The sequence below is a fragment of the Monodon monoceros genome, unplaced genomic scaffold, assembly GCF_005190385.1.
Source record: "Monodon monoceros isolate NGI ecotype Baffin Bay Population unplaced genomic scaffold, NGI_Narwhal_1 Super_Scaffold_10, whole genome shotgun sequence".
NCBI lineage: Eukaryota > Metazoa > Chordata > Mammalia > Artiodactyla > Monodontidae > Monodon > Monodon monoceros.
In genome coordinates this window covers 3,089,387-3,159,634 of record NW_021703766.1, presented here as the reverse complement: position 1 = coordinate 3,159,634, position 70,248 = coordinate 3,089,387, and the positions used below count along the sequence as shown (strand labels likewise).

The following is a 70,248-nucleotide window of genomic DNA, read 5'->3' as shown; positions in this document are numbered from 1 at the left end:
GTGGTAACTGGTGCTGTGTGGACTCTTTGCTGCTCCCTTTCCGTGTGAATTTACCAGTTCCAGCTGGCCAAGCAGCTAGCACGCTTGATGGAATGTTACTTGTGTCAGTCTCCTACTGCTGGATAACAAGTTGCCACAAACTTAGTGACTTTCAACAACACCCACTTGTCATCTTGGTTCTGTAGGTCAGAAGTCCACATGGACCCAACTGGGTTCTCTGCTCAGGGTGTCACGGGCTGCAGTCAGGGTGTCAGCGAGGCTGCGTTCTCATCTGGAGGCTCGACTAGGGAAAGCTGTGCTTCTAAGCTTGCGCAGGCTGTTGGCTGACTTTGGGTCCTTGCGGCTGTAGGACTGAGGGTCCCCGTTTCCTTGCTGGATGTCAGCCGGGACCAGTCTTTGCTCCCAGATACCACCCACATCCCTTCTTATGCTTTCCATGTGGCCCCCCTCATGCTTTGACCCTTTGACTTCCCCTTCTGCTACCAGCTGGAGAAAACGCTCTGCTTTTTAAGGGCTCGTGTGATTATATTAGACTCACCCAGATAATCTCCCTTTCGATTCACTCAAGGTCAACCGATTACCTTAATTACACCTGTAAAATTCCTTCTGCCATGTAACATAACATAATCAGGGTGTGATATCTCATCACCTTCATAGCTCCAGGGATTAAGGTGGGAAACATTGGGGGCCATTTTTGGGTTCTGTCCACCCCATTACTGCAGGTGAGCCTCACTCAGTATGTGGCAGGCTCTCCTGCCCACCTGGTCTGGATGTCACAGGAAGGGTTATGGGGTGCCTTGAGGCTGTGGCTCTCTGGAGATGAGGAGGGGAAAGTGCTGAAGGGGATGAGGCTTCTGGAGTTTGATTTTGTGCTGACTCTGGTGATTGTTTCTGGACATTCTCTCTTTTTCTCTGAACTAACGATCTTCCCAAGTGTTTGACCAAGGTCAACGGGCGACCAGTCCTCCTGCTAAGTATGAAGACCAGGGGACACTGTGATTTGATGGTAACACTTTTAGTCCTTTTGGGTTTCTGAATGCAGTGGTGATTTTAGGGCCACTTGAATATTTATCTTGAATATTATCTTGAATATTTTGGAAGCAAAACAGTATTTGTTGAGAGGCTGGTCATCACAATGCTTTTTCCCCCCCGGTTATGAGGATTGGATCCCATTTCGTGGCGAGGAGTGCTGATCCACAGCAGGCTGTATAGATTCACTGTAGGCACAGTTAGGACTTGAGCGGATCCTGGGTTGGAGGCCACCTGGGCCCCTTGAAGAGCCAGCTTTGTACCCATTCCCTGAAATAAAGGTGGCGCAGTGCTTTAGTGTCTTTTACCAGGAAGTTAAATAGAAGATGTTTAACAGAAATGTTTTGTATTTCTTTATCCCTATTAAAAGTCATTGTTCAGGGTTTCACATTCCACCTTAGTCACTTGGCACGGAAGTTTGGAATTACATTTTAGTCTGAGTGTCCTGGGGAGGAAGCCTCAGGACCCCACTGTTTCCATGGCGGAATGCATACATGGCTGCCAGTGACAGGTGGCCCCTTGCCGGGCCAGTGGCTCTTCTTAAGGAATTCTGATACATGGAACTTGTCTAGTTATCCGGGTTCCTGGGGTGTCTTCAGTTACCAGAGAGAGGAACGCATACGTCAGTACAACTGTTTGTTTTTTTTATTTTTCAATCCTGTGCATTTCATTATGTACGCACTTCAGAAACGTTCTTGATCGCTAGGGAATCTGTATCAGTTTCCTGTGGATGCTTAATGAATCGCCAAAAAGTGGGGGGCTTAAAACAACAGAAATGTATTCGCTCACAGCTCTGGAGGCCGCAAGTCTGAAGTCAGGGTGTCGCAGGCTCTGAAGGGGAATTGATTCTGTGCTTTCTTTCTGGGGGCTGCCTCACCCCTGGGTGGTCCTTGGCTTGGGGCTGCTGTCACTCCCATCTCTCCTTCCCTCTGCACGTGGTGAGTCCTCTCTTCTTATAAGGACACTCTAAATCCAGGGTTATCTCACCTTGAGATCCTTAGCTTAATTACATCTACAAAGACCCCTTTTCCAAATAAGATCACATTCCCAGGTCCTGGGGCTTAGCCCGGGGCCATATCTCTTTGGAGGGATCACCATTCAACTCACTAGGGAGCCCGCAGCACACTGGAAAGGGTAAGAACCCTCGTGACCGTCCTAGCGTATTACTGATCTTTCCTGTCCAAATCTCACTTTTTCATGGTTTTTGCTGCTGTAACTTGCTTGTATTCTTGGCTTGCAAATTGAAAATGACGCCTCCCCCCACCCCCGCCCCCAAAAGAGCTTCTGAACAGGATTAAGTTATGGTGAGGACTGACCTTTTTTTTTTTTTTTACTCTCAAACATTATCTAATCGGGAAAGCACTGAGTGGACATGAGTCAAAAATCTCTCCCACATACATCCTACAGCGTGAAACGTACTAAATGCTTTTTTGGCAGGAGGAAACTCCCACGGTGCTTGGGACAGCGCATCTCAGCTCCAGGTTCGTCTGTTTCATGTAGCTCAGTCTCAAGTTCAACACCCACACTCCCTGCCACTTCTCCCGAGACACTGGAAGCCTCTGCTGGGTCGGAGCTGGCCGGAAGTCTTGTAGTTTCCAAATACCTTTCACCCACCTGACTTCAGCCTCCGGGACGCCCGACTGCTCTCGGGTTCCAACTTAAATGTCACCTCCTCGAGGCTGCCTGCCCACCCTCTCTGTCCCGAGGTCCCTCGCGTTTTCTCTTCTCTTTTTTCTTCGTCATCCTCTCCTGATGATATCTACGTGGTGGGCAGACAGGCAACTTCAATGCCTAGGGATGACATAATTTTTAAATTTCCTCCAGTCAAAACCAGAAGAGAGAAGTGGAAAACCTTGGGTGAAAACCATGTCATTCAACAGCTTAGGCAAAGTAAAATTTTGGTGATTTTAGTTTGAACATTATAATTTTTCTGAAATAGCACAGTAGCTAGAAATCGACTATACTGAGTTTGAAACGCTTCCATTCCCAGGCCCACTACCACTATTTTATGTTGGTTTTTCTTCATTTCTTTTTATTTTTTTTTAAATTTATTATTTTTTTTTATAATCTTTTTTTTTTTAATAAATTCGTGTTATTTATTTATTTATTTATTTATTTGGCTTCGTTTCTGTGCGAGGGCTTTCTCTGGTTGCGGCGAGCAGGAGCCCCTCTTCATCGCGGTGCATGGGCCTCTCACTGTCGCGGCCTCTCCCGTTGCGGAGCACAGGCTCCAGACGCGCAGGCTCAGTTGTTGTGGCTCACGGGCCCAGCCGCTCCGCGGCATGTGGGATCTCCCCACACCAGAGCTCGAACCCGTGTCCCCTGCATTGGCAGGCAGACTCGCAACCACTGGGCCACCAGGGAAGCCCATTTCTTTTTATTGAGTTAGAATGCACACACCGTAAAAATGCACCGTTTTAAAGTGTGCCCTTCAGTGGATTTTAGTACATTGTTAGAATGCACACACCGTAAGAATGCACCATTTTAAAGTGTGCCCTGCAGTGGATTTTAGCACATTCACAAGGTTGACCCAGGTGGCATTTGGGATGCTTGGCTACTGCAGAGGCAAAGAGTTTTAAATTTTTTCTGCTGTGGAATTTGTGTAGTGTTTATTAAGGGGCACAGAATTAAAATCACATTTAAAAAAAATTGAGGATATGAAAGATTATTGTTTGCTGCACAGAGTCTGTTGTGTTTGGGAGACCTGCCATGGCGGGAGGAAGGGCGACCAGGAAGGGGAGCTGCCACCCTGGAGACCCCCAGGGCCATGGCCAGGGAGACCCACTGCCCATGAAACCTTTTCTCAGTGACACTGTGTGTCCTTCTGTACTGTCGACAGCCCGCCACGAAGGTGTCACAGAGGCTCCCTGTGATCGAGCCTGGGGACCTTCCCAAGGGACGCCTCGTCTGTGTCCCAGCCCCGCTCAGAAGCCCGCCCAGCACGCCCCCTCCCCCCAGCTCGTCCCTTACTCTCCTAGCTCTAAGGTGGACACCGCCCGTGGGGACACGCCTGTCCCCTGGCATGCTCAGTGTGTTCGTGGTGACACTGCTCTTCTACGCAGGAGGCACCTTCGGTTCCAAGAAGGACATGAGGCTTTCCACGCCCCGCCCGCCCACATGGCCCACGGGTCCCTGGCACGAGTCTTTCTCCTGCTTTGGTCTTTTCTTCCTCCACCTGTGAAAAGCCTTTCTCAACCGTTAAGACCCATTGCAAATGCTGCTTCCCCCACGAAGCCTTTCTTGCATGTTCCGGCGGGTTGGGGGTGGCGGGTTGGTGGTGGTGAGTTCCATGCAGGGGGTAAGCCCCCGCTTCCTTCACACCGGAGAACCTGCGTTTCCTCCTCCTCGGCTCCCGTTGCCTCGCTGCATCTTAGTTTCTGTGTTTGTTTGGCGGGGTGGAATGCTGCTGGCCAGCCGCCCGCCCTGCCTGATGGTCTGGAAGCTCCGGCAAGCAGCCTACGGAGGAGCTTCGTGGACAATGTTGCCGAAATTCGGCCTCTGTGCACCGGTGCTGGAGCAAATCTATGAGACAGCGTTTGGGTGAAGTAGAAATTTGCCAGGCAAAGGGGGGGCCCGCAGCGGGCCAGCGCTCTGAAGACTGTGTGTCCCGCCCTGGAGGGGGTAGTGAGGAGTCAAGGAGGAGGGTGTGGTCAGCTCGTGGACCTTCTTCTGATTGGCTGGTGGTGAGGTCATCGGGAGTCAGCCTCCTCAACCTGCTGGTTGCAACCGGTCTGGGGTCCACGTGCTCGTGGGCGGCACACAGTTAACTTCTTCCTCTTGGTGGAGGTTTCAGTACCTGCCAAACAGCTCCCAGGACATGGCGCAGAGTATCATCTCTAGTCCTTGAGGAGGAACTAAAGGTCCTTGACTTTGTTTAATGGCTAAAGTATTCTTATTTTGTCTTGCTTCACTGTTTTCCTTTCTTTCTACACTTTCTCACTTCTCTGATTAAATGTATTCTTCAACTAGAGTTTTTCTGCAGACAGAAGGCAGGCGGAGGAAATGGTGGGGTCTATTCTGGGAAGGCTTCTGAGGGTCCTGCTCGGTTACAGTGCTCTCCAAGCGCACTGCGTCTGTGTGTCCTTCTCTCTCCCTCTGGATTCCCGCCTCGCTGGCCCCACGCAGAGCCTTCTAACCACAAGTATATTTTGCTTTGAATTATCGTGATTTGTGCACCTGTCCCATCTTCCCCACTCAGTGGCCCCAGGCTTCCTCAGAGAGGACATACGGTTCCTCTTCTCCATCCCTCCTGATTACTCAGCACACCCTGCATGCGTACGTTTTCTAAACAGTGAGGTTAAAAAGTGAGTCTTGGGTCAAGGACCGAGGAAGAATTTTCTCCTCATCCTCGATGTGCCCGCCTCTGTGTTTTGGTGTGAGTGCATGGATTCCTGCTGCCTCCTTCTTTTCTTTTCTTTTTTTAAAAAACTTTTATTTATTTATGGCTGCATTGGGTCTTTGTTGCTGCGTGCGGGCTTTCTCTAGTTGTGTCAAGCGGGGGCTACTCTTCGTTGCGGGGCGCGGGCTTCTCATTGCAGTGGCTCCTCTTGCCGTGGAGCACAGGCTCTAGGTGTGTGGGCTTCAGTAGTTGTGGCACGTGGGCTCAGTAGTTGTGGCTCGCGAGCTCTAGAGCACAGGCTCAGTAGATGTGGTGCAAGGGCTTAGTCGCTTTGCAGCATGTGGGATCTCCGCGGACCAGGGATTGAACCCGTGTCCCCTGCATTGGCAGGTGGATTCTTAACCACTGCGCCATCAGGGAAGTCCTTCATCATCTTTTCATGTGCTTCTTGGCTATTTGGTTAGTGCAGTGGCTGTTCAGTCTTCCTATTTTCTTTTTTAATTCAAGTATCACAATATTTATTGATAGACACGAGTATATAAAATCAGGGCAAGGGCATAACTTCATAAGTTCAGCAGACTTGATTGCAAACTCTTATAAGAGGGACCAATTCAAATTTACCATTTGTTTTGCACCCACAAAAATGACTTCAAGGACATTAATGATCTCTCAAAACTGATCGGCTCTAGGGGCTTCCCTGGTGGCGCAGTGGTTAAGAATCCGCCTGCCAATGCTGGGGACACGGGTTCGAGTCCTGGTCCGGGAGGATCCCGCATGCCGCGGAGCAACTAAGCCCGTGTGCCACAACTACTGAGCCTGAGCTCTAGAGCCTGCGAGCCACAACTACTGAGCCCACGTACCACAACTACTGAAGCCTGTGCGCCTAGAGCCCGTGCTCCGCAACAAGAGAAGCCACCGCAGTGAGAAGCCCGTGCACCACAACGAAGAGCAGCACCCGCTCACCACAACTAGAGGAAGCTCGCACACAGCAACGAAGACCCAACGCGGCCAAAAATAAATAAATAAAATAAATTAAAAACACAAAAAACCGGTCAGCTTTGTGCAGTTCGATTACGTTTCTTTTAAAAAGCCTAAAGCACTTGCCCAGGCTCAAGGCTATGAAAACTTGGCACATAAAAACCCACTGGAGACAGAAGTGTACGGGCAATACACTATTACAGCAACAGCCCCCAGTTACAGCTGAGAATTTTCCCATAACAGCCAAGTGGATAATTAAACATCACCACGACTCAAGTATGAGCAAAGTGCATTCCTGTAGCAGCCACAGTTCCTATTGCGCTAACTTAAAATGTCTGCAGTAAACCGCCTCTGCCTGAGAATTTAGGACGGAATCTTTTTTCTTATTGAGTGATAGGATTTCTTTTTATGTCTGGGTGTAAGTTTTTTCCTTGGAAACGTGTGTTGGCATTATCTCCTCCCAGTTTTCGCTTGCCTCTGCACTCTGCATGCTGTCTTTTAATGAACACAAGCTCTTAATTTTAATGAAGTCCAGTCTATCTAGCTTTTCTTTTCTGGTTAGTAATTTCTCTGTCCTGTTTAAGAAACATTTGCCTACCTCACTGCCATCCCCAACCCTGTTACATTCTTGACTGTGAGCTTATTTCTTCGCAGATGTCCTGTTTCATCTGCTCTGAATTTCTGACTTACCGGCTGCCCTGACCCCATTGCAGTGATATTCTTCAAAGCCTCTCTTACCTGTGCAGATCGGTGATCTGCTGACAGATAGACCTCTCATTACTCCCTGTTTCTTGGGCCTCTCTCTCTGGTTTTCTGAGTTGTGCCTGGTCACAGCTGCAGCGTCAGTGCCACGTCTTGCTGTGGATGACCGCCTCAGTAGTCTCGTCTCGCCGCGCCGGCGCCGTCTTAAGCGGAAACTTCAATTTAGAGTCAACACGACATGTCGAAGGGTCTCGATTCCATTAGGGTCGTCCTTTATTAGCCTCCTGTGGAAGTATGCAATCTGCAGGAATTTCCACAATTTGCGTTTCCTACGAGTTGTACTTGGAGGACACTGGGTCAGACTGGGGGAGAGGGGAAAACCAGAGGCCTCTTGAGATCCACGTGGCTGACAGAGGCGGGAGCCAGCAGGCACTGCGGAGCACGGGTGGCCAATCCGGAGAGCAGATGAAATTGGGAACGTTAAAGCCCAAAAGAGGAAAAAGAGCTTCCACTCCTGCATGTTTGGTATCTGACGAAGTGAGCCTGCGTGCTGGGGCTGGGAGGACAAGGCGTTCCCAGGGGGAGAGAGACCCCTCCCTGGAAGACTCGGCACCCTACCTGATCCGGATTTGCTCCCACCGTCCTCCAAAAGCTGGCCTGCAGCAGCTCCTTTGTCCTTAATTGTGAGCCCCCAGCCTCAGCGAAGCGCAAGAAAACTCAGCCCACCCTAGCTAATGGCAGGTAAACGCACCTGATGGTAGGTGAATACAGCCACGGTCTCCTTTGCAACGAGTGTAGCAGGTTTTGCATGTCAAAAGCCCCCTCAGAATTAGGAACACGTGCAGAGGAGTTAACACAGCAGGCTCGAGACTGGGGTCCCCAGAAGGGCCGCCTTCCAAGGTCAGCCCTTGGCTGGGGTCTGGGAAGGTGAATTTGGGGAGGGTCCCCCCTCCCAGGACTGATGAGCGGCTCCCTGTGCCTAAGCCGTGTGAACAGACGGCGGGGGGGTGGGGGGGGGGGGGGGGGGGGGCCCCGGGGGCCCCCGTGCGGGACTGGTGCTGCCCTCCTGCGAGTCTGGGGTTTGCGTGCGCGTCAGGCAGAGGGTGCTCGTGTGAACGGCCCCCCGAATAAAGACCCCGCGCGCTGAAGCTCTAACGCATCCCTGATGGACGACACTGCACACGTGCTGTCACAGCTCACGGCTGGGGGGATTTAGCATGTCCTGTGCGACCCCATTAGAGAGGATGCTGGAGCCTGGTTCCCCCGGACTTCACCCTCCCAACCCCTACCCAGCCCCTGGGCGGATCGTGCTCTGCACCCTCTCACTGTAATAGATCAGCTGTGATGACAGCTCTGTGCTGAGTCCCCGAGTCCTCCTAGCGACCCACTGAACTTGGACGTGTTCTTGGAGACCCCCACCTCAGACCCCCAACTCATATACTGGAGCACAGAGATGAACAGCTGTGCTTCCAGCCCCTCTTCTGTTGCTCCGCCTGAGATCTTGCAATGAAGTTACCCTTGTTATGTAAGGCACCCCTAATTCAGTGCTGTGCTAAGTAGGGGTACTGAACCAGAATAGGATTTTACCCTTCATCTAAAGAAGCGTCCAGTGAAATAGTTCACAAAGGCATACATTAAGTCCCAAATTATGTTGGAAAGATTTCAGTGTGGCTGGAGTCTGGTGTTTTGAAAATGAGGGTCAGTGAAGGCGGGGGTAGGAAAGATGACTTGAGGTGGATCTTAAGGGTGTGGCAGGCAGAACAGTGGCCCCTAAAGACACCCACAGCCTAACCTGCGGGCCCCGGGAATATGTTACCTTACAGGGGCAAAGGGGAACACGGTTGCCGATGGAGTTAAGGTTGCCGATGGAGTTAAGGTCAGCCGACCTTAAGGTGGGGAGTGTGTCCTGGATTGTCCGGGTGGGATGTGTACAGTATATGTGCCTAAGGTAATCTCAGGGTGCTTGAATGTGGAAGAGGGCACACGGGTTCTTGGTGCCACCACCAAGCGCCTCCGTTGTCCTGTAGATTTCCAGGGCAGGAGTTGGAGCCCTGCTGTCGGTGACTTTGGTTTTCTCAGGAGAGCTGACACCTGTCCTCTCAGCAGACACGCTGCAGAGCTCTCCTGAACCCCCCTTGCTGTGCTTGGGCTTGGAAAGCGTGAAGGGAGAGGTGGGGACTCGAAAATGGAAACACTGTCTCCTAGGAAAGCTTTTCACCAGTTCCCTTCCCTAGTCGCCAACCTGCCCCAACCCACAGAGCTCACTCAGTCCCCACTAATCCTAAGAGGCAGGAATGATTAGGTTGACCCGTAGGGAACTGTCCTTTCTGTAGATGGAAAAACAGTTGAATATTGGCGATTTCATACCGTTTAACATAATATTATCATCAACGCCATTACATGGATGAGGAAACTGAGGCTTAGGAAGTTTAAGTCATTTGCTCAAGGTCACACATTTAGTGAGTCAGGGAACGTAGACTTGAACAGGGGCCTGACTCCAGAACGTGCTGTTCTAAGTGCGGTGACAGGCTGCTGTCTCCGGAAGGGGCTCCTGCTGGACGATGGGGAGAGAGAAGGCTGGGAGAGCACGGTTTTCAGATGCCAGGACGAGCACCTGGACCTGCCGTGGCAGCCACGGGGAAACCAGTGTACGACGGAGAGGCTCAAGCTGGGGGAGCAAAGAGTAGGATAAACAGGGACGTGAGGTGGAGGCAGGAAGGGGAGTCGGCTGCTGTGGAAATCAGGATGCGCTTTCCCACGAGTGGGAGATGCTGGAGGTAACTGAAGAGGAAGGAGTGACCAGGGATACTTTGTTGTTTGCGTTTCCTGTCCTTGGCACCGCCTCTAGCGCACAGTAGTGGCTCCATAAGTGCTCATTGCATAAGGGCAGAGCTAAGCAGATAAGGTTAGCAGTTGTTCCTAGCAGCGAGGAATTACCCCGTTGAAAATACAGGGTTTCAGGAGCAGCTTTAATGCAAGCCAGGGTGCTGTGAACAGTTCCTGTCATGTATATAGTGACACCTACTGCCAATAATATATGCTGGGACCCTTCCACCAACTTCTCTATACTTGTTGCTCTTATCTTTTTACTTAAGTGGCGCGTTGAGTGGAAATTTGAGCACACATCATTGTGCAGTGGACAGCGTTTACAGGTTAGTAAATCTGGGTAGGCTTAAGGGGCACATAGGTGGAAAGATACGAGGATAAACATACATACAGGCTGTTGTAAGAACTTCTGAGGCCCTAGGCGTCATGAGTTCAGGATGCTTATCCCACATCATAACAAACATATCAAAATACTCCCACATTGTCTAAATACTCTTAAAGAATTTAAGCTTTAAAAAAATAGTTTTCACTGGAAATTATTTGGCAATGGGGCACTCATTTAATTTATGATTGCTATGACTGCCTGGGAATCATGGTATTAGGAAATTCTTACCAAGTGATTTCTAACTCACACATGGTTTTCAAATATAATGACATGTTTATCAATAAATTACAGTTATGAAATTGACATGTTATATTTCAGGGATCTTTCTTTGAATATTTATTCACTTCAGATTTGCAGTGTATTTTTTTGCATTTGGGGCCTAATAGAATTTCTTTTTCAGTCCCACACGTTTTCATAGGTCCTTGAAAAGCCCAATGAAAAAAATGGCCCGATGAACACTGCTGCTTGTGTATGATTCACCAACTAGGCATAAAAGTCAATGAAGAATCTCGCTTTTCTCTATTCTAAGGTTACCCCAGAACAGAACATGGAAAAACAAGTCTTCTTCTTTTCATTTCCAGGACTTTGTTTCTCATTTCTGTTCCCCCACTCCACTCCCATGTTTACAGTAAGTGCCCGCTGACGTGCAGGAGAGGCTGGACGCTGACACAGATACACAGGGGACCCTTCTCAACACAACCCATGTTTTCTGGGGAAAAGAATTTATGATGAAAATTTCCCTAGTTGGCCATTCTAGCCTTAACAGCTAGACACTGCTGCTTTTATTTCCCATGTTCCGAGGGCAGTGGTTTCAGACACGTCTTCAGCGGGCCCACAGCAGCTCCAGGAACTTCGGCCACACTAGCAGAGATGGTGGTGGCGCGGGAGCCACACTGCGGGGACCCCTGGCCGTGTGCAGCACCGACCTCGGGGCCCCTACCATCCCAGCCTTGACCTGCTCTGGTAGACCTCCACCTCGGCCCCGACCTCCGCCATCTGACCCCCTGGCCTCAGCCCCAACTGGCCTGACTTACGCCATCTGGTACGCACCATCCGCCCTAACCTTGACCTGGGCCGACGGACGCCCCCGCGGCCCTCGGGAATTCCTGCGGACACTCCCGGGACCCCCGGAACGAACCCCGGAAGACTCGCGGACCGTTCGGCCGCCGACGCCTCCGAGCAAAGTGATTTCTCGGAAAGCCGAGCGCTTCGAAGAAGGCGGGCCAGGCGCGCCGCTCCCATTGGGCGGCCCCTCCCGCCCTTCCGCGCCTATTGGCCGGCACGGCCGTCGCTCTGCGCGCCGGGCCCGCCCCCGGCCTTAAATTAGCGCGGGCGCCCCGGCCCGCGGCGCATCTCCGGAGCTCGGCGGCGGGCGTGGGAACGTGGGCGGCGGCCGACGGCTGGCGGCGGCGCAGGTGGGCGGCGGGCTGGAGCACCAGGGGCGCGGACGGCGGGCTGGGGGTCCTGGGCCGGGGGCGCAGACGGCGGGCGGCGGCGCAGGTGGGCCTGGGGCGCGGGCGGCGGCGGGTGGCGCAGGTGGGCCCGGGGCCTGGGGCGCGGACGGCGGGAGGCGGCGCAGGTAGGCGGTGGGCTGGGAGCTCGGGCCGGGGGCGCGGACGTCGGCTGGCGCGGAGGCAGCGGCCGTGCAGTCTTGGTCTGTTTCCTCTCTCCTCGTTTTCTCCTGAATCCGAACCGAGCATCCAGGTGCGGCTGCCCCCAGAGATTGGCTGATGCTTTAAAATAATCTCGTTTTTCTTAAAATCTGGTTTGCATGGAAAATTTTAGAATGGCTCGTACAATGCAGGGAAATATTGACCCCCTTGTTATAAGACCTGCTCCTTTCCCGCTCAAATCCTGCTCTTGGAACCGGGCTGGAGTCATAACTGTGAAACTGCGTCTTGTCCAGCCGCGCTGGTGGGGTTAGATTGTGAAGCGGGGCGGGCTGGATTTTTAAATTCTCATCGATGACAAGTAAGATTTCTGAGTGCGGGTGGAGGTCCTTTGCTTCCGTAATAGCCCGGTCGTTCCTGGCAAGAAAGTCTCCTTAGGGCTCACAGCTAAAAGAGCATTTTGGTGTAACATGAGCCCCAGGGCAAAGGGCAGACTTTTCTAAGGTGAGGTGTGCTCCTTACCCAGAGCGGTGAAGTGCTTTGTGAATGGAAACTAGAGACTGGATTTTCCAGAGTTTAAACTACCCCCCCAGCATACGAGGGATGTAACCCACCTTTTCTGAAAGCCAAGTTAGGAGCCAGCCCTTGAATGACAGTCCTTTTAGATTATGCAGTTTCCTCTCGAGAGAACTGGGAGAGGTTTGGGTATTTCAGCAAGATTGGGACCAGAAGGAGAAATGGCTTTTGTGCTTTGGGTCTTATGGGTGTCCAGGGCAAATGACCAGGCGCCCTGAGAGACGTGGGGAAGGTGAGTCCTGCACCTGCACCACCTCTCAGGCCCTTCCTGGAATCCGGGTTGGGTGGGCCCAGGGCAGCCTCTTATCACCTCCTGCCTGGGAAGCCTGATCCCCGGCCGATTTATAGCTCATGCAGATTAGCTCCAGATAGGACTTGGCCATAAAGAGAATTATTACCTAAAAATCAAGGAAGAGGAAGTTTTAAACATGTGACTGGGCTTATAAACGTTTCCTGGCTCTGTATTTGGTGGGATTTTGTTAGTGTTCAGTAACTCGTTATGGATCATACTGTAAGAATCAGGCTTTTAACGCCACTTAGAATCTTGGAGGGGGGGTTTCGGCGACAATTCAGGTGAGCTGTCCATGTGCTGAGATCCTCTCACTTAACAGTGGCTTTTCTCTGCAGGGTGAGTAAAATGAGATCCTGCTGGGGGCCTTGGGGGTTGGGATGTCTCTCTGGGCCTCAGAGTTTTGTCTTTTGAATGAAGCGGGGGCTGGATTAGATGATTTCTAGAGTATTTTCATGTTCTCTGACTCACTCTTCCTCTCAATGCCATTCTCTTACCTTTTTTTTTTTCTTCTTATAAATCACCACGAGATTCGTCCTTAACAGTTTGGGGGTTATGAATCCGTTAGAAATCCTGATGAGAAGGTGTTGACCCGCTTTCTAGAAAAATGCCTGTACAAACAAAACTTTGCTTTTTATTTCAGGAGGCTCCTGGAGCACGGACTCCAGTTTATGAACTTTGTACTAAGGGGGTGAGCAAAATGCTAACGAGCGGGAACATTTCATTTAATCGACAGATGCGCAGACACCAGCCTTCTTTTGTGTTCTGACCCCTTTCGCCCTCCTCCACACAGCTCCTTCCTCAAGTGAGGGGAGATGCTCCATCTTTCCTCCAGGAAAGCCCTGTGGGAATCTCTGCCCTGCCAAGTTATTTTCTGGGGTGCGTGGTGGTGTCGTTTCATCTCTCTCACCAGGTGTCCCTTCCACATCTGTCCCTTCCAGTTTATAAACACGAGGGACTGTTTTCAAATTCTGGGACTTCTGAGATCCATGCACTTTGTCGATGAGGAGAGCCTCAGAGAGATGGTCAGGTGACTTTCCCAAGGGCTAGTTAGAGAAAAGCCTTCGCTGGGGTCTACAGTTTCCAAATCGAAGTCTAGTTCCCATTTCACACGCTTCACTCCTTTTGAATCCACAAACGGGCAGCTGGAGCTAATTGGATGAAAAAGTTACAGGTGGCGCTCATGGGCCCTCACCTCCTCTCCTCCTACCTGGGACCTGGACCCCTTCACCGACCACATAGCCATCTGTGGGGTGGCTGGAGTGTCCAGAACACACACACACTTCTTGCCTTACGGACCAGGATGGCTCTGGATGTGACCATGTTATTAGGGATGTTATGTCTTGTCACTGGTGACTGTTTCAAATTTGTTGGCCCGAAGCGGTCACATTTTAATCGGAAGAACTGAAATGCTGTTTTTTTTTGGGGTGGGCGTCTGTCCAACCGCCTAGGGGATTTCCACCCTGTTCTTGTAAACGTGGGCTATGAGTCGATACGGCACGGTCGCGCTCTCTTTCTCTGTGCTGTTGGGAAAGCTGTCTGCTCTGGCTAGAATGTTCTTCCCAAGGGTGTCTTTGGGCGCCCGGGGTGTTGAGGCCCCCAGATTCTGGTGCATTCTGGGAGAGGCTAGCTTTGCTCTGTTCTGTCACTGCAGTTGTTTTCCTCACTCTTGTCCTCCATCTCCCAGTTGGTCATAAGAGTTCCTGAGGAGGAAAGTTGGGACAGTAGTAACAACATGTGTTATTTAAAGAGAATCTTCTCAGGTCCAGGCACTGTGTGAGGTGCTCTGTATGTGTCGTCTGAGTCCTCACCATGACGACGCCTGGTACCTGCACTTATCCTGGTGTGTCAGCCAGCGTAGCTGACACTCCGAGGTTAAATGACGATCCAGGCTCACCCAGCTGAGAGATGGTGAGACTTGAATGGGACCCCAGCTTGGTCCCATTCCCAAACCAGCTGTGAAGGGGCAATCTAGAAGGGATAGCCTTGAGGATTCTTGTTTCTCGGAGAGCACAAATGTCATGTTTGCTCACGCATGCTGGTCCAGTGGGGCATTAAGTCATGGAATTGGCTCTCAGAGCGATGGACTGCTCATTGAGGGCACCTGAAAAGGTGAAAGTGATTTCCCCCATCTCCTGCTAAAAATGGAACGATGAGTGATGCTCTCAGATGCGGCTGTGTTTGCGTGAAACAGAACAGGGGGTGAAAGCTGGAAAGAGCACAGCCAGAGCCTTAGTCTGGGCCGCATCTGTGATGCACAGCTGCAGATTTCCCAGTGAGCTTTCAGTTTCCATTCAGGGTTGGAGGCCCTGGAAGCCGGCATTGTCTTCTCACAGCAGGTGGCCCAGAGTTCCTGGATCCGTGGGTTTCCCCCAAGCTGGCACCTGTGTTGTGATCCTCTGATTTTCCTGTTAGCAGTGCTTGGCTGTTGAGTACCTGGGGTGCTGTGAGTCATTAGACGGCTGTGTGATTTCACAGGCCATGTTTTCTCGTTCCAAGGATGTGTGACCGCAACGGCGGCCGGCGGCTGCGGCAGTGGCTAATTGAGCAGATCGACAGTGCCATGTACCCAGGGCTGATCTGGGAGAACGACGAGAAGAGCATGTTCCGGATCCCTTGGAAACACGCTGGCAAACAGGATTACAACCAGGAAGTGGACGCCTCCATCTTCAAGGTAGTGGCTTGGCCTCCCTGCCACATCGTGAGCTCCTGGTGGAGCTGTTGAGTGATTGATGTCTTGCTTATTTGCTTGAAAGTTAATCCAGTTTTTTTAAAAACAAATGAGTGCCGAATGTGTCTCAAAAAGTATAGTAGGTGATTTTACACCTGTCATACGATTTAGCCACTTTCCCGGTACGTTGTATATTGTTGGCATTTTCCGATGAGGAAAACAGAGGGTACTTTCTTCCCTTGTGCTACCATTTCTTTTGCATGAGGACTGGCAACCACAGAGAGAAAATACTTCTTTTACACTGAGACCTTTTCCCCCGGGCTGCCCCCTAGGTTCCATTTAGAATTCTAGGAAAGGTTTAATTCTTCATTCTTTCAGAGGTGCTACTTCTGCTTGGCAGTGTAGGGTCAGCTCAGATGAGAGGGACACCATCTGTCATCACTTCTGGGACCAGGTCATGTGGATGTCCTGAACCTGCAGCTGGTGTCTAAAACTAGTCCACTTCCCTTGAGAATCATCAGGAACCCCAAGCATGGAGCGAGCTGCTGTGTAGTTCCACCACGTGCACTGAGACAGCAGCACTGACTGAGAGTTTGCTCTGTGCTAGGCCCAGCCGCATGTGTTTTGTTTTCCTCTCACACAGTCCTGTGCAGTAGGTGCCGCTCCTGTCCTTGTTCTGTAGAGGCTCCAAGAGGAGATGTGACTTGTCCAAGATCTCCCAGCTCTTGGATGATGGAGCCAGTGTTTGAACCCAGGCATCCCAGCCGTGAGCCCAGGCTCCCAACCCCTAGCCGTACCCATCACCTCGCTTCAGGCAGAGGAGCCAGGGCATCCCAGCTCTGCAGCCCAGCCGGGTCATCAGAATCCCCCATCGGTCGTCAGGGTCACGGAAGTGCGGGCTCCGCCCCTTGGGAGATTTGGAGCCCTAGGTCCAAGGTGAGGCCAGGCCTCTGTGTTTGCAGACAGACATATCAGAGGTGATCCGACTCCGAATCTGGGTTGCAAACTGCTGCTATATGTGCTTGTTCTGTGGGCATTTGGGGGCCAGAGTCCAGGAGGGGAGAGTGAGTGAGTGTGGGAAGGAGCCAGGAGGCTGAGCAGGGTGTGGGGGGCGCAGAGCCAGACCCCAGGCGTGCATGAGTGAGGGGAGCAAAGGCCTGCAGGACCTCAGCACAGCACTGGACCCTTAGCTGGGACGACTGTCCGCAACACAGCCAAAATGACAGAGATTTATACCTGGGCCCCAGAGCAGAGCACTGATGGGTCAGAGCTGGCTTGTGAGGCATTTCAGTCCTTCACGTCTCTGCCTGGTGTTTGCAGGGGGGCTGCACGTCTTAGCACTTCTGTTACCGTGTAACGCGGGTCACAGAGCTCTTTGACAATCTGGTGCCAGTTGCCTGCCCCTCCAAGAAAAGCGGGCGCGTGTGGACGTTCTGCGCTCACCTTCAAGGGGGCTCTCGTGGCCTGGACATCCATCCGGCAGGTTTCTTCCCTTCAGGGGCCCCCGCTCGGGAGCCTGGGCACTGATCATGCCTCCTTTCTCCTCCTTGGTGGCATCGTGGATTCCTCTCTCAGAGAAGCTTTTTGCCTTTGGCGTCTCGGTGAATTTCTCTTGGGAACGTCTCCATCTAAATTTTAATATTGCCCAAGGTCCAGCCAGTCGATTGGGAATTCTCGATCATAGATGGCTGTAAGCCAGGGCTCCGCCACCCGGGGCCAGATTGTTCCTTGTGCGGGTCCACCTTGTGCACCTAAGAGGGTGTTAGCAGCATCCTGGCCTTGACCTTCTAGATGCCAGTAGCACCCTCTGCCCCACTGTGACAACAAAAATGCCTCTGACATTGCCAGACGCCCCCCTCCCCATTGAGAAGCCTGCTAGGAGTGGACTGTGGCCAGGACGCACAGATTGAAGCAGAGGTGTGGGGGTGCTAAGGGCACAGTTGGAGGCTGACCGTCAGTAAAAACTGCTTCAGAAGGGGACTGGGGGTGAGACCAGTGGCTGCACAGCCCTGCTTGTGGCTTGCCGGCGGAGATGCAGGCCTCTCCTTTCACCCTGCTCCCACTTTGCTCTGGGGGGTAATGAAATAGAGCCCCAGATTTATACATCTTATGCAATGTTCTTCATGGCCGTTTCAACAGCGTTGAGAAAAATGTGCAAGATTCCCAATGTTTCCGTTGATTACGCAGTCCCTCAGTGTGGCAATCTGAAATGAGTCTACAATCTCGGCAGGAATGGGGGCGGGAGGGAGACCAGGCGCCCACCCAGAGCTGGGCAGCCACCCGAAGGGTGACATCCTGGGCTGGTGGACATGCACGTGGTGGAAGACCTGTCTGGCCTGTCCCCAAGTGGTGCTTACTTCCATCCACCAAGGGGCACGTCTCTGCCATGTCCACCAACAGAGCTCTGCTGTTGGAAGAAGCCAGCAGTCAGGCCTTGAGCCATCTTGGGGATTTTCTGTTTAAGTAGAGAACCTTTTGTTGCAAACACTCAAAGAAAACCTTTCAAAAATGTATGAGTTAAGAGAAAAAAAATGAGCCTGCTTTCCTGACTTAGGGATCGTAAGAAGCCACTTATACCAGAGAATCCTTCATTGTCTGCAGGTGTCATTGTGAGGGCAGCTTCGTGGTGTGGACCAGAGACAGGAGATTGAAAAAGACATTAGCTCATTTTGTATTATCCCTGACTGTATGATGAGGCCCTGATATCGGCTCATACTTACTCTTTAAAAAGTATTTTGCCTCCTTTTCATAAAGTTGAGGGGGAAGATCTAGTTAACTGAGGGTTACGACTCGTTAATTGTTCTGCCATTGACCAGGCTTTTGACAGGCCTGAATAAATTAGAACGTACTTCGTAGCAGGTATTTCCAATTCAGCAGGCCTTCGAGGAAGAAAATCGCATTTGACTTTTAAAGCACAAAATGAGACAGTAATGTTTGTTTTCTGTTGCTTTTAAATTTTATTGAAGTTGGTTTACAGTGTTGTGTTAATTTCTGCTGCACAGCAAAATGGCTCAGTTATACATATATATTCTCTTTCATATTCTTTTCCATTCTCGTTTATCACAGGAAATTCAATATAGTTCCCAGTGCTCTACAGTAGGGCCTTGTTTCTTATCCATTCTGTATTTAATAGTTTGCATCTGCTAATCCCAAACTCCCAATCATCCCTCCCCCTTGGCAACCACAGGTCGGTTCTCTATGAGACAGTAATGTTAAATGGGGAAGAGCCGGTGGTCCCGGGTTTAACGCTGGCTGCTGACGAGTGCAGAGCAGCGCACGGACAGGGGAGACGTAGGTTCTGGTGTATTCTGAGCCGCTGCGTGGCTGTTGACGGGCCTCAGATCCCTCTGTTCTGTCTAGCATTTGCTCTTGAAGAGTCCTGAGAGATCACCCAGGTAAGCTGGTATTTTCGAGCTGGCCAGAGAGCCCTGCGAGGGCTCAGGGCAGGCTGGCGGTGGGGCACCCGATGCAGCCCGGTGCACGTCCTGACTGTGGGGCCCTGCTTTGCTCTTTGGGTCTGGCTTTCCTGATGGGGTGAGCGTGAGCTTTGAATGGACGAGTGCCCACGGCAGTGCCCCGTGGGCTGTGCAGCTCTGGATACACCCCAGCCGGCCTAATATGGCCCCCAAATCCACGGTCTTCCAGTCCCATTGGTAACGCGGATTACCAGCTCAGTGGTTCTCAAATGAGGATGCGTGTGACTCATGATAGTACTTCCTTAGGGGACAGTTGGTAGTGTCTGGAGATGTTCTGGGTGTCACAGCGGGGAGAGGGGATGCTACTGACACTAGTGGGTAGACGCCAGGGATGCTGCTGGACCTCCCACCATGCCCAGGATGGCCCCCACCCCGAAGAGTGATCCAGCCCCAAGTGTCATTAGTGCCAGGTGGAGAAACCGCATTTAACGTAAACGCACATTTGAAATTACTGTTCAGTGTGTACACAGTTTACACTTAAATGTCTATGAAAAACATAAATCAGTGCTTGGTCTGTGACGCAGTTAATAAACGAAGAGAAAAAGACGGGAAAGGCTTGAAAGCCATTTACTTTTAAACACGTTTCTAAAGGGGAGTCCTGCGTCTGTGAGGAGGAAATGACTCCGCGTGCTCACTAGTAGGAGTAAGGGAGCTTCTCCGGTTCCTTTACCTCGGGTAAGACTGCAGACTCTGAGCTTAGGGCGGCAGCTGAGCAGAGAGCACAGGCACTGAACTTGTCTTACATCGGGGGAAAAGCCAGGGCGATTTTATAAATTTTATTTATTTATTTATTTGGCTGCTTTGGGTCTTTGTTGCTGCACGCGGGCTTTCTCTAGTTGCGGCGAGTGGGGGCCACTCTTCCTTGCGGTGCGTGGGCTTCTCATCGCAGTGGCTTCTCTTGTTGTGGAGCACGGGCTCTAGGCACACAGGCTTCAGTAGTAGTGGCTCGCGGCTCTAGAGCGCAGGCTCAGTGGTTGTGGCTCACGGGCTTAGTTGCTCCGCGACATGTGGGATCTGCCCGGACCAGGGCTCGAACCTGTGTCCCCTGTATTGGCAGGTGGATTCTTAACCACTGCACCACCAGGGAAGCCGTACCAGGACTATTTTAAATGGGAATCTGACTCAGGGTGTTATGGAGTTCCTGGCCACCTAAGTCAGAATCACTGGGATGTTGGCTAAAGATATGGGTTCCCAGACCTAACCCACAGGTACCCAAGGAGACTCTTGAGGGGCAGGGCCCAGGAATCCGCATCTTAACGAGCTTCCCAGGGGATCGGTATATGCATTGAGCTTGGGAACACCTGCCTGCTGCTTGCTGAAGTAGAAATTCCTTGGGTTGGAAGTCGGAACAGCTGGTTTTTAATCCCAGACTGGGTCACCTTGGGGAAAGTCAGCTCTTAGAATTTCATTTTCCCCGGTGAGGGTTGAGAATTCCCTCCAGATCTCCTGTTATTTTAGGCTGGAAGACGTGTCTGATTTTGCCTGACACCAAACGTTAGTTTCACCTGACAGTAGTGACCCTCTGATTGGTGTGTCGGTATTCCAATTTTGAAATCTAAAAACTGTGCCCATCCACATGTTTTTAATTTTTTTTTTTTTTTTTTAAATACTGCCCCATTTTACATTTTGACTTAAAGTTTCCAGCTTTGAATTTCTGGTCCTAGTCTAAGGCTTGGAGAGGTCAGAAAACAGAGCTGTAAAAAAAACCCACAGAGAGGGAAAACATTTCTTTGCATTTTAAACAGTACCCTGGGGAGCGGTAGGGGAGAAGGGGGTGGGGAAGGTTAGAATGAACGCCAAAATGCAAAACAAAATTTCTGTTAAAAGTAGCAGGGCAGTGGATGACCACATTCAGACTTCTTTGCAAATGTTCCCTTTTCGTGCTACGTTTTAGCTAGAGGCTGATTTGAAAAAGCAACAAATTGTTCTTTGTTTTGAACATTCTAGTGAAACCATGTGCAACTTCCTCTTTGCGCTACTTGACCTCAGGCTCCTCCTGGCACTCTGGTCCAGGGGAGGATTTGCAGGGGACAGATCCAAGATATATGTGTGTGTGTCCTTGGGCCTGGGTTCGAGTTCCGGAACCCCCCCCCCCCCCCCCCCCCCCCCACCTGGGTCTTTTCACTTCTGTCAGAGGAAGTGGTCTGATTGGGGTCCCTGAGCTCTGAAATCCTTGACTGAGGACCTTCAGGAGGGCGAGCAGAGCAGGGCCTGCCCGTGGCCCTGGGTGTGCATGGTCCCGGGGCCAGCTGGGTACTTCATGTGTTTTCTTTCCTTCCTTCAGGCCTGGGCCGTTTTTAAAGGGAAGTTTAAGGAAGGGGACAAGGCCGAGCCGGCCACATGGAAGACGAGGTTACGCTGTGCTTTGAACAAGAGCCCGGATTTTGAGGAAGTGACAGACCGGTCCCAGCTGGACATTTCTGAACCGTATAAAGTTTACCGAATCGTCCCCGAGGAGGAGCAAAAATGTAAGTATCCTTTCTTTATGGGCACTTGGCCCAGCGGAGGCCGCCTGGGCCTGGGGTTCGAGTCGCCGCCCACGGGGTGCAGCTAAACAAATAGTTCTCTCCTTTATGTCAGCAGAGGTTGAGGTCTCCTTCCGCCGACCTCACCCACCATCTGCCCACTGTGGCAGCTTCCAGTTGAGAGGCAGCGGACGGGAGGGAGGGGCGGGAGGCGGGGTGGCAGCTGGCGTTGCTGCTCGCTGACGGTTGGACCAGGAGCGAGCGCTGGGGCCTCCCTGGGGCTCGGCAACGGGCTTGGACAGGAGCAAGGCTCCCCGAACAGTGCCGATGAGGGATTCCTTTTGTTTTCTAGCAGCTCGCGGAGCAGGCTAGGAGAAAATAAGGTGGACAAGGAAGGGATGGCTGATAGGGGTTGAGGGCAGAGTTCGTGAGTGAACTTGCAGATGGCGCACCGTTGGCTTCGTTGCTGGAGATGGGATATGCTTCTAGATATTAGATCCTGACCGTTGTTTGGGAACCCCCAGCTGTGATAATTCCTGAAGTCTCCTCCCGCTGTAAAATCCCAGGAAAGCAATTGTGAGGAGATTAAAGCAGAATAGCAAAAACCTGCCTCACATCCCGCCGTCCTGCTGTCCACGCTCTGCTCTGGTCAGACATCACTAATCGGTCAGGATGTGTTGAGCTCAGATCTGGCCTCAGGCGTTTTCAAAGTGCTGTGCTCTGCAGCTGCTACAGATTAGAGCGGGCCCAGGAGATGAAGCCTAATGACCACCCCTAGTGAGAAACGTTGACTTTCTTAGCCATTTGATGTAGCAGTTAGGATCTTGGCACAGCATCCTTTCCTCCGTAGCTGCTTAGTCAGTCGTCCAGTCATGCTGGGAAGAAAACAGAACCCTTGAAAACTGCCTAGGGCTGGGCAGGAATTCTGAGTTTCTGAGGGGGCTCTTCCCACCGCAGGGAGGTTGAAAATGTTGATACGTGATTTTTTAAAGTTAAAATCGTGACTCTCAGAAATAAATGGTGAGCCTGGGGCGGAGAGCTGTTGAACTCATTAACGAGGGCACCAGCGTGCTGCCATCTAAGACTGCTTCACAGAACGTGCGACGCAGGTGCGCACGGTCAGCGCAAGGCTCCTGCCCGGGCAGCACAACCATAGTCGGGGGCGATCTTCTCTAGTGATCATTTGTAGCTTAGTTGTCTGTGAATTAACACCTAACTCTACTGAGTCTGAACCCTAATGGGTAATCAGTAGGAAGTCAAACAAACTGATCTTCCCCATGGAGAATCAGATGGCCCTTAGGGGGACACCTCTTAGCTAATACTCTGGGATGCTCTATTGCCATCTTACTTCCAGTTTGGGATAAATTTTTCATCATCACCAAGTATAAGAAATTGTGACTTGAAGGAATAGAGAAGTTTCTCTTAATCCTCCCACCCACAGGGTCAGCCAAGCTTGAACGGGCAGGCGACCCTGGCTTGTTTATAGCTCGGAGCGCAGCCAGCATCACCTGCAGGGGTGGATGTTACAGAAGCAGCGGTTCTCAGGGGGCAGAGGAGCTTCGCATTTGCATAATGTCTAGGTGGGCACACTCTCCTCGGTACCTCAGTGGTTTGCTGGCTACTCGGGGGGTGCCCCACCTGCCCCCTGCTTCCCCCATCAGCAGCTTCTGAGTGATTTTTTCAAATCAAAATCGAATCAGTATTCAGTCCGGGTGAAACAGTGGGTCAGCTCTACAGACGATTGGGACTGATGAATTCCAGCAAACGAGTGTTTGTTGGTCATACTACATCTCACATGGATAAATGTAATGTGAGTTTCTGGCTGGGGAAGAGGCCTGAGAGGGGGGAAGAAACTAGCCGGGTCAGGAGTGCTTGTCGTGGGAACGCCCGTGTGCTTTCAGACGGTTCCCGCTGCAGGCGGGTTCCAGCCTGGGGACCCGCGGGCCTTTACGGTGCGCCGCGTGCGTGCACAGATGCACACATGTCTATTGGGAAAGGCCAAAATGAGGTTTCCTGCCCGTTAACTTAAAAAAAAAAAAAAAAAAAAGACTCCAACCTGCAAACCCATTTTGCCGGGAAATCTCTGCGTGTCTTCAGATGCCCTAGCTGGTAACTCTAACCTCTGTGAGGTGTAGAGTAGATCAGACGTGAGTTCATCTTAGATCTCAGCAGATAGAAGGAAGAGACCAATGTGCTGCCTTGGTCCTCTGAGTGCTGGACGGAGCAGCAGCCAGCTTCCCGTGTGCCTGCTGACCAGATGACTGAAGCAGCATGGGAGGAGAAGGATTTCTCGGCCTTTCCCAAACCACTGAAGACGCATATTGGCTTCCGTTTCCTTCAGCCTAGCCTTAAGAAAAAGCCTCTGACTGCGGCCTTGATCATGGTTGTGATGCCCCAGTGCCGGCTGTCACGCGTTTGTCCGTTTTTCCGTAGGCAAATTAGGCGTGGTGGCTCCCGGCTGCGTTAGTGAAGCCACAGAGATGGAGTGCGGTCGCTCCGAAATCGACGAGCTGATCAAGGAGGTGAGTGGGGGCAGCGTTTCCGGACGTCCGGCCCCGACAGAAGCTGCGCGTGTTCGGTGGAGAGCAGCGGAGAGCGGCACCATCCCGGATGCTCTGCCGAGGCATCCGGGGCCTCGGGCTCTCGCTCGCTCAGGGATGGGGCGTGAGGACCCGCCGTCCTCGCGAGGCCAGCGTCGGCCCGCTGGTCAGCCCCCTGCAGCTTACAGCCTGTCCTTCATCCCGAGGGCTGGGGCCGAGCTGCCGGCTCTGCATCAGTGAAGTTCCCTCTAAACTTGTCATGTTTTACACATGTTGAATGGCACCATACATTCCCTTGCCTTTTCAGGCAGGCTGTAGTGAAAAAGTAAACGTTCTTTGCTGCTGGGGGTTGTCGCCGTGATACGGATCATCATACAGCTCTCGCGCTGGGGGGCTGCCTGTTTGCTAACATGCAGCTCTCAGTCCTTGATGGGGTGGAAAGCCGTATAAGCAGGCTTATTAGAATCGTACACAAGCGCATAGTTCATAGGCTATAAGTGAAGGCTTAATGGGGTCTCCTTAGGCAGAACACGTGGGTTTTTGAATACTAGTTTTAGCTACCTTTCGCTTCATAGCTGTGTTTTTGTGCATGTTGCAAGGCCGACACTGCCTAGCTAAAATTATTCCGCACGGCCTTGCAAAAGGGGGTGTGGGTGCTCTACAGATTCTTCTCAGCACTCAAATGGCAATAATAGAATCGTTGGGAGTGCTTTGAGGGAGAGAATGCAGATAACACAATGCAGCCTCCTCCGGGCTGCCCGGCTCTCCTGCAGATGGCAGCTGGTGAGTCTCTGGGTGGGCTCTGGCAGAGACCCAGTGAATTCCTGGCTTCACTTCTTTCCAGTGATGTCCCGTTTTCCATACAAGGCTTTCCAGCCAGCTCAGCTAAGAGAGTGAGATACTTGCGTTGGCACGTGAGGATCACAGCGAGAGCAGGTTTCAGAACGTTTTCTAATTGGATTTGCCAGCCTCCTTTAAGGAATGGGTCAGAGGTGGAAAGTCTAGACGTGGCGCGTGGAGTGAGATGGGCTGGAGCGCGGGAGACTGTGTCTGAGGTCACCGTGTGCTTCCCCAGGGCGTGAGGGCAGCTGCGTGACCTGGCCATTCGGTTTTGCAATAGGCACTTCCATGGAAAAGGCCAGTGGACACAGGAGGGGCCCCGCAGAGGCCAATGCTTCGGTCTCGTGGTTTGACCGCTCAGCCTGGTGGATTTATTGTCTTGGATCTTTCAAGATGCAAAGTGAAACTTTGCTTCATCTCGTGCGATAGAGATGACAACGTGGTTTTAGTTAAGTCTGGAAAGCCAGTGACAGCACCGCTCTCCTCTCTCGCCCCTGCCCCAGCCTCCCGTGGACGATTACATGGGGATGGTCAAAAGGAGCCCCTCCCCGCCCGAGGCCTGCAGGAGTCAGCTCCTCCCGGACTGGTGGATGCAGCAGCCCAGCGCAGGTGAGGGCGCCTCGCCCCCCAGAGGTGTTCCCATGGCTACCGGCCTTCAGGCCGTCACTCCTTTCTGCTTGGGGTGGGTGGGCGGGCAGGCTACCGTGATCCCTGTTTTCCTGAAGGTGACTGAGCCCAGAGAGCTGGCGTGGCTTCCGGGCCCGAGGGCACAGCCCGGCCACGCCTTTGCGCCCCACTTGCCACTGTCCCCTGGAGGCACGGTGTCCTTCCCGTAGGCGGTGGCGCGCCCCGCTGTGCCCCTGGGAAGGGTGGACGGAGGGGCGGGAGACCAGAGGGAAGATGCAGCGGGGCTCGTAGGTCCGTTAGGACAGTCTTGTGACGTGAGGACCCCTGAGAGCCAAGGATAGCCGAGGGCATCTGAGATGGGGAGAGCCTGGAGCCCTGGATTCGAATCCCATGCCAGGAAGTTGCATATCTTATTCGAGCCTCAGTTTCCTTGACTATAAAATGGAGACACCGGGGCCTGCCCCCCCGGGGTCGTGAGGACTAAGTGAGGCCTTCGCCCTTTTCTTAGCTTCTCATGCCCCCCGCCCCCGCTCCTTGAAACGACCCTCCCTCCGTGGGCACGAGCATCTTTGCCTCCTCCCTCGCCTCTTTGCCCCACTGTCCCGTGTGGGAGACCGGGAGGTGACAGCTGGCCTAGCGGCCTCAGAGTTGGCCAGGCTGCTGGGGGACAGTGTCGCCCCAGGTCCCTGTGCTGCGGCAGCGCGACCGGGAACACTCGCTGGGCTCCGGGCTCCCCTCTGGGGCAAGGCCTGGGTGAGGGGCCGCAGTCCAGGGGTATTTCAGGAGCAGACCCTGGGGCGGGAAGGAAGTGTGGCCCCATGGTGTCACGCCGACACACGATCAGAGATCCCACAGCACGGGGGAAGTCTCCTCCCCCTGCCCGCCTGTCGGGTTGAGGTCTGGCTTTATGAAACAAGGGTCGCTGTGCCGGGAGGGAACACCCTGAATGCGGCGGAAGCCTGCGGCGGGGCCTCAGGAGCACGCATGTGCGGCTCCTAAGGAGACTGGGTCCCCGCACACGGCTGGGGATCTGGCTGGGTCTCACGCTGCTTTTGTCTCTCTCCAGCAGGCCTGCCGCTGGTGCCGGGGTACAGCACCTACGACGCGCACCACGCAGGTACGGAGGGGCTCGGGGCGGGCCGGGGGCGGGCCAGCGAGCTCTTTGAACAAAGCTCTATGGACCTGTGGGGGCCCACGAGGGTTGCGGACGAGCGCGATCCAGTTTCGGCAGTTGGGAGTCCGATTCCTTCTCTCTGTTTGGTTTGGTAGCAAGTGGTGGTCTTCTTGGGCTTCTTCTTGGGTCGGACCAGCAGATCCAGAGAGTTCTTTCTGAGTGTAACTATGCAGGAGGAAGAGCGTGGGCACAGACACGCTCGAGGCCCAGCTCTGTGTGACCCCAGGTGGAGTAACGGAACCGTTCGGAACTTCAGGCGCCTCACCTATAAAGTAGGAACAACGGTGACAGCCACCTCACCAGAGTGCTCTGAGGTTTTAACGAAGTGTTATTACAGCTTTCTGGTAGGGACATAATTGGTCAGCGTTCCTGGGGTCAGTTTCCTTTTCTGCCATACCCTCTCCCACACCCAAGCTTGTAGCGACAGGGATACTAATAACAATGGTGACGACGACAGTGGTGACGGTGTTGATGATGACGGAGGTGGTGGTGGTGAAGATGGTGCTGGTTGGGTGCCAGGATCCGTGCTGAGACTTTCACGGCCTCGTCTCAGTACGGCACCAGCTCTAGGTAGCTGCCGTTACTGTTCCCACTGCACAGGCTCAGAAACGCTGTGTCACGCAGCTCGTGGGCCGCCGAGCTGGGCCGTTCCGTCCGTGCCCCTGTCCCTTGCGGGCAGAGGTGGCCTGGGCCACATGGTTTCTAGTTTTGCTGGGGATTCTGGAATTTACATTCAGGCTCATTGGTGGCATCTTCAGGGCAGAGGAAGGCGGTGTCTTCCCCAGTAGCTGCCCTGATCTGTGAGAAGCGAGCGGCTTGACTCATCAAGATGGACCGCAGGACGTTAGGGCTGCGGGCTTCGGGCCTCCTGGTGTAGCGGAGGAAACGGGGCTCAGGGAGCAGTGTCTCGACCAAGGCCCTCAGGGGACGGGTGTATTTGGGGGCGGGGGGAGTGGAGCCAGGTCTCACCCAGGCCAGAAGATTATAAAGAAAACAGCCCTCCTGTTCTCAGAGCTCTTAAGCATTGCACGGCAGCCCTGCGAGCTGGGGGCTGTTAGAACTCCGTCTTCACAGAAGAGGAAACAAACAGGCTTAGAGGTTAAATTGCTGGCCGGAGGTCCCACAGCTGGGAAGAGGGGTGCAGGGCTCAAACCCAGGCATCTGGTGCGAGCCTGTTCTTGAGACCGCTTTCTGCCTGGGTCACGGGGCCGTGGCCCAGGGAGTCTGCTGACTGATGCTTTCTGGGGGCAGAAGAGTAGCCGGGCACAGGGCTGCGGCATCTGGGTGAGCGAAGACAGTTTAGGGAGGAAGTTTCCCGGGTTGTTCCAGAGCTTCTCAGCGCCCCACATGTGAGGAGACTCACAGCCACTGCCTCATGCCGAGAAAGTCCTAACACGTTCTTGTAGAAGTTGTGGACTTCGGTCCCCTGTTCCGTTCACACACCCACCGCTAGGTGAGTAAGCTGGCAAGGGCGGAGGCAGTGAGTGAAACGGACAGGTGAAAGGCGCCAGGCAGCGGTAGGGAGTGTGGCAAAGTGGAACCCCACGCCCACCGTGCTGCCCTGTGGACTCGCAGACCCAGCCAGCCTTGCTTTCCCCGTTTACTGTAGAGAAACCAGAGGTCTGGATTTTTATGTGAAACATCCCATGTAAAACGCTGGCTACAGACACGTGTTGACAGCACCCCACTGTGCTGGCGGATCCACACGCGCCTCAGGCCGCCAGCGTGTGCTCTCGACTGTGTCGTTGAAGTGACCAGGGTCAAGGGCATCGTCTGGAACTGTCAGAGTGGCGGGAGTGGCAGGCAAGGAGCTGGCCTGCTGGGGAGGGCTGGGTCCAGGCCCCCAAATTAGCAGTCGCGTCGTCGGGGCGAGCGCCTTCACTTGTCTATGCCCCGGTTTGCTTACCTGGAAAATGGTGTCATTATGAATAGTCTCCATCTCAAGGGGTCGCTTTGAGGACTCAGTATGCTAATGGGTCCCCACCACTGGGCTCAGCACCAGGTACGGCTGTGAGACCAGGGATGGGACATAACTTCAAGGGTCTCATCTACGCAGCTCGTCTTCTGTCCCGTCGTCCCAGTCTATTTAAGCACCGCTTACACGTGCCGGACACAAACGCGAGCCCACACTGTCCTCACAGCTGCCCGGCGGGGTGGGGCCGTCGTCTCCACCCTGCTGATGGGGAGACTGAGGCTCGGAGTGGTGGAGCTGCTGCCCGGGCCACCCAGCTGGGGCCACACGCCAGGCGCCCAGGCTCCAGAGTCCGTGCCCCTGACATCTGTGCTGAGCCGCCGGCGTGGTCAGACTGACCCCCAGCAGGGCTGTCCTCGGTGGGCGAGTGGCTAAACCGGGCGCAGGACGGGGTTGCCGTGCGGCTCTTAGATCCGCAGGAAGGCTGGCCTGCGCTCCCCGGTGGCCGGGCTGAGGCGCTTCTCCTCCGGGGCGTCCACCGCTCGGCTGGAGCGGCCGTGTGTCCCCGCTCAGGCCTTGCCAGCCCGCGCCGCCCCTCAGCAGGGGCCATTTGCACAGCCCTCCTGGGCCTGTCAGGAGCACATGTGCAGCAGCCGTTCACACGGCCCAGAGGCGCTGGCATGAGATAAGGCCTGGGCGATGACAGGGCAAAGGAGCAGAGCGGTGACAGAGTCAATCTGGAGCATTTCATCCATTTGGGACAAAGGTCAGAATTGCTCTGGAGTGTGGGGAGTGGAGCGCGGAGCATTAGGTGGTGCAGACACGGCACGTGGGGAGGGTGGTGAGCGGGGGATGAGATGTGGGCTGGGATGCGGGTGCTGCTGAGCCCCCTCGGGCCTCAGTTTCCCCAAATGTCAAGTAAACGCGTTGGACTGGACCACCTGAAGCCCTGACCCACAACCCCGCATGATTTGGGAACGCCACTGAACTCCGACGTGGGAGAAAACGGAGCCTGGGGTATGGACCAGGGAGTTGCGCCGTTTGAGCGGAGCCCAGTGGGCGGGTCCGAGGAATCAGGAGTGCACGGCAGCGTTAACCCAGGCCAGGCGGGTGGCTGCTCGCGGGGCCGCCCCTGACAGTGGGGCAGCTGGTGCGCTGCACAGCTCTCGGGGGCACCACGGAGTTGGGCTACTCACAGCTTGTGTGGCTCCAGAGGCGGCCCTCGGCGGGTCTGGGGCACTTGGAAGGTGCCCTGAACTCACCAAGCTCATTGGTAGTGTGTGTACTTTTTGTAGCTTAAGGTAGTAAGAAAGATGCAGCTCCCTCTGCGGGTGTCCCTGGACTGCCTGTTGTCTTCACTCCCACCTTAGTTTAGAGGTTCCCAAACGGTGGTCACGTGAGCCCCGCCTTCGCAGTTGGTTTTCATATCTGGGTACCGCCTGGACTATTATTAATGTCTGACTTTTCTCTAAGTTTCACTTTTAAAAAATTAAGTTTAATTTAAATGGGGACCATCTGTCATTGCCTGTAAAGGTGGAACCCGTGCCTCTTGCTGTAAGTAGGAACTCAGAGGCCAAAGCAAAGCCAGTGGCAACCAGACACACTGTTCAGAAATTCTGGCCGTTATATTACCCCTACCCAAGGCTCAGAGGCTCAAAGGCTCAAGTTCTCTGCCTCGTTTGAAAGGGAGGTTGTCAGAATTACGTGTTAAGGGTCCATCAGCACCAAACTAGGGCTTTCTTTGATCAGAGATTGAGAGAATATTGAAAATGGAATAACCTCTTCATTTATGTAATGCTGTCTCCCCCCGCCCCCCAGTCATGTTACGTGTGGCACATTTTGGGAGACGTTGCCTTAATTTGAGTACTTTTCAGACTTCTTCCTGAGAACAGGTTTGGAGGAAAGGTTTTGGAGCGATTCTTAATTGGAAATTCAGGGAACCCCAAGGCGACTGTGAATTTGTCAGGAAAAAGGTTACATCTTTGTTTTCACTAACCTGGAAATCAAATCTAGCATTTCCTTCCATTATGAACGTAGGCAGTACTGTGTGTGTGTGTTTGCGTGTGTACATATATATGTACATTCATATACGTGCACGTGTATATATGTGTGTATACATCTAGTATAAATTGTGTGCTGTGTACGTGACAGTGGTAGAGCAGGGCCTGTGAGATGGAGTTATTTTCCGAAGAATTTAAGTTGTCACAACATCGTTTACCCTCAACCGTGACTTGTAAATTACAGAGACCATCCCCAGAGGGAGGGAGGACCCTCCAGCAATTTTTACTGTTTTTTGAATCACTGGCTTCCTTAGTGATTCTGTGCATTTATTCATGCTTATAAAAACATTATTTCTAGGAGGGGTGCGTGAACTTCCCCGGAATGCCGAAGATTCCCAGGGTTAAGCCACCCCCCCCCCCCGGCCTTGGGAGAAAGGCAGGCTCCAGCCATGTTGGCACAGAAGGGAACGGGGCCCCTTCTCCCGCGGCCCCTGACCTGTCCCCGTCTCCCCACAGCCTTCTCCCAGATGGTCATCAGCTTCTACTACGGGGGCAAGCTGGTGGGCCAGACCACCACCACGTGCCCCGAGGGCTGCCGCCTGTCCCTGGGCCAGCCTGGCCTGCCCGGCGGCAAGCTGTGTGGGCCCGAGGGCCTGGAGCTGGTGCGCTTCCCGCCGGCCGACGCCATCCCCAGTGAGCGGCAGCGGCAGGTGACACGGAAGCTGTTTGGGCACCTGGAGCGTGGCGTCCTCCTGCACAGCAGCCGGCAGGGCGTGCTGGTCAAGCGGCAGTGCCAGGGCCGCGTGTTCTACAGCGGCAACGCCGCGGCGGGCAGGGGTGGCCCCAACAAGCTGGAGCGCGACGAGGTGGTCAAGGTCTTCGACACCAGCCAGTTCTTCCGAGGTCAGTCCCGACCCGCCTCCCTCCCACCTGTGCGTCCAGGGGTGGGCCGCGGAGGAGAGGCCCCAGCCAGGGGGCAGCCCTGCGTTTGAACCCTGCCCGTTCTCCCCGAGCCACCTAGGCCCCTCCCTGCCTGACTCCCGGCGTCTAGAGGGGGTGCCCGCAGAGGGAGCGCCTGTGCGGTTCTTTCCCTGTGCAGCTGTCAGAGGGTTAAGGAACTTAGCGCCTTGCCACGTCGTTGGGGGCTGTCCCTGGGCCCTGGGAGCTGGTTACTGACACAGAGTCTCAGGCCCCAGCTCGGGCCTGCGCGGTCAGAATCTGCAGCTTTGGCAAGGTCCCCGGGCAGCCGTGTCCACGTCCTGAGACAGTGACCTTGTGCACGCCTGCACGGGAGCGCTGCTCGAGGCTGCCGTCATCCTGGGAGGCGTCTGGCTAGGATCCCACGCCCGCGAGTTCCTCCTGGAAGGTCGGGACGTGTGAAATCAGTCACTGTGGTCCCCTGAGGCTGCTGGCCAGAGAACTCCCGGGGGCTTTCTGTAGAAGGGGCCCCGCGAAGGGGGACGAGCTCAGGTGTGAAAGCCCTGAGTCCACCTGGCCGAGGGGGTCGCGAGGCCAGGATTCGCCGACACCTTCCCCTGTGCTGGTGTCCCTGCAGAGCTGCAGCAGTTCTACAACAGCCAGAGCCGGCTTCCCGACAGCAGGGTGGTGCTGTGCTTCGGAGAGGAGTTTCCAGATATGACCCCGCTGCGCTCCAAGCTCATTCTCGTGCAGGTGAGAACCGGCGGCTTCAGGGCTCGCGTCCAGACCTTGCAGCCTGCACGTCTGGCAGGGGACCAGGCAGCAGGGCCCGGGGGGGCTCCACCCGCGTGCAGGCTTGGACGAGCGCTTCGGGTGGGGGAAGGCAACTCTTTCTTTTCACCCCTGAACTATCTTCTCATGTTCCAGGACTCTCAGAGTCCACGCTGTTTCCCCTCCTTTTGTTTAGGTCGTTGTTTAAAACTCAAAACCTCCTCTTCAGGAGTTGCCCCTGTTCAGTTGTCTTAAGGTCTAAGTTGACAGATTAGCGCTTTGCCAGCCCTTGGTTAACTCTAGTCAAAGAAATGAACTCTAACTGGTGGAATTCTGGACCCTGGCTCGCCAGACTGGAGCACTGCGGGGAGAGTATACATAGGACTGCTTGCTCATTCATCCACTGGAGGCTCTGATGGATGGCTCCAGACCGGGGTAATCAGAGAGGCCCACCTCACTCCCCACCTCCATCTCTGACCGTGTGGTGCATGTCCCTCCAGATCGAGCAGCTCTACGTCCGACAGCTGGTGGAAGAGGCTGGGAAGAGCTGCAGCGCCGGCTCCGTGATGCAGGCTCCCGAGGAGCCCCTGCCAGACCAGGTCTTCCGCATGTTTCCAGATATTTGCGCCTCCCACCAGAGACCTTTTTTCAGAGAAAACCAACAGATCACAGTTTAAGTCTCTCTCTCTCTCGGGCACCCCGCCCCGCCCACATCTAGAATTTCATTATTACAATTACTGTCGTAATTATTTAAGGATGTGGATCCCTCTGACCTGGGGTGGAAGGCTTTACCCCTGCTCTTCATTTAGTAAGGGCGTCCTCTGAGGACTTGACAGGGAAACAGAGCTGTGCCCCACTTCTGCCGTCCAGCTGTGTTAAGCATTGAAACTTGCCCCAGATGCTCTGGAGGCTGTAACTGTAACTTGTGATTACATTTATTTCCTGCATCTTCCCCTAACTACCATTAGTTGCTATGATTCTTTCAGTATTTGGGGATACTTGATATTTCCAAAGACCTGGCATTCAATTTTATTAGCAAATAGCTGTTTCCAGAACAGAAATCTGGAGTAGAAGATCAGTTTAACTTTGGTTAGAGCTATAGAGTTATCATTTCATATGCTTGATTCAGTCAAGTGTCTTCTTTTAAGCATGTTAATAAGATTTAAAGACACCTGGATACCAGCCTTCCTTTAATAAGTGAAAGCACAACGCTTGGGTTTGTAGAAGAACGCATCGTCTTCCTAGAATTTGGTGCCAGGAGAGCATTTCCACTGCCAGGTGAACTGGTGTGTTTACATCTTCAGACAATGAAAACTTTCCTTTGGGGCCTTTGTCGCCAGGAAGCTTAGAGCTAAGTTTATTTTTTCATTTCTGTAATTAAATCATCTGACATACCTCTCTCTTCTTCATTCTAAATGGTTTTGACCTGTTCTTAAAATATTTGTACTTTTAATTGCCCTTTTTAAGTTAATTGTCCTATTGTAAACTGCCTTGAATCTTTTTTTTTTTTTTTATAAAGCGGGCAGGATATAAACCACAAGTTCAAAAAATAATTGTGGATGGCACCAGCTTTTTGATCGTGGCTTCGATTCAGTCAACCCATTCGTGGGCCTGCGATGTGGAACGTGGGAGGGCAGCTGGAGTCGACTGGGGAACACGGGGTGAGATATGGCAGCTTCTCACCACTACACTGGTCCCCTAGCCCCAGTACTCCTTGCAGTCAAAGATGACCCCCCCCCCCCACTCAGTGTGGAGAAAAGGGAACCCTCCTACACTGCCAGTTGGGGGGAATGTAAGTTGGTGCAGCCACTATGGAGAACAGTATGGAGGTTCCTTAAAAAACTAAAAATAGACTTACCATATGATCCTGCACTCCCACTCCTGGGCATATATCCAGTCAAAACAATAATTCGAACAGATACCCGCACCCCTGTGTTCATAGCAGCACTACTGAACAGTAGCCAACACGTGGAAATGACCTAAATGTCCATCGGCAGAGGAACGGATAAAGAAGGTGTGGTACATATACACGGTGGAACACTGCTCAGCCATAAACAAGAATGAAATGATGCCATTTGCAGCAACATGGCTGGACCTAGAGATTATCACACTAAGTCAAGTTAGAGAAAGACAACTACGGTATGATAGCACTTGTGTGTGGCATCTAAGACACAACACAAATGAACCTATCTGAAAAAGAAACAGATTCACAGAACAGAACTTGGGGTTGCCAAGGGGGTGGCTGGGGGAGGGATGGACTGGGAGTTTGGGATTAGCGGGTGGAAACTATTATATACAGAATGGATACACAAAAGATCCTACTGTACAGCACAGGGAGCTATGTTCAAAATCCTGTGATAAACCATAATGGAGAAAAACATGAAAAAAATGTATAACTGAATTGCTGTGCTGTAGAGCAGAAATTAGAACAACATTGTAAATCAACTCTACTTCAATAAAATTTTTAAAAATTGTGGTAAAATACACATAAAATTTTTAAAAACTGACCCCACTGCACACCAAATTCTACCCTTCAACATAGTGGGATTCCAACAGAGAAGTCCCAGTTTTAGCCCCGGAAGAACTTACCCTATTTACTAGCAAATAACATGCATCTACTCCCCCAAAAAACATATCCACATATTTACCCTCAATCATGATACTGATCAAAAGCCAGATAGGAGCCTGAAAACAACGGCTTGCTTGGCTTTCTGGTTCACAATATCGCACTGACCTTCCAATGTGCAGGATAATGTATCTCTACGACCACTTAAAATCACTTTCGTAATTACAAAGCACTTGATACCCACGGCATTTTTCACAGCACTAGAACAAAAAATTTTAAAATTTGTATGGAAACACAAAAGACCCCGAACAGCCAAAGCAATCTTAAGAAAGAAAAACTGAGCTGGAGGAATCTGGCTTCCTGACTTCAGACTATACTACAAAGCAACAGTAATCAAGTCAGTATGGTACTGGCACAAAAACAGAAATACAGATCAATGGAACAGGATACAGAGTCCATAGATAAACCCACGCACCTATGATCAACTAATCTATGACAAAGGCAGCAAGAATATACAATAGAGAAAATACAGTCTCTTCAATAAGTGGTTAAAATCAATCAGTTGCCAAGAAAAAAAAGTGGTGCTGGGGAGACTCGACAACTGCACGTAAGAGAATGAAATGAGAACACTGTAACACCAGACACAAAAATAAACTCTAAAGGCCTAAGATGTAAGACTGGATAGTCTAAAACTCTTAGAGGAAAACACAGACATAACACTCTGTTATAAATCACAGAATATCTTTTTTGATCCACCTCCTACAGTAATGAAAATACAAACAAAAATAAACAAATGGGACCTAATTAAACTTAAAAGCTTTTGCACAGCAAAAGAAACCATAAACAAAGTGAAAAGACAACCCAGAGAATGGGAGAAAATATTTGCAAACAAAGTGACCGACAAGGGATTAATCTCCAAAATATACAAACAGCTCATGCAGCTCAGTATCAGAAAAACAACAAAATCCCAATAAAGACATGGGCAGCAGATCTAAATAGACATTTCCCCAAAGAAGACACACAGATGGCCAAAAGGCACATGAAAAGATGCTCAACATCGCTAATCATTAGAGAAATGCAAATCAAAACTACAGTGAGTTCCACCTCACACCAGTTAGAATGGGCATCGTTAAAAAGTCCACAAACAATAAATGCTGGAGAGGGCGTGGAGAAAAGGGAAACCTCCCACACTGTTGGTGGGAATGTAAATTGGTGCAGCCACTATGGAGAACAGAATGGAGGTGCCTTAAAAAACTAAAAATAGAGTTACCATATGACCCAGCAATCCCACTCCTGGGCACACATCCAGACAAAACTATAATTCGAAAAGATTACATGCACCCCCGACGTTCACTGCAGCACTATTTACAATAGCCAAGACGTGGGAGCAACCTAAGTGTCCAGCGACAGAGGAACGGATAAAGAAGGTGTGGTACATACATACAATGGAACACAGCCATAAAAAAGAATGAAATGATGCCGTTTGCAGCAACATGGCTGGACCTAGAGATTATCACACTAAATGAAGTTAGAGAAAGACAACTGTTTACCATATGATATCACTTATACGGGGAATCTAGTAACAAATGATACAGATGAACTTATTTACAAAACAGAAGCAGACTCATGGGCATGACAATCAAGCTTTTGGTTACTAAAGGGGAAACATGGGGGGAAGTGATACATTAGGAGATTGGGATTAACATATACACACTACTATATATAAAATAGATAACCAACAAGGACCTACTGTACAGCACAGGGAGCTCCACTCAATATTCTGTAATAACCTATATGAGAAAAGAATCTGGAAAAGAACGGACATATACATATGTACAACTGATTCACTGTGCTGTACACCTGAAACTAACACGTTTCAAATGCACTATACTCCAATAATTATTTTAAAAATAAGTAAATAAATAAGCACTTGGACATTTTTTCTAAAAAAAACAAACGTATTTTGCTAGATGGGTGTACCCAGGGGCAGGCCAGGACTGGACAGGCACGGCGTGGTTGAGGACCTGCAGGCTCCCCACTGCTTGGTGTCACAGAGCCTGTGGGTTTGGCCGAGTCGATCCCACAGTCAGTGTAGACACGGGGCAGGTTTGGGGTGGGGGCATTGGTGACGGTCCATTTGCTTCCCGTCCACTCTCTCCAGGGTGGGGAGGAGAATTTTCTATTCGTTCTTCTTTCTCCCAGCCTGGGTCACCACCATCCCGGACTCAGAATCTCACGAGGAAAAGGCAAGGAGGGGCCTCACCTGTCAACCCTTGTTTTGAGAAGTGAGAGAAGCTGGGGTTTGAGGACATGATTGCCCCAGCTCAGCCAACCCGGTGGCCTTGTGAGAGTCCCCAATAAAAAATCTGAAAAGTCAAAGAATGCCGTTTTATTCTTCCTGTTGCCATTTGTACGAAGGTGATGGAGGTGTGGTGTGAGCGAGATTCCATCATAGGTTCTTCAGACGTGCTGGAATTCACATGAGAATACAGGAAAACTCCAGGAGGAGTGGCTTCTCCTCTTGGGCCGACAAAGCCGGCATTACATTTTTAAGGATAATAGACCTGTTTTCTGAAGTTCTGTCAGATAAAAATAGGCTTTAGTCTCTGCTCAGATGACTGTCAGAGCAGACATCTTTAATATGCCGAATTAACATTTACTTTTGCATCCGTTTAAAAAGTTTCTTGATCTCTTTATTAAAATAAAGTGCTTTTTAAAACGCTGCTGTGTTGTTTTTTTTTTTAAGTCATTGTCAAATCTTTTATCATTTTCATCAGATTCTAGATTCCTCAAAGGGGGGATTGCAAAACAATATTGCACTGTGATTTAAAAAAAAAAAAAAAAATTGACTTACTTATTTGGCTCTGCCGGGTCTTAGCTGCAGCACGCGGGATCTAGTTCCCTGACCAGGGATCAAACCCAGGCCCCCCGCATTGGGAGCGTGGAGTCTTACCCACTGGACCACCAGGAAGTCCCTGCACTGTGATTTTTCAGGATTTTTTTGCTTGTTTTTTTTACTAATCCTCAGAACAGTAGCAGAAAGGTCTGGAGACTTACAGACCGTACAGAACTTCTTGGAGAAAGTGTGGTGTGGGCACACCACGCTTTTATGAACCCTGAGGGTTTTCTCATGCTTGACTTTCCGTGAGCTGACTGGAGAGTATGCAGGGGTGTGGAGAAGGGAGGAGGCTGGCCCTGAGCACCGTCCTGGGAGCTGCTGGAAATGACCTGTTGGAGAGCCACCCATGATGGGGGAGTGCTTTCTTCCACTCACTCACACGCTCACTGTGCTGGTCCTGGGGATACAGCGGGGACACGGGGGGCCTAGTCCAGCCGTCATGGAGATGTCCTCATGGGACGTGCCCACTGAACCACCCAGGACAGACTGATGGATGGCAGGGCAGAGACAAGCTACCCGACACACTGTCTGCAAGGCCACGGGCCTTCTCCCTCCGGCTCGGGCGAGCCCAGTGGGATGGGACAGTTCTTACTTTCAGCTTACAGATGAGGAGTCCTAGGCACAGGCCCATGCGTGGCTGCCGCTGGGCCCTTTGTGTCCTGGGGGGCCAGCTCTTGCTGCATTGCTTCAGCGGGCTGGCCGGCCGGCCGACAGCCAGGGAGAGGCAGTGGGCAGGCAAATGGCTGGCTCTCTCGGAAGCGGGTCGCGTCAGTTCCTGCACGCCACAGCCCGGGCCGTGTTTACAAGCAAGTCCTCTTCTGTCCTGTGGATTCAGGGCCACATGTGGATACTTGATAAAGTCTGCTTCTCCCCAGAGTTCAAGACCCTGAGGCAGACAGTTGACAAATCCTTCCCACTCGAGTTCTTGCAGGAACCTCGGAGAGACAGGTGGGGAGCCGCAAGGGCTTTCATTTGCGGAGGAGGGAATTCAAGGACGAGATGCTTCAGTATAAACCGGGGCGTCTAGAAAACATTGCCAAGGTCCTAGACGTGAACTAAGTTTTGAGATGTTGACCCCTCTGGACAGTTGGCTTCTGGGACCTTGAAAGGCAGCTCGTGGGAATGGGCTGATGAGACGTTCGGGAAAACAACTTCACTCTTTGTGCTTTAAAATCATTAACAAAATTAAGATATTTTAACACTCACTTTGTGGGTGACTGCCACTTGGCATACTAACTTGCAAAATCCCTCTGTGATGCAAAAATTTTTTTAAGTAATTTTTATTGGCGTATAGTTGCTTTACAATGTTGTGTTAGTTTCTGACGTACAGGAAAATGAACCAGCTATACATATACATATATCCCCTTTTTTGGATTTCCTTCCCATATAGGTCACCACGGAGCACTGAGTAGAGCTCCCTGTGCTCTGCAGTAGGTTCTCATTAGCTAGCTATTTCATACGTAGTATCAATAGTGTGTATATATGTCAATCCCAGTCTCCCAGTTCATCCCACCCACACCCCACCCCGGGATGCACGATGTTTGTTTTCCTCTGTAATGTTCAGATGGATTAATGAGATGATGGACCCTGGGATAAGCGTCCACAGGATCTGCTGGGCCCAGGGAAACCTCCTGAAGCCTGGAGAATCCTCCTGAAAGGGACAGACTGGGCAGGCATCCCTGTGTGCTACCGGGACAGTTTCTCTCCACAAAGAAGCAATTGTGGGAACCAGGAAGAAATTGTTTGTGTGAGTGATTCAGACCCTCCATGATAGAAGAAAGTTTTGCAACTCAACTACTCAGAAATACTTAGAAGTTCTTGCTAAAGAATGATCTATAACTAATGACTGTAATTTTAACAGCTCAGTGGGTTGAGAGTCAGGGAGGTGGTGTCTCAGTGGAAAGTCTGGCTGCGTTTACCAAAAGTGGGAGAGAAGCAGCAAATGTCTCAGCCCACTCACAGCCGGTATCTTCCTCTCGGACACGTGCACTGTTCACTGGCATTTTAAAAGTTCACTCTCAAGGCAAGAAAGTCGTTTAATCCAGTGTTTCTTTAATTTACGTGCTCTGATACCACGCCTCGCAGTGTGTCTAGGATGTGGTGCCTCATCCAAGTCAAAAACCTTAGGCATCGAGAGGAAAGTGTGCGTTTTCTTTCCTGTTCTGGTTGGGCTCCTTCAGACTCGATGGAGTCTGCCCCGCGTGGCGACGGCCCCACGCATCTCTTTCTGCGTAACAAGCAACCCACAGACTTGTTGGTATCAAGAACATTTTATTTTGCTTGCAGATTCCGTGGGTCAGGATTAAGACAGGGTACGATGGTGTCCATAGCGTTTGGGGTCTTAGCTGGGAAGACTCGAACAGCTGAGGGTGGCTTGAGTGCCTGGGGTGGCACCAGCTGCAGGCTTTGCATCTACGTCTTGTGTGGGCGTGGAGAGGGCTGGAGGGCTGGGTACAGCCACGACTGTCCCCTGGAACGTGCTCTCTCCGGGCAGCTTGGGCTTCCTCCCAGCATGGCAGCCCCCGGGCCGCCCAGTGGACACCGGGGAAGCCGAATGGCTTTTTATGACCCAGCCTCAGACACCATCTGGTATCACTTCTGCCACCTCTATTGGTCAGAGCAGTCACAAGGCTGTCCAAATTCAGGAGGATGGGCAGAGCCCCACCTCCTGATGACAGCAGTGTCAAGGAACATGCAGTCATATTTGGAGCCCAGAAGCATCTTCTCCTTTGCTGCTCATCCCACTTTTTTTTTTCCCCTAAATCTTCTGCCCTTGCCCTGGAAGCCCTGGCTCCTTTCTGCCCTGATTCCTCGAATCCCAGGCAAGTAGACTTTTCTCACTCCGACCTGGGAGCACGACAGGGTCGCGTACCTTCTTCTGAATGTAGCCCTTCTCTTGTGTGACTGGGTTCACACACCTCTCGGGCATGGATCTACCTCACGGTTCTCAACCCACGGCACTAGGGCATTTGAGCTACTGTGCAACTCAACGTGGTTGCAGAGCTATGTTATACCAAGAGGGGCATTTCTGAGACTGAGCCCTGTGGTTCCTGGCTCTTTAAGGGATACCCACGTACATCAAACGTCCAGTACGTGTAGTTGTTCCCTCCTTCACCTTTGTATTAAACTGTAAGGACCAGACTGTGTTGGAAAGAATAGAGAATCTTGAAAATAAAAATCTCTCAGAGAAACACAAGAGGGAGAGACTCCGGCTGTTTTCTTGAAGAGCTCTGGGGGGAAAAAAAATCACAGTGCACTTAGCGGACCAACATGTTATCGCTCCATTCAGCATTTCCCTTCCTGCAGCATGTGCAGAGCCCTTTCTTCTGACCTCCTCCCGGCTCCTCTGTCTGAAACACGCATTGAGCAATCAGGCCAGTTAGAAATCCTGAGCCCAGAAATAAAGAGACTGTTGCTTTGGTGTCCCTGCACGTTTGCTCCGGGTCCCGACGGAGGCAGAGGGCGATGTGTGGAGGAAGCAGATGGCCTGGTCTACTGTACATTTCAGAACATTTCAACTGCAAGGCTGGTGGCGGCTGTTGCATCACTGGGTCAGACAGGGCCACGGGACAGAGGCAGGGAGCCCTGGGGGCTGACCGCTGGGCGGCAGGCTCAGTTGTCCAAAGGCAGGCGTCGACGGGGGCGGGGGTGGAGCTGAAGCTGGCAGAGGAGAAGAGAAAGGGGGGAAAAGTGCCTGAATTCTTACCCAGGTCCAGTACGGGCCGATGCAAGGGGCACATCTATGGTCCGTGAAGTCAGCTAGACCTGGGTTCAAAGCCTGAGTCCACTGCTGATGAGCTGTGAGACACTGGGGTGAGGGCTTTCCTGCCCTGAATTTCCGTGTCCTCGGCTATAAATTACCCATCATTCCTACCTCACGTGGACGCTGTGAGGATTCACTGCCCTGACCTCGTGGGGTTGCTGTGAGGACTCACTGAGGTCTTTTATGGGCTGGTGACGTGGGCAGCAACTGGGGACACTGCTTAGTGGGTGTGGAATCAAACAGAAGGAGCCGAGAGATTTTCCAGAGGGCCTGTCCGCGGAGGTGGTGCGACTCAGAGTCAGGATCCACGTGGGCACAAGCGTTCTAAGCTCGTCGTGCCGGATGCCTTCCGTGGTCCCCAGTGTCCGCCCTGCTCGGTCTCTGGAAGGCGGACCGCCACAGACCACTAACGGCTTCCCCACCCTCTGGCCTCCGGCCGAGCTCAGCCAGTGGGAGCCCCAGCAGGAGATCAGAGGAAGGAAGGTGGCATTAGTGTGGGTGAAGAAGGGGCCACGTCTGTCTTGCTTGTTACTAAGTCTCCAACATATAGTATGTGCTCAAAACAAGAGTTCCCGATGAAGGAGCAAACGCTCAGGGCGCCACAGGAACGGGGCTGAACGTGCCTCCCAGATCTAAGGCACTGCGTGCCCCACGTGCAGGGCGGGACACGGCCCTGTGGGCTCAGAGGATGGAAGCAGAGGGCGACTCTGGGGGACTGATGGAGCCCTGACGGAGGAGGAAGACGCGCGGGGGGGCCGTGGGGAGGCACCTCGGGCTGGGGCCTGGAGCCTGGACTGCAGAGTGCGTGGGAGATGGGGGCCCAACTGAGGGTGTCTGGAGGCAAACCAGGGCCTTTGTGTGGCCAGAGGGAGAACAAGAGACTCCAGACGGCCACACCTGCCTGGCCCAGCCCAGCTGCGAGGCTTTACTCAAGACGAGCCTGCTTTCCGGAAGTGTCGGGCCAAGGTGTGGGACGCGGCCGTTCCGAAACTCAAGGTAATTCTCTCAGCTGCGCCTTTCGTTTCCTGATCGTGAAGTGAGCTGGGATCACTTCCCTCCTTCTCAGACGTGAAGAACTGCTGGCACCGGAAGTGATCAGTGACGGCCCCCTGGAGCCGCTGCCCACAGCCCGGGGTGCTCTGCCCCACCGCTGCCACGCCTGATGGTGTGACCTCTCTGACCCTAAGTTTCCTCGTCTGGCAAATGGGTGCGAAGCCACAGTGAGTTGTTTTGTGGAAGGGCCTTGGACGCTGCAGAGTAAGCGGGGAGCTGCGCCCTCACTGCCTGGGCTCGGCTGGGCCCGCCCGGTGCCCGCCAGTGCCCTCCTCTCCCCTGCTGGGGGCAGGGGGTCAGAAGGACAGCGTTGTCCTGACTTTCAGGGTGACCGCTGCCCTCCATTTCTTTACACTTCTACCCCCAGTAGCCCCTCAACACGCTTCTATTTGGGGATGTTCCACAAGACAACTGTACATTTGAAACCTCCACGTCTGGCTTCACTCACCCACCTTCAGGCGGGGAGTGTCACCCGCTGCCGTGCGTTTGTTCCAAGGAGGTGCCGCGTCCGCGTGTGACAGTCATGACTGTTCCCTTCTTCCGTGGATGGGGCGCTGGCTTTGTTTCCAGTTTGGGGCCCCTGCACCGAGGTGTGGTACCCGCGCCCTGCTCAGGTTTCTGGGTCGCGGGTGCGCGTGGCTGGCTTGGCCGCCCTCCCGCTGAAGCGTGAGCGTTCCCGATGCTCCGTGCCCCCACCAACACGTGGCACTTTCAGTCGCTCGTGTTGTGGCCATTCGGGTGGTGCTGTGATGCCTCTGTCTGCTGTCACCGGCACCTCTCTGGTGGCTAACGGGATTGGGCTCCTTGTCGTCGGTTTAGCAGACAGTGAAGGGCCGTTAGTTTGAGCTGTTGCCCACTTTGTCATCGGGCTGTCTTTCCTCCTGGTCTCTGGGTGGGAGCCCACGCCCGTTCTGCGGAGCTGCCATTGGCTCTGAGTGGTTGGGGCCTGGAGGGATGTCAAGGGCTCCAAATATCTCCTGAGACCCCCGCTCAGCCCAGGTGTGCTCTCTGGGTAAGTACAAGCTGGGGGCGAACCCAGCGGAAGCTCTGAAGCCACGAGACGATGCAGGTGCCGCAGAGGGCGCAGAGGGGACTCGCCAGGGCACTAGCTCGCTCTGACGTTTATTCTGGCTCCTCCTCCAGGTCTTCGAGGCTCCTGGCACCTCTGACGCCAGCCCTGGGCTCCTCTCCACGTCTGCCCGTTGCTGCCCCCCCTGGACCGGGCATCCAGTCAGCTTCAAGCGCAGGCTCCCACCGTCCCCCCCATCTGGCCACGATCTCAGCCCAGCTTTGTCTGTTGCCCACATCACAGGCCCCTGTCTCTGGCGCGGCAGTGAGTGTCCACAGAAACACGTGATACATAAACTGGGCCTTGAGGAAGAAGAAAGCAGAGGAGCTCATCAGGAGAAGAGAGGGAAGGGCATTCTAGAACAGCACGAGCGGGCATGGGGGTACGCGTGCCAGGGTGACGTGGGACGGTGCGGGTGTACTGAGCGAGTGGTGGCGAGGCCTGTGGCCAGAGCCGCGGTGGGGGTGGCCTTGATGCCACGTTGGTGCGTTAGATTGATCCCCGGACAACGGGTGCCATCAGAGGTCGAGGTCGAGGACGCGGGAAGCACCGAGGTGAGTGTGGCCCCGGCCCTGAGGCTTTCTGGCTCCGAGGGTGTGCGACTCAACGGCCTTCAGGAGCCTCAGCTTCCGCACTTGCAAAACGGATTTGGTCGTAATTGGCTCTTCTCCCAGGGTTGCCGTGGAGATGAGACGACGGACACACCCAAGGTTCTCAGAGCAGGGCGCTCAGGGACGCTGCTCAGGGACGCTGCCTATCGCTACGTCGGGGCCGGGCATGCTGGGACACATGGGTGTGTGTCCAGGAGGCCCCTCGGCAGCGTGGGGCTGCCAGATCAGAGAAAGGACAGACAGGGCCGGAACCCACGTGAGGACCCAGGAGGTGTCTGGCGGTCCACTGAAGGCTCGGGGAGCCCAGGCTCGGCGCTAGGACACGGGGCCAGCGGGGGCACATCACTGTTTGGCCCCCCTCCCCAGCTCACATCTAGGAAAAGGAAACTATGACAGCGGTGTGGACTAGTGAAGGATGGAGCTGCCCAGCGCCAGGAGGGCCCCTTACCCACTGTGGAGCACAGGGGAGACTGGTGGAGGGCTTTGCCCCGGGATGCGATAAACACAGAGGGGTCAGGAGGGCGAGAGGGGAGAGGGCACAGCCAAGGCACATTATCGTGGGCTGTGGGGACTGGTGAGGGCAGGGATGCTGTGCTAGAAGGGTGGTGAGAGGCGGCTGGGTCACCACGGTGACAGGTGTGGGCTTTTCTGCCTGGACTCTGTCCAAAGTCAGGAGCTCACATAGCACTGCGATGCCCAGTGGTGGCACCTCCGTAATCTCCATGCCCCCCGGACTGCCCGGCGATTATGAATGAAGCTGCTACGACACCTGTGCACGGGTATTTGTGTGGACGTCCATTCTCACCTCCTCTGGGTGAATACCTAGGAGCACAACTACCGGATCATACGGTTAGACCTATGTCTGGCTTTGTGTAAAAACCACCCAGCTGTTTTCCAAAGCGGCTGTGCATTCTGCATTCCCGCCAGCAGCGAGTGGGAGGTCCTGTGGCTGAGTCTGCTTTGTGAACCTTTGATCCCAGTTGATTCGATGAGGCAACACCCGGGCGACAGTTATGGACGTGGTCGACGGCTCAGGCTTTGGCAGGAGGGGGGTTCAGTTACCCAGCTCTATAGCTCACCTCCACGTGAGTGTGGACAGGCCAAGGACCACACCCCCCCCCCCAAGCCTTACTGTCCTCGTCTGTGGACAGGAGATGCAGATGGGCCCTAACTCCGGGGATGCTGGTGGACTAGATGGGGCACCTTGGTAACTGGGGTGTGGGGAGGAGGGCCTGCGTGAACGTCAGCCACCATTGTAACTGACAGCAAGTTTCACAGAAGACTCGGCTCTTACCCCAGCTCTTGGAAAGTTCAAGAGGGAAGGAGCTCGTAGTAGGAAAAATAACGCTCCCAACATGTCCACATCCTAGCGACCTTCACGGCAAAAGGGACCTTGCAGATGTGAAAAGTTAAAGACCCTGAGGTGGGGAGATGGTCCTGGATTCCCCGGGTAGACCCTATGTCATCACAAGGGTTCTTAAAAGGGGGGCGCAGGACGATCAAAGTCAGGGACTGAAAGATGCTACCTGCTGGCTTGGAAAATGGAGCCAAGGAAAGCCGTGCCTCCTGAAGGTGGAAAAGGCAACAAACGCTCCCCTGCAGCCTCCGGAAGGACACAGCCCTGTGACACCGTGATTTTAGCCCAGTGAGACCCGTGTCAGACTTCTGCCCTCCAGACGTGAGAGAATGGACGTGTGTTGTTTCAAGCCACTCACTTTTGGGTCATTTGTTACAGCAGCCAGAGGACAGTGATACAGAGCCTTAGTGAGTGAGCAGGGGAGGAAAACAAGGCCCGGAGAAAGGGCGTCACGCGGCCAAGTTTCCACGGCGGGGACGCACCGCTGCAGGCGCCCTCCTGCCTCTGCTTCTCAGACCTGCCTTCTCTTCTGTCCTGAGTCCAGGGCTCTGACAGTGTCATACGGGAGTTACACTGCCCAGAACACTGGGGACAGGGGGTGAAAACCCCAAGGTTGAAAATAGCTCTGTACCCGGTGTGGTTCGGTTTCTGCTTCTCACCCTGCTGTGAGGTTGACAACTCACAAAGCCACTTCCTCCTGACTCGCTTCTGCCAGCTGTCTTCACTGGCATTTCCCCGCACTCCCATTCCTTCTCAGCTCAAGTTCTCCGAAAGCCAAGCTCTCAGCCATTCTGGGGTCAGGGTGCGGATCAACCTCAAAGCGTACTTCCTTGGAAAAATTCCTGACATGGGTCCAGGCCGGCCTGCAACCAGGGGTTTCTGGTTTAGAGGATTGGGGTTTTTTTTGTTTTTTGTTTTCCCTTTTTTGTGACTATTATGATCTTCCTCGTTTTGAGGTTAAAGTCGGTGCTTCCTTTCTCTGGTGTGAAATTCAACCATGATGCTGTTATAGTCAAGAAGATATTTCCACTCGAAACCACTGTTAGCACAGCCCTACGAAATTTTCCTTTGCTTCCACTGGGTTCCTGGGCTTGACCTAAAGGTGATTTGTACTTGGAAAATCTGAACAGCATATCATCTGGCACCTCGTCTTAGGATGTGTGGGAGGAAAGGAATTAGTTTCTAAATGAGGCTTACAATTTGTTTCATTTCAGACAGGAATGCTTCCAAAATGCCAAAGATGTTAAAAAAAAAAAAAAAAAAAGCCTGTGCTCGCCATAAAGACCCAACCTAACAGTGGCCAGCGAGGTGTCCAATGTACTCCCTGGCACACAGCCAGCGCTCAAGGGATGTTTGTTGAAGGAACAACCAAATGAACGAATGCGTGAGTTGCGGAGCAATGAATTCTGAAGCAACTGAGATATTCCAGAGTTTACCCTCACGCTCTGCCTCGCTTTGAACCGTTTATCAATCAGGTGGAACCAATGACCCCGAGTCTTGCTTAATGGGGACTAAGGAGCATTTCCCTGTGGCTCAAACTCCCTGAGTCAGAGGGCCAGGTGGGACCAAGCTTCTGAAGCAACTGAGATATTCCAGAGTTTACCCTCACGCTCTGCCTCGCTTTGAACCGTTTATCAATCAGGTGGAACCAATGACCCCGAGTCTTGCTTAATGGGGACTAAGGAGCATTTCCCTGTGGCTCAAACTCCCTGAGTCAGAGGGCCAGGTGGGACCAAGCTTCCCAAGTCTGGAGGAAACAGAGAGCCAGTCTTTGGCTCACTAAGTACGCCAGCGATCACACAGGCTCTGAGGGGGATTAGTGTGTAGGGAACCCTGCGTGTATCTGATCGACAACAACGCATCTTCCTAATTGTGAAAGGAACTCACAGCTGTCGAGAGCCTATCATGTCATCAACAACCTTACCAGAGCATTATTCCCATTATCCACGTGAAAACACAGACTTAGCGATATGCAAGTAAGCAAAGTGCCCAGGTCTGGGTGACCAGAATTTGCCTCAAGGTTGGCCAGTGACAGGACACGGCTGTTTGACGGCTGACATCCATCTCCCCACTCTGGGCTCTTACACCTTGAGCCCAGGTTTTTGTTCACGCATCTCCGGCTCTACCTGATTCAGGGAGGGGGGGGGTCCACATCCTCAGACCCAGCTATGATTCTTGATCCCTAAGACAATGGGGTCACCCATTGCCCTTGACAGTCAGGGTTCAGGAAGGAGCCTGGGGCCGAATAATGGTGATGGGCTGTGAGGAAAACACCTGCTGGGGCTTCTGGGGCGTCTTCTCACTCCTGTGAGAGAGCAGGGGCCTCCTCCCTTGGCATGTGGCCGTGTCTGGGGAGGTGGTGGAATTGCCACCACCATCCCGCTGCCAGCCTATGGGTGACGCTGACACCTGGAGGGGACGTGGTAGAGGAGTGCCAGCCCCGGGCTGCCTCAGCTTGGTATATTTTGTTTTCAAGGGCAGATATTCCCCTGCACCTGGAGTTTTCTGCTCCTTACCAAGCATCCTAAGGGGCGTCTCTGGCTCCTCTCCCCCGTCTCCTCTCAGCCTCCCTCCTTTACCAGCCAGAAAAGCACGAGGACTCTTCGGCGTCCTGCTCCTGACCCCGCCCCGTCATTCACAGAAATCACCTCCCTGGGCCTCCGTTTGCTCAGCAGTAAAATGGGATTCTCCTGCGTTGCCGCCCACTTCAGTAGCGTGGCCAGAGGGTAAGTGAAGAATCACGCACAAAGCAAGGCACCCTCAAAACTGTCACCGTGCTAGAAAACGTGCGGAGTGTCACTCCACTTACCTGTAGCGCCATCTCTGCCGCTGACACACGTGCTCGCGCGCCGGGGACTCGCACCTCTGTGGACGGGCGTCCTTTCCCGGTTCTCCCTCAGTGCTCTGTGTGGTTCCCATGATGGCTGATTTCAGTCAGTGCTACGGCAACGCCTCGCCTCCCCCAGTCCTCTTAGGGAGCGGGCGGCCGGGGCAGGCCGGCGGGGGCGGGGGGGCCTCAGAGCTCCTCCGAGGACGGCGTTGCAGCCCTGCGTGGTCCAGGCCCCACGCTCTCTGAGGGCAGAGCCACTTTGCGTGAGCAATTGCACGCCGGAATCACGCAGACGCGTTCGTTGAGAACAGCAGACACCAACTGCCGCTGCTGTTTCGCCAAAACGGAGCCTGTTGGGAGGACGCCAGGTGTGCGGAATAAAGGGCCCGAGGCCAGGTAGCCTAGTCAGGCAGCGTCTGGTTGGTGAGCCTGGGTCACATGGGGGCTGCAGCTCTGCTGCAGGGGAGGCTGGGAAGCGAGGACTAGCATCTGGTTGGTGAGCCTGGGTCACATGGCTGTGCCCCAGCTGCAAGAGAGGCTGGGACGCAAGGACTAGCGTTTTCTCCTCGCCTCTGCAGGATGGATGGTTCCCAAAGCAGCAGGTCTCTGAAGCTGGGGTGGCCCAAGTCAGGGACGAGTGAATATCCTCTTCAACCTGGCAAGCGGGTGGCCGAACCGTATCCCATCCATGTCGACTGGCTACAAGAGAGGGAAGCTTACGGTTTACCGCCAAGATGTCTCTGTTCAGCTGTGTGGATGGGACTAGCGTCTGAGACTGGAGGGGTCGGAAAGGGCTTCCGGGCATCTTCCCTTTGGTACCTTGTGTTTCAACACTGGAATCTGTGGCCAATCACGTGAAAGTTTAGATGCCTCAAAATAACCGGAATAATTGGTCACAACAGCATCGAGTACCAGCGAGGGTGGAGTGGGGACTCACGTCTGGGTCCGTGTGAGTCCCAAACCTGCAAGTAGAGGCACTGGGCTGCATTTCCTCTTACATTGGTTCTGTTAGCCGTCAAGTGATGGAGTTTCCAGAACTACAGTTTGTTCATTAACTCATTCACCCACCCACCCACCCGTCCACCTTCTATCCATCCACCGATCTTCTGTCCATCCATCCATCCATCCATCCATCCATCCATCCACTGAGCCAAGCATGAGGCCAGGTTTGGGACACAGTGTTAAAGGAGCTGCCTCTGCCCTAAAGGAGCCCACAGTCTTGGTGACCCCCCACCCCCCCATAATTCCAGGCAGCTCCTGTCTGGAGCTTCTGGGAACTTAGGACTTGGATACCTCTCTCTTCAGTCTCTGTGTGGCTGCCCTGGGCTGGGCACATACAGATGATGGTTCAAGGTTGGACCATCACATTTGCATTTTTTACCCTTTTCGTCTCAGCTTTGCAGAGGAGACTTTTCTGGAAGTCTTAAAAAAAAACTGAAGAAAAAAACACACAGGAAGCCGTGTCTTGTGTTCTTTGTAGCGAGTCTTGTGCTAATTTTGAACCAAGCTTTATTTTTCTTTATTTTTAAATCCTGAGTCTAGCGTGTGAAGAGAGAAGCTTCTGCCAGTGAAATGGCAACCTCAGCCCTGAACTTGCAGTGGGGCAGCAAGGATGAAATGCACGCGGAGAGCCTGGCTCAGGCCTGGCAGTGACACAGCTCGACACCTATGGCTGTTGCTATCCAGACGGTCGTCTGTCAAGGCAGTGTGAGCCCGCTGCTGGTGTCAGGATCGAGGTGGCCAGGTAGGAATTTGTTATTTCATCTGCCACCTCCTAGGGTTGTGCCATCTCTTAGGGTCTCCTCACATGACACAGCCACCCTTGGCTGACGACATCCACACCCACACCTTTAGCACCAATGTGACAGGTTCCCGAACTGTCTAACGAATCCCCCCTTGACTTCTCTGCCAGGACAGCCCACCGGCACCTCCAACTCAAACTGTCTTAACCTGAATTCCTTATTTCAACCACTGCCCTCAGCCCCAGGGCCGGCTTCTGCTCTTCGCTCCTCAGTTAAGGACAGCTGCGGAGTCTAGAAACCCGAGTGTCACCCTTGCCACCTGGCTCCCTCTGGGCCCCCACCGTCTCTTGCCTGGACTGGTACCCGAGGGGAGTAACTATTTTTCTGCAAACATCTGGCCACGAGCCACACAGATCTGATCACAAGTCCCCAGCCTGAGCCCCATGATGGCTCAGTGCTGTGCTGTCCAACGTGGCAGCCACTGGCCCACGTGGCTACCTACATTTACATTACTTATAACCAAGTCACGACAGCCTCCCACCTGGTCTCCAGGCTGCTTGCTCTTCTCTATTATCCACACAAGCGCTAAGGAGAATGACCTAGAACCTGGCTGGCTCTTAGGGGGCCAGTGGCCAACCCCCACGCTCCGCTTAACCATCAGTGGCGGCGCATTGCATGGCCCACGCTCCCGGCTGCCCCTCAGCCACCTGCCGGCCTCCTCCCGTCTCCCTCCCACGTGGGCCACTCTCAGTCCCCTCCCTGCCCTTCACCCTCTCCTCTTCCTCACCCCTCCTGCAGGGTCCCAGGGTGACATGCGCTTTCCTTGCATGGGGAAGAGGTCGAGGCCTAGGCCTGGGCTCACCCAGCCTTGGGGGGATCCTGGCTCAGCGACAGAGGTACCACGGGGCTTGCGAAGCTGACCGTCTAGTGCTGCTTTCTTGCATGGGTCCTTTACCGGGCTGGGTGCCGAATTTTGTACTCTTTAAAAAAATTTTTTTTTAAATTCCATTAATAATTTTTGTTTTCTTTATCTTAAAGAGGACTTAAGTCGTCTAAGGCCCACAAGCTTAGATCCACTCTGGGCAGGCCACTCGGCCCTAATAAACTCAGTTCCCTCATTTTAAAACTAGAAATAATAAGACCTCCTCACTGGATTGCTATAATGATCATATAAGGAAAGGGGGCAGCTCTCAGCATGATACCTGGAGCATGATGGGGTGGAACAGTTAAATGTTGGATCATATCGCGTGATAGAATAAAGCAGTGCCCAGCAATTATAGTCACTGTTAGAATTAACAGTACCTATTTCTGGGCATGCTGACTCGGTCCTCTACAACCTGGTGGGTGGGTGTTACTGTCACCCATTTTTCAGATGTGGAAACTGAGGCTTAGGAGAGAGGAGTGATTCTGTGTGTCGGGCAGTGGTCCACTGGTGGAGCCAGGTCTCCGTGGCTCAGAAGCTGGGCCGTTGCTGGGCCAACGCTGATTCCTGGGGAGGCCGCTGGGAGTGGGATCCCCGCCCGGTGCAGAGACCCCAGCAGGGGCAGCCTGGGCTCGGAGCGCGTGACCGGCTCCCGCTGGGTCTCCCACTCTTCTCCTTTCTATTTCGGCTCTTCTCATTCTGAATTTCGTTTCAGCTCAGGCCCCTACCTTGACGCGCACACAAGAGAAACGAGCGAAGTTTCGAGGACCCTGAACACCAAGGTAGTTCCACAGCGACAAGGTGCCCGGCTCCCAGGATTAGTCATGCACCTTTCTGATAAGAAAAGCGAAAACGTGAAGTTGCAAACTGCAGGCGCCCTGCAACTTCCTGAATCCACTGCTCCACGTCCTGCCCGAAGGAACAAGCGACTCCCCGAGAGGAGTCCTGGGTGGAAGTTCCACGTTTCGCTGCCCATGGAAGGAGAACTGGCGGGGGAGGTTGGTTTCAGGATCTCACCTCCTGGCCGGTGGGGGGTCAGGAAAGGTGTCCTGGGGGGAGGTCTGGTTGCCTGAGGCCCTGGCACCCCTGCCAGGCGTCGCTGAGGCGGCCTGACCCCTGGCGACACCTGTGCCAGGCCACCCGCGGCTGTGTCTTCCTGGGCAGCTGCCTGCTCGGCCGTGTGGCAGGGCCGTGCTGTTGCGACACGAGCTGCTGAGGTTTCTGTGGCCCCTTTGGTCAGAGGCAGCCCAGGTGCTGTGGGCAAGACACATGCCAGAGACCGAATTAGACCCCCTTGGAAAAACACAGCACCCCGCCTAATTTTTCACAGGGCTGGTCTCCGGACCCACATCCCATAACTGACACACACGCCTGAATTCAGGGGATCAGTGGCCAAGACTCTGGACTCTTTGATGTCCTGCGTTGGGGTCCTGCCCCCTCTCATTGTGTGCTGGGTAATTTCAGCAAGCTATTCCCCTCATGGGCCTCAGTTTTCCCATCTGCGTGATGGATCAATTAATAAGACTTAGCTCACAGGGAGGCGCTGAGGATGGAGCAAATTAATGCCGTAAAGTCCTTCTCATAGACACATGTAAGGCTCAGAATGAATGCAAAGTCAGTGCCTGTTGAAGGAGGGAGGGGGCGGGGGTCGCGAAAGTCCTGGTCACGCGAGACAGAGGAAGCTGGTACAGCCACTTAGAAAACTTTTTTCGGGGGGGGACACAATTTTAAGTGTGCAGAAAAGCTTTAAGTAGTGCAAAGAACACTCTCCTACTTTTTCACCCAGATTCACCTCTTTTTGGTAATAGCTCTGAGGCCTAACTCACTAGTGTACAATTCACTCGTTGAAAGTGTGCCATTCCATCCATGGCCTATGGTATCACAGGTTGTGCAACCGTCACTGCAGTCAATTTTAGAACAAGTTCATTGCTCCCTCCTCCAGGCAACCCCACACCCCTCGGCGGCCACCCCTCACCTATGGTTAATATACATATATATATATATTTTTTTAACTGTTAATACTTCTATGCATCCTTTTGATCGGTGGCTTCCAACGTTTTTGAGTCGTAGAGACCCTTTTAAGTGTTAAAGTACTCTGCACAGGCCTCTCATTCATTTATTCACTCAACACGTGGTTATTGAGCACCTACTGTGTGCCAAGCCTGGTGGCTGCAACAGAGAACAAAACAGGCCCTTTCTCTAGGGGGGAAACAGACACCATCAGACGCTGAGAGGAATCCACGCAATTCACAGCGTGGAAGGTGCTGGAAAAGAACGAGGAAAGGGGCACCGGAGAAGAAGAACGCAGCAGGGACCTGGCCTCACCCGGGAGGGAGGGAGGGTGGACCTGGGAGCGTCCCGACGGAGGGAGCAGCAGGTGAGAAGCCTTCCCAGGGAAGAAGCTCGCTCGACAGCAGATCTGGCAAAGGCCAGTTTCAGCTGGAGGGTCACCTGAGGCTGCCGGAGCGTGGGGGGGGCGACAGCAGATGACCCAGGGCTCATAGAGGGCTTCACGTTAAATCTCCACACACTGGGAACCTCCATAATTATCTGACACGGCTGAGTTCTCTTACATGGTTTGGCCAACGGATTTGTCCTTAATTAATCACAGCAGCTTCTGGTCCATCTGTCCAGTAGTCATGTGCGAGAAGGAGTGGGATAGGAACCGCTTGTAAGTACCCCCCGGCCTCAGGACCCAAGTCCTCCCAGCTGGACACCATTGTTTTAGAACCCCGTTTGTCTTAGCGTTGTATAAACGCTGTTCCATAGGTCACTGCACGCTGAAGAAAACAAAACCAAACCCCAAGAGTTATTCTAGCCCAACAAGTTTCAAGAGCACCCCATTTCTTTCTGGGCATTTCACGATGTACTGAGGCGTATTAAAGGCTCTGAGGAGTCCTGCAGCAAAGAAGCCAGTGATGCCCAAACTCAGTAGTCCAGGGAACCCTTTTACTCCGTTACTCTGGTGAAACTAGTGTTATGTGGAAAATGCTTTGGGAAACAGGGCTTAATTCTGCAGATGAGCCAGCTGAGGTGTGGAGCTGGGAATTGTCTAAGGGCCCCATGCGGAGGCTGCGCAGAGGGGAGGCCGGTGTGAAAAGCGGGAATCGTAGAGTATTTGAAGAAGGGTTCACTCTCGTTACTCCTGAGGGAGCCAAAGGCCCCCCTGACACCCGGGCACTGGCCTGGCGCCCAGCCGGGCCATGCTGTCCTCCTGAAGGGGGCACCAGCCGCCTCACAGCACGCCGACCTCACACGACGTCATGATAAAGCGAGGGAGGCCACACACGCAACAGCAAACCTTGTCTCCGCTCGGCCAAAATGAGGGGTTGCTTCTTTACCCGTCACAGCTCCCCCCACCCTCCCTGTAGATGAGTCAGACCCTCATCAGAGGACTGCCCCCCTTTCCGACAGCACCCACTCCAGAGTGAACCCCCTTTCTCAGACCCTCCCCGAACCACCCGCCTGCCCAAAGCCCACTCCCACAGCAGGCTCTTTCTGACACCCCCTCGCTCAACAGTTCCCCACAGGGAGGGTCCACTAACGATGCAACGAGGGAAAAACCCAACTGTTCCATCGCTGGCCTTCTGGTGGGCTTGGCTGGGGGGCTTCGACACTCGAAAACACATAGTCCTCTGAGCTAAACACATCTCCACTGCATTATACATGAAGCATCTTTCTGAAAATATGTGGAACTTATTTTGCAAAGATATTCATTGTGATAAGCCTTGACTCAGGGGGACTGTGTCTTCGAAGCAAGCCATAGACCAAGAAATACTATACAGTGACTGACGGAAGGAGACAGTTTACTCCTCCCTCCCGAAGTCCAAACTTAAACCCAGGTCTCCCTGAACCGCAGTGAGCTTCTTCCACTGCGGCCCACATCTGCCATCGGGCGCTGGAGGAACGGGGCCGGGTGGCCACAACCCGCAACGCTGCATGGAGCTGGGCGAGGACTTACGCGCTCTTGGGGGAAAGACGGTGATGTCGGATGTTATGATTTCAAATCTGGGCTCCATCTCTCCGTAACTGAGTGGTCTTGGGTGAGCTTCTTCACGTTCCTGAACCTCAGCTTTCCCATCTGTAAAGTGGGGGAGCTGATATTAGTACCAACAACTACCATTTGTCGAAGGACTTAGTAGACAGCATTTAAGAGGCGTGTAGCCCAGTGCCCCGTCAACAAACAGACGCCATGGTTGATATCACTGTCCTTAACTACATAGTAAAGACCTGCTGGCTAGGCCTGCAGTCAGCATTCTTTCTGGATTAGATTAAGTCCCCGGCGCTGGCCGCCCACGGGACCCACCTGGGAGCTGTAACAAACACAGATACCCCCGCTCCGTCTCCCACCCCCGAGGTTAGGGATAAGTCGGTGCTGAGAAAAACTGGACACGGCCTCCGTCCCCCTTAAATCCACACAGCTCTGCTGAGCAAGTAAGAATGGACGGTTCTGATGGTCTGTTCGCGGCGGCCAGGGCCCAGTTTTGCACCCCCAGGGCTATCTTTAGGAGGTGCATCCCGTTGGCTGTGCCCAGGACCGCCGGAAGCCTGGGAATGGTGGGTGTTACGGGGAAGCGGTCGGCACCAAACCCCGAATCCCTCTCACGTGTGATGAAAACGGCCAACACTTGTTGAGAGCTTCCAGCATGCTGAGGGCTGCAGGCGCAGACGTTCCTTTAATCCCCACAACGCCGCGCGGTACGTGAGTGAGTTTCCTATGGCCGCTGTAACCAGGCAGCACCGGCCTGGAGGCTTAGAGCAGCACAAACGTATTATCTCACAGTTCTGGAGGCCAGACGCCTGACGTGGTGTCTCTGGGCCAAAGTAAGGTGTCCGTGGAGCCGTGTGCCTTCTGAAGGTGCCAGGGGAGAGCCCCCCTTCTTGCCTTTCCCAGATCCCACAGGCGCCTGTGTGCCTTGCCTCACGTACCTTCCGTCGTCCTCAAGGCCAGCCCTGGCCGGTGGAGCCCTTTCTCCGTCATTTTCTTTGGCCCCCTTTTCTACCTCTCTCCCCACTTTGAAGGACCCTTAGGATTACGCTGGACCCACTGGAGAACCCAGGCTAATTTCTCTCTTTAAATCAGCTAATTAGCGAGCTAAACTTGTCTTCAACAGTAATTCCCCTTTGCCGTGTAACCTGACACACCCACAGGTGCTGGGAACGAGGGTGGGACATCTCTGGGGGCACCGCTGCCCACCAGTTTAAGTTCAGCTCATCCCCATTACGGAGACGGAGACGCGGAGGTTCAGAATGGCCACGTGGCCACACAGCAAGTGAGGGCTCCAGCGAGATCCCTGGGCCCTTCGTGTGGAGGCCAGGGGCCCACCGTCCTCTCTCTTCAGCCTCTGCAGGCCTAACTCGGGCTGCGGAGTTCCGCACCCTCGTGTCCAAGTCACGGAGGTTCATCCCACTCCTGCGGCCAGAGCAGTTGCAGAAGCCACACGTGAAGCCGGGCAGGGCCCCTCGCTGCCCACCCCATGCCCAGCCTCCTCGATTCACAGACGGGCTTCAACCAAATACCTCGTCACACCCTTCCAAGCCAGTTTCTGTTCATTGAATCGGGCCCATTACGTGTTGAGTCGAGACCAGCTGGGAGCGTGGAGGGGGGTAAAGATAAGAAACTGTTCAGACTCTGGAACTCACCAGGAACGGTTTCCAAAGCTTGTAGTTTTCGTTTGGGAGATTCATGAATCAGAAGCCCTCGCCTCTTTGATGACTGGTTCTCCTTCTGGGGGCCATTTGGGGCGGGTTTGGGAGTGAAAGCCACAGAGTCAATATTCATTAGCATTTTGGGTGAGGCGTAAGTGCTGGAGGGAGCAGCTGACGTCATAGAACAAAATCTTCAGTGAGGTGTGTTGGCACCAAAGGTGATGTGTATCTGTGCCACTTGACGTGGAAGGAATCGGGAAAACGATACTTGAGGCAGGATCTCAGGGCCTGGAGGCCCCTTAGAGACAGACCTCTGTGTGCTGGTAAGGACACGGGGTCCCCAAGGGCCCTGCTCGCCCAGGCCACCCGGAGAGGGAGCAGGGCTTTGAGACACGAGCCCAGGCCTCTGCGGCCTCCCAAGGGCAGGGCCACCCGTCGGGGGCTGCCAAGGCTCATGACCCATTTCAGAAGACTCTCCCTTCCCCTTCCCTCTCCTCTCTCTCCTGGACTCCTCTCCTGCAGCCCTGCCTCCCCTCGGAAGATTCTGGCAGGACTTCAAACTCTTGCAAGAAAGCAAACACTTGAAGGTGGAAACTCTGAGTTCCTGGGCACTGATGCGCCCTCTCGGGGGCCTTTGGGACCTTCTGGGAACGTGCACCTGGGGGCCCTTTAGCGGTGCCCCCCCGCTGCCTCCCTGGACCCAGGAATCTGAGAATCCCCGTTTAAAGTTCTCTTTAAAGTTTCCAGAGCCTTCTGAGGGTGGGTGTAGAGATGAGTCCAATTTGGGGTTTTGTCTTTGTATGTTTTTCGTTTTGTTTTTGTTTTTGTAATGAGCATTAAAACAACAACAACAGCAACAGGGGGAGGACACAATTTATATACTATTTCCATTTGGGAAAAAAGAAGCCACAACTCCCATCACGTGGATGCCTGTGTGTGTCTACAGCTGCTGGACACGGCCCCCGTTCAGGCCCCGCAGGGACCTGGTCCGTGCAAGCTCAGACATGGTCATTCTGGGGGACTCACTCAGCAAACGCAAGGTCCCTTGCCTGCTGGTGGGTGTCACACCCAGCACATGTTACCCGTGTGGGGCGCTGGGTGGGCTGGGCGGGGCCGGCCTGGTTCTACCCTCTGGTGGCTGCAGGGGCTGCCTCTCCTTCTGTGCTGCTGGCTGCCCAAAGGGCTTCTCCCCACCGAGCTGGCGACCGGGCTCTGTCCTGTGACTCCGTGGCTTTCTCAGCAGGGGCCCTTGGTACTCCCGAGAGTGTGGGATGGGGAAGGGGCACGTAGAGAGGCTTTTCCCCTCAGGCTTGCCGTGATGGGTGCTGGGGTGGGCAGGAGAGGCCAGGACAGGGTCCTGATCCACACTGGAATGTGGTGAGGTCAGGGAGGGCTGCTTGGAGGAGGGGACGTCTGCGCTGAGTGTCAAGGGCTCAGCCAAGCACAGAGCTGGGTGGGCAGGATGCATTAAGCCCAAGAAACAGCAGTTTAGTGGGTTGGCTGGCACCCGGGGAGGGGGCAGCCTGGGAGAGGGGACAGCGGGAGAAGCAGGAGTGGGGGCGAGGCTTTCTGAGTCCATCAGGGCCTCGTGCCCCTTGCGAGGGCAGCCGGTGATCCACAGGGTGTTTCAGGGCAAGGCAGCCTCCGATTTGCCTGCAAGCCTGGGGACCCATGGCAGGAGAGGGCTGGGGGGCTGTTTAACCCCCTGGGCCAGAGGCAGTGAGCCTGGAGCTCGGCTGCAGCTGGGGCCGGCCTCAGCTTGGATTGAACACGGCCTCCATCAGGGTTTGGGAGGAAAGCCCTGGTGACCGCATGAGTCTCAGATGGTGGGATGTCAGGCAGAAGCCAGGTGGGTATTTGGGGACGAGGTTTTTCCGGCTGTCCTGTAAGAACGCACCCCCAGCGCCCCGCACCTGTTCTGGACATGACATCTAGTTATGCTTTGGGCAAGACGGCTACTCAGGGGGGTAGCATTCGCACATCCCTGAGGATCCATGCTGCCCTTTGGGGCTGAATGTAGCGCTCCCCGGGCTGGCTGGGTTCCAGGAGGTGGTGGTGAGAAGACCTGAAACCTCGGTGCGGGGGTTGGTATCATGAGGAAGGGAAACCAGCCTTTTCGTTGCCTCCACCATTGGTTTGGTTTGAACACATTTTCCCCCTTAATTTTTTTTACATTATAAAAATAATACAGCAACCGCATTATATAAAATTTGAAAAAGGAAAAAAAGAACTGTCCTCCCATATCCTGCCCCCCACCCCCGCTCTAACCCAACAGCTTTTGGTCCTCATTTTGGTGCGAGAATGTATTTTTGAACTGTGAGTTTTTAAAAAAGCATATTATATCATGCATACTGTCCCCGTTGCTACCAAATCTTCACAACTGTCTGGGGAGCTTGGGTAGTACCCAGGGGCTGGTGTGTCATTCTCTATGACACTACCCCCGTGCTGGTGGCCATTTAGGTGGGCTGGAAACTTCTGGTCCTCTGGGATGATGCTGCGAATGCCTGTGGTGTGTGTTTTTGCTTCTTTCTAATTGTTCTCTTAGGATAACGTCCAGGAGTGGCATTACTGGGTGGCCAGTATGATCTAGTCCCTGGTCACTTCTCCAAGTCATCCCCCCTTGCACCCCTCACCCCTCTGTGGCCACACGGGGCTCTCTGCTGTCCTCGTGGTCCTGCCTCAGGGCCTTTGCACTGCTGCTCCCAGAATGCTCTTTTCCCAGTCGTTCATGTGGCTTTTCCTTTTCTTCATCCAGGGGTCAGCTCAAATGTCACCTCTTCAGAGAGGGCTGTCCTCGCTTTCTCTGCCATGGTCTGGCTTTATTTTCTCGGAGGCACTTGTCACCACGTGACATGAATGCGATTGGTGGCCCCCGCTAGACAGCACGCACCCTGAGGACTACGTCTGGTGCATCATCCCATCTCCAGCTTCCTACAGGGGCCTGGCGCACAGGGGGTGCCCGACAGCACCCACTGGATAAACATTCGAGTACACGGAGTTGGTACGAACCTTTCAGGCCTCCTGACATGGATTTCCAAATTGTTTACAGAAGGTGTGGCTGTTTCCCGGCCCTTGGCAAAGGCTCTTATGAAGGTGCCCGGGATCCAGGGGCAACTTCAGTTGGGGATTTTCCGTGGCACATTCATGCCTCCAAAAAGGTGGACGTGAACACATTCTGGGTGTTAGTTTGGTAGGTGCTGGGGTAGGTCCCGGGTGGAAGAATAGGTCTCTGCCTTTAGAAGCAACATTTTAGGGCCTGTTTGACCACTGGCGTCCTGGCGATTTCAGGCTGCAACCATGGTCAGAGCCCCTTCACTCCCCATGGCAGGGGTGACCCCACTCTGGAGGCCAGAACACTGTGGTCCACGTGATGTTGACCTGCCCCTGGGGCGGCCTGAACCAAACTTGCCCCAAACCCAGACTCGGGTGTCTCAGCTCTGGGATGTGACCCAGATGAGGAAGTAGAGAAGCCTGAGTGTCCCAGGAATCCGGCTGGCTGGATCCTGCCGGGCAGTGACTCCACAAGGGCCAGGTCCGGGTGATCCCAGGAGCACACCCACATTCTGAGGGCTCACAGGTGACCAGTGCTTTCCAATCACGGGGTGTCCAGTTTGATTCTCCCCACGACCCTGGGGAGGGAGCATCGGCCCCACGTTTTCAGCTGAGGACACTGGGGCTCAAAGTGATGGAAGCTCACACGGTAGGTAACGGAGGGGGCTTTGGCCTCCAGGGCTGCCTGAGCCAGGAGTCGGCACTTTTCCATTAGCTGAGATGGACGGAACCCAACAGTCCTGCCGCTCTTGGGATGGACCCACGTGGCCCACCTGGACCGCCGGGCTGTGCACTGGTCCACTGCAAGCAGAGATTTTTTTTTTTTGCGGTACGCGGGCCTCTCACTGTTGTGGCCTCTCCCGTCGCGGAGCACAGGCTCCGGACGCGCAGGCTCCGGACGCGCAGGCTCAGTGGCCATGGCTCACGGGCCCAGCCGCTCCGCGGCACGTGGGATCCTCCCGGACCGGAGCACGAACCCGTGTCCCCTGCATCGGCAGGCGGACCCTCAACCACTGCGCCACCAGGGAAGCCCTGCAAGCAGAGATTTTTTTTTTTTTTTTCCTCCAGTTGGTTTTAATGAATGGCAATACCACATCACGTGCTACACCAGCTCAGGATGAGAATTTTCTAATAAGCTTTTTCTGATGCTAAAACGGCTTCCTTTCGTATCACCCAAAGGACCACCCCAAGCTGAGGGAAGAGAAGGGCTGGATGAGCCCTCAGTTTCTTGGGGGAAATCCAAGTTGATATGTCCCCTCTTTGTAAGGAGATGGGGGCAGGGAGAGCGACTTCTAGCTCCCGAGAAAGGACTAACAGGCGATAAACATGCTGCTCCATCCTACTGAGGCCCGCCTGCCCCTGAAAGGGAAGTATACACTTAACCCACCGGTGTCTTGCAGCATGGCGGTGGCTCACGCCATTCCTGCAAGCAGAGAGCTTGTTATTCCCAGGCTTATCCCAGAAATAGGTCTCGGCAGGGTCTGGGGATCTGCATTTTAATAAACCCAGCAGGTGGTGCCGAGGCAGGTGGCTAAAGACACTTGGAGAAACCACGGCCCTGGAAGAATCAAGCCTCCCCTCGCTCACCTTCCCCAAACTCTGACCACACGGCAAGACAACCGATGGTGATGGGCCGGCACCTGTGTAAGCCGCGGCACCTCCCGCACACCCAGTACGAGGAAATCCTACTTTCACTGGTGCTAATTAAAGAAGGGAGGCCAAACCCCATGGACTCTCAGGACACTTAGAAGTCATGCGATGCTCCAGGGCTTTTTCCTCTTGGATTCTGATTTTTTAGAAAATTGGGTTTGTTTTTAGAGCAGGTTCGCAGCAAGACTGAGAGGAAGTACAGGGCGTTCCCATGTACCCCTTGCCCCCCTACGGCCTCTCCGGGGTCCTCCAACCATCACCACGCCCCACAGAGCGGCACATTTCCTTACACTTGATGAACCTACACTGACACACTGTCAGCACCCAAAATCCATGGTGTACATTCAGGTTCAGTCTTGATCCTGTACATTCTATGGTTTTGGTCAAACATATGATGACATGTATCCACCATCAGAGCATCACACAGAGTATTTTCACTGCCCTAAAAACCCTCTCTGTTCCACCCACTCATCCCTCCCTCCCCACTACCCTGCGTTTTTTCTTAACAGTCACAGATTTAATTAATTCATTAATTTGTTTATTTACTTTTGGTTGTGTTGGGTCTTTGTTGCTGCGCGCGGGCTTTCTCTAGTTGTGGTGAGCGGGGGCTACTCTTCGTTGCTGCGCACGGGCTTCTCATTGCCGTGGCTTCTCTTTGTTATGGAGCGTGGCCTCTAGGTGCATGGGATTCAGTAGTTGTGGCACATGGGCTCAGTAGTTGTGGCTCGCGGGCTCTAGAGTGCAGGCTCAGTGGCGCGTGGGCTTAGTTGCCCCACGGCACATGGGATCTTCCCAGACCAGGGATCGAACCCCTGTCCCCTGCATTGGCAGGCGGATCCTTAACCACTGTGCCACCAGGGAAGCCCAACCCTGCTTTTTTAAACTGGAAAATCCAGTTGCTGGCAGATGTATCAAGGCCCAGGACAGACACAGAAGCCTACAATTTAATAAACTATTTGGGGGAGGGAATAAAGTAATATAATTGGTCATTTAAAATTCATTAAAGTGGGGGCCTTCCTGGTGGCAGGGATCTCACCAATACCGCCCAGTTCCAAGGTGGTCGACCGAGGGGAAGTCTGGTCATTTACCGAGAAGCTAACCGGGCCGTGGAGGGATTGAGCTGAAGGCAACATTACGGGAAAAGGTTGAGTTTGGAATCTGACCAACATGGGTTCAAATCCCAGCTCTACCCCCCACTCACCGAGTGGCCTGGGGGAAGTCCCTTCCCCTCTGAGCCTCAGTTTCCCCATCTGTACAATGGGGATAAAGTGGCTCGCCTCCCAAGGTTTTCTTGTGAGGACTAGAAATCATACATTGCTATAATAATAGTTGGTGTCTGGCACAGAGAGGGCACACAGTAAGTATTAAAAACATAATTAAGGCAATAGACATTAAATCTAGCAGAAATCTCAGCATGTTGAAGGAAAAGGGACTCGGGGGTTGATCCAGCTTTTAACTTTTCAGATGAAGAAACTGGGAACAGAAAGGGGAAGAAGCGACTGGCCCCCAGTCATCTGGTGAGTGGGAATCAACACTGAAACTCAACCTGCGCTGACTCTCAGCCTTGCGGGGGTTGTGCTGGGGAGTTGATGGCTTTGGAGGCGGCAGGAAAGTGGGAGGGGGGAGCCAGAAAGACGGGGCTGGGAATTAGCTGGACTCCTGCTTCAGGATGGGTTACTCTGTCTTTTGAGCCAGAGCAACAGTTCTTCAGGGTGATGAGGTAACAGCCTTGAAAGTGCTTCGCGAACTGTGAAGTGCTGTGCATTCTTACCAGTAACTAGACACATTTACTGAAGCTTACTACATGCCAGGGAGTGTGTTAAGTGCTTTGTGTGTAACAAGTCCTGTTGAAAGCCCCAGGAGGGAGCGACTGTTACCCCCATTTGGTAGACAAGGAAACCAGGACCAGAGAGGTGAAGTCACTTGCCCAAGGTCACACAGCTGAGGACAGGCAGAGCTTGTATCCAACTGACTCCAAGCTGTAATCTTTGACCTCTGCACCGAGCTGCATCTTTGGGGTGTCCTGGCTCCTGGAACTGGGAGAAGGGTCAGCAAACGTCTGTGACTGGAGGAAGTGGCCGGTGACTGTGCTCGCTGAGGCGGCTGGATCATGCTGGCTGCTACCACCGCCTCGCCCACATCTGGGTCTTCAGAAGCCTGAGCAGGACCCTCAAGGTCCGGCGTGCTCCACCAGCAGAATTCGCCCCATGTCGGGAAAAGAGGCTGACACTCTCCTTTTCGGGTGAGAGACAGAAGTCGAGGGCCGGGGCACCTCTTGCGTGGGGCCCCGGGGGTCAAGACCAAAATACTCTCCTGGCCCTTGAGCTCCATCCGGCCTCACGTACCCTGGGCCCACCCTGCCAACGCCCTCTCACTCTCCAGGTCGTTGAGCCCCGAGTCCTGCAGGAGGCCCACAGGGCGGGGGCTTGGATCTACCCTGGAAACATCCGGCTCCTTTAGACACTTCTTGGGAAACTTGTACCCACCCACCTTTGGGTCCTCAGCTGAGTGAAGAGCAGGCAGTCGCCCTGATTTCCCCCCCAGCGCCTTTGGGCCGGGTGGGGCCAGACGGAAGGAGGAGCCCGGTCTCGGAGGTGCTCACGCTGCAGCCTCGCCTCCAGGGTTTCCATCAAGGGCTGCTCAGGGGTCACTCTGGTTGGAAAGGAAGTGGGGTGGGGCTTGAAGTTGCACTTAAACAGCACTTTGACAGAGAATGGAGGAAATGTGACTTGTTCAAAACAAAGGATCCATGAAGGGCCGACTGAGTTGGAAGGTAGGGGCTACACTCACCCCCTGGCACCATCCTGAAATTCTCAAGGGCCAGAATCATCCAGAAATGGAGGGAGGGAGTCCTCCGTCTCAGCAGGGGTACCAGCCTGGCAGGTGGGGCCTGGGGGCTTTGCCGGAGGTCCTCTGCGCCCGCTGTGCGGGATGTCCACCGCAGGCGGGTTCCTGGAGTCAAGGGCAAGTTGGACTTGAAAGCCGGCTGCGTCCCACTCCCCAAGCTGTGGAAGGTGCCACTTTCCTAACTCAGGCAAAGGCACCATATGGGCCAGCACGGGTTCAGCTTCCTGGTCTCGTACCAGGGATAGGCGTGGAATCCAACACAATTCCAGAATCAGGACATGTACGATTTCACATCACAGGAGTTTACAGGGAGGCTTCAGGCTTGGCTGGCCCCATGCCCCAGAGGTGTCCTCAAGGAGCGAGGTCCTTCCCATCTCCCTGTGCGGACAACCCTGCCGTTGGCTTTGTCCTCGGGCTGGTCACAAGATGGCAGCCATGGTTCCAGGCATCACGTTCAGGTGACAGAATCCAGAGGAAGAAGCGAGACCATCTCTTCCACGGTACTCTCCTGGAAGTGATGTCACTTTTCCCAGAAGGCTCGCCGCCGACACCGTCTTACATTTCATTGCCTAGAACTGGGTCACGTGCCCCGTCCTGAGCCAATCACTCTGGAGGGATGGATTGATGATTGTTTTAGACTAATGATGGGGTTGGGGGGAGGGAGGCTGCAGATGTCAGCCTCAATGTCCACCACAGCCTAAAAGACCAGGATCCCATGAGCCCTGTGGGGTTCTTTCCTCTGGAAATCCAGGTCTCCCAGTTCTTCTATGTTAAAATGGACAGAGCAGACTGCCCCCAACATAGCAGATTCAGAGGAGCTGCATTTGAAACGCTCAGAGACTCACCCCAGCTCCTGCTGCTGACCTTTAACCTTTAACATCGTCCTTGGCTGACATATGATTTACTGAGCTGTACCCAGCGATATGCCAACACCGCCCAGTCCCCCAGTACTCCACGGGTGTTTGGCTTTGGTTCTGCTGATGTCCTTACGCCAAGAAAGCACCTCACCGTGGTGTCCTCTCCCCTTCCCATCTCCCTCTCTGGTCCCTTGCCCTAAAAGTCCAGGTTTTGCATCTTTGTTCCCACAAGCCTCCGCTCTCTGAGGGTTTCCCTTCAACCTCAGATGGTGCCCCCAGCCCATCCAGTCGAGTCTTGGAAAAGTGATCAGGGGAACTCTTTGCTTCATTTAACCATCTTTCCTTTCTCCCCAACCCCACAACTCTGTGTTATGAAGACTTTTCAAACATACAGAGAAGCTGAGAGTTATGGACACCGGCATTTCCTCACTCCCCACGTTCAACAGCTGTTACCACTGTGCCATACTCGCTTCAGAGATCTGTGTTTATGTATTTGTTGATCCATTTGAAAGTAAATTTGAAGGTGCGTTCACAGACCACACACAAATCCGTTAGAGTCCCCCTTCAGAATCCGAATGCTATGGTCACACCAAAGAAACTTAATATCATCTTTATGCAAATGAAAACTACAAGGAGGTACCACCTCACACTGGCCAGAATGGTCATCACCCAAAAGTCTACAAATAATAAAAGCCAGAGAGGGTGTGGAGAAAGAGGAACCCCGCCAGGCTGTTTGCGGGAACGTAAACTGGTGCAGCCACTGGCGAGAACAGTATGGACGTTCCTCAAAAAACTGAAAATAGAGCTGCCATAGGATCCAGCAATCCCACTCCTGGGCATAGATGTGGAGAAAACTCTAATTCAAAAAGATACATGCACCCCAATGTTCATAGCAGCACTACTGACAATAGGCAAGACATGGAAGCAACCTAAGTGTCCAGCGACAGATGAGTGGATAAAGAAGATGTGGCACATATACACAATGGAATATTACTCAGCCACAAACAAGAATGAAATAATGCCATTTGCGGCAAAAGGGATGGATCTAGAGATTATCATACTAAGTGAAGTAAGTCAGGCAGACAAAGACAGATATCATATAACGTCACCTATATGTGGAGTCTAAAAAATGATACAAATCAACTTATTTACAAAATAGAAAAAGACTCACAGACATAGAAAATAAACTCATAGTTACCAAAGGGGAAAGGGTGGGGAGGGATAAATTAGGAGTTTGGGATTAAAATATACACACTACTGGGACTTCCCTGGTGGCGCAGTGGTTGAGAGTCCGCCTGCCGATGCAGGGGACACGGGTTCGTGCCCCGGTCCGGGAAGATCCCACATGCCGCGGAGCGGCTGGGCCCGTGAGCCATGGCCGCTGAGCCTGCGCGTCCGGAGCCTGTGCTCCGCAACAGTGAGAGGCCCGCGTACCACACACACAAAAAAATAAAAAATAAAAAATAAAATAAAATAAAATATACACACTACTATATATAAGATAGATAATCAACAAGGACCTACTGTATATTACAGGGAATTATGCTCAATAGCTTGTTATCATCTATAATGGAAAAGAATCTTAAAAAGAATATATATATTTATATACGTATAACTGAATCACTTTGCTGTATACCTGAAACTAACACAACACTGTAAATCAACTACATTTCAATAAAAATTTTAAAAAGAGACTTAATATCATCTTTGCTATGTAGCCCCTGTTAAAATTTCCCACTGATGCATCCGTCATTGGGATTCATTTGAATCTGAAAAGAAGTGAATTTCTTCCAGCCTGTGAGGGGTTAATAAGGTTGCTCCAAAGTGACCAAAAATACCTGGAAAAACACATGCCATTTTCCCAAAAGTCTTCCTTATCCTTTTCTCTACCCCCACTTCCATCTTTCAAGGTGATTTTTTTTTTTTTTTCAGGTCAGGCATAGGGCAGAAACCAGATGGCTTTTTAATCTGTAGCTCAAGGGCCTCGTCCTGGGAAGGCTCCCGGGTCTCGGCACGAGGTGGTGTCTCTCCGGCTTCCAGCAGCTCGCTCGGAAGTGGGTTCCGTTCCTCCTTCTGAGAGTTTGCTGGGTCAGTTCTCTTGACTTTAAATGATACCACAATGGCTGGTAGTCTCCTCTTTTGCCTGTCCTCCAACGCTGAAGCAACAGTTCCTCCAAATTAGGTTTCTCAGTAAACTGTGTTGACTGAGCCTTTTAGGGAAGCGACCACAGGGTCTGTGGCCACAAATAAATGGTGGTGGGAGCCTCAACCAAACAGCAGCTGTTTGTGTTTTCCAAACAAACGTGTGCGACAGTGATGATTCTGTTTTCTAGACTCAGAGAGAAGGACAATTTCTCTTTTCTTCTCAGATGCTCCCAGGCACCTCCAGGGCAGTGCTGGATAATTGTTATTATTGAGACAGCTAATATTTAGAGAGTAGTGGCTATGTATCTGGTGCAACTTAATCCGCTCCTATGGGGTAGTGTGGGAGACTGAATGATGGCCTCCAAAGATAGCCGTCTCCTAATGCTTGGAACCTATGAATGTTCCCTTACATGGCCCAAACAGGACTTTGCAGACGTGGTCAAGCTACGCATCTTGAGATGGGAGATTATGCTGGATGATCTGGGTGGGCCCACATGTAACCACAAGTATCCTTCGAAGAGGGAGGGAGAGGGAGGTTTTACACAGAGAGGCGTGCAAGCCATGTGGTCATGGAGGCAAAGATTGAGTGATGGGGCCACGAGGCAGGAACAGACAGCAGCCACTAGACACCGGCAGGGGCGAGGAAATGGATTTGCCCTGGAGCCACCAGAGGAAGCACGGCCCTGCTGCCACCTTAACTTTGGCCTGGAAACTGATTTCAGACTTCTGGCTTCCAGAACTATGAGAGAGTACAGTTCCGTTAGTGTAAGCCACCAAGTGTGAGGCAATTTGCTATAGCCGCCCCCGGGAAAGCACCGCAGGTAGGTGCCGTGAACGTCACCTCAGTTTACAGGTGAGGAGGCCACCCTAGCCGTGATCCCGACCTGTAAGGGAAGTGCTGGATATGACCCGGGATTTGGTCAGTTTGCCTGTGGCCTGCCCATCCAGCTCCCACTGAAGATTGGGGCCCAAGTACTCCAGACTTTGAGGGCCATGAGGGCGGGGGACCAAGGATTACGACTGCTTCTCTGTAGACTCTGGTAGACTGTCTAGATGTCTCTCTGAGCTGATCCCGTAACCTCTGCCGCAGGTGCTGGACATTCAGGATTGAGGTAGTTCACCTGACTTACTGTATCTCTCTGCCTCTCTATCCATCCATCCACCACTCCGTCTGTCCAACCATTCATCTATCCATCTGTCCATTCACTTGTCTGTCCTCCATCCTCCTCCATTCTTTTAACCATCCATCTATCCGTCTACCCAACCCCCATTCAATCATCTGTCTTCTAGGGGCTTCCCCGGCCGTCCAGTGGTTAAGACTCCACGCTTCCACTGCAGGGGGAAGGGGTTCGATCCCTGGTCCGGGAACTAAGACCCCGCACGCCATGTGGTGTGGCCAAAAAGAACTTATTAAACAAACACACAAACAAAACCATCTGTCTTCTCATCCATCGACACACATTTGCCGAGCCTAGCTATGGGGTATTTAAGAATGGGATGTTAGGGTATTAGGTAGGGTTCTCAGCCATCAGAGGACAGCCGCACGTTTGGAAGAGTGAAGAAGAAGAAATTGGGGCCCCGGCAAAGGGGATTAAAGGTAAAAAGCAAGAAGGAAACCCAGGTGCCCAAGGTCAACCTGATGAGCAGCCCAGGCACTAGTGCTGGGACCCCAGAGGGCTGGGTGTGGCCGGCAGAGCCGGCCCTGTGAAGGGGTCCAATGGCACCAGCTGTGGGCAGACGGGAGCAAAGAGGTCGAGGCCCAGGCTGGGCGTGCTCGGGCCTGCGTGAGGCTGTGAAGAAGCGTGGGTCGGTGCCAGGTGTTCACAACCCCACCTGGCTGGTTATTCGTTGACACGCACATTTAATGAGACCTGATTGTGTGCCGGGCACTTGGGACATACGGCAAACAAGACTCAGCTCCTGACCTCCAGGAGCTTGCAGTCTAGTGGGGCAGGCCGAGAAATAGAATATCACACTCAGGACCAAGAGCTGGGCGCGGCGGGACACCAGTGGGGCATCCAACCTGGCGGCGGTGGGTGGGATGAGGCTTCTCTGCAGGGGACAGCGCAGGTTCAAACGGGGGACAGTGGGAGTACTGGGTGTGCAGGGGCCCTCGGCCCTGGCTGCAGAGCGGACCCCCTGGGAGCTGCCGGGACCCCACCCCAGAAATCCTGATTCTACTGATGAGGGGAGGGGCCTGGGCCTACGCATTTAGAACAGTCAACTCAGACGACAGCACCGTGCAGCAGTGGGGGGCCGGATCTCAGCGTGGGGGGCTGGACACACAAAGGCTCCCTGGAAGAGGTGATGTCACATCACACAGGGTGCCTGCTTTCTCTTGTACCAAAACCAGAGATAGGTGTGCTTCTGGGTCACAGAGGTCCAGAAACCTGAGGATGCAGTCCCTTTGCTTCCGACGTGGGGCGTGCAGCCGGGGCTGGCAGGGCGGCCAGTACTGGCTTCAAGCCTGGGTGCTCGGCCCTCCCTTGGGCGGCGGGCCCCTGGAGCAGGCACCGGATCTTACACTTTCTATCCTCCCCAGGAAGCAGGCAGGTGCTCTGAGAGTTGCAGGGGTTCAAAAAAACCATGTTGTGGAAATGGATGACTGAACAGCGCCGCGAAACGATGGTAGGTGAAGGCTGAGGCTGTGCGTTTCTCCCCAGCCCCCGGGGGCGCCCAGGGTGCGGGTTGCAGACCACACTTTGAACAGCAAGGGTGAAGAAGAGTTTCATTAACACTTGCTGGGGAATTACGTGGGAAGTTTTGAGTGGGCCTTAAAAAAAAAAAAAGACAATTCCTGAGGTTGACTGGTCCCACGATGCATGAAAGATCGAAAGCAAAAACTTCCGTAGGGAAAGAAAACACTGCGGGGACAGGCAGGCGGCTCCGGGGTCCTGATGAGGACATGAGAGTCACCACAGCCCTAATCCCACCCCTCACTCACTCTGCCCCAGAGCAGCATTTGCTACATTACCACGGCTGACGTCAGCTCTCAGAACTGAGAGTAGAGTCAGGAACAGCACAGTTCTGTAAAAATTATGTCTGAGTTCCAATTACATATACAACAGCAGTCTATTGGGAGTTGATGTTTCTAAAAAGATGTAAATCA

The 70,248-nt window shown here is 53.3% G+C and overlaps 1 protein-coding gene across 4 annotated transcripts; it reads left to right on the top strand.

Moving 5' to 3' along the window:
* Positions 1–11,621: 11,621 nt before the first annotated feature.
* On the top strand, positions 11,622–34,326 carry IRF8 (interferon regulatory factor 8). Of its 4 annotated transcripts, none has more exons than XM_029242509.1 (9): positions 11,622–11,674; positions 15,234–15,408; positions 21,166–21,349; positions 23,780–23,868; positions 25,230–25,335; positions 26,423–26,470; positions 30,956–31,342; positions 31,995–32,110; positions 32,629–34,326. In XM_029242509.1, the coding sequence occupies exons 2-9, from the start codon at positions 15,235–15,237 to the stop codon at positions 32,803–32,805; spliced, it is 1,281 nt and encodes a 426-aa protein (XP_029098342.1). In that variant the 5' UTR covers positions 11,622–11,674; position 15,234; the 3' UTR covers positions 32,806–34,326. The 4 variants fall into 4 exon arrangements, with proteins under 4 accessions (XP_029098342.1, XP_029098325.1, XP_029098332.1 ...); XM_029242492.1 differs by having other exon boundaries at positions 26,420–26,470; XM_029242499.1 differs by lacking the exon at positions 11,622–11,674 and adding an exon at positions 11,838–11,963 and having other exon boundaries at positions 26,420–26,470.
* Positions 34,327–70,248: the final 35,922 nt, after the last annotated feature.

Excerpts from the sequence above, each read along its gene's own strand:
- IRF8 (XM_029242520.1), top strand. The coding sequence starts at position 16,135 with ATGATGGAGCCAGTGTTTGAACCCAGGCATCCCAGCCGTGAGCCCAGG. Across the intron at positions 21,350-23,779 it reads CCCCGAGGAGGAGCAAAAAT|GCAAATTAGGCGTGGTGGCT; the intron begins GTAAGTATCCTT and ends GTTTTTCCGTAG. Across the intron at positions 26,471-30,955 it reads CTACGACGCGCACCACGCAG|CCTTCTCCCAGATGGTCATC; the intron begins GTACGGAGGGGC and ends GTCTCCCCACAG.